We start from the raw sequence: 72,089 nt of genomic DNA, 5'->3' as shown, positions 1-72,089 counted from the left end.
TTAAAATCCTTCTTTAACCTTTCACCTCCCCTTTATCTACACTGATTAAGTGGATTTAACAAGTGGCATCAATAAGGGATCGTAGCTTTCACCTGGTAAGTCTGTCATGGAAAGTGTGTTCTTAATGTTTTGTACACTCACTGTGTATAAACTAAACTGGTATGCTTCTTGGGTGGGGGTGGGTTATACAACTACCTTGAGCAAGCTTTTGAACTGGGTAATCATGTTAAATACTGTACGTAAATACATGGTCAGACTCCAAACAAACTTAACGAGAGACAGTCAGTTTTATTGGACTCAATTTGATCAATCAGTTTCTCTGGAAATAAAGGCAATTCCAGGAGATTAGAAGTCAGTTGCAATTATATGCGTATTCTTGTCTGAAAGCCTAAATTACGTTATTAGTTTACTGTCTAGTTATTATTTTACTGTCTAATCAGGGTATTTTAATAGGTGTTCATTTTTGCTGCTGACATGATAGGTGTAGCTGATAACCAGTTCTTGTTTACAACAAGTGAGGTTATCACACAGCAACATTTGGCACAAACACAAGACCAGTGTGCAGAAGTTGCTTTTTGACAATGAAAAGGCTGTGGTTGAACTATAAAATACCCAGCCAGCCCATCTGATAACTCCCACGTCTAAGCGACTGAGGAGAAGAGAAGGAAAGCAGGGTTAAGGGCCATCACTTTAACGGCATCATTCAATTTAGATATATGACATTAAAAGCCAGAAAATCTCTCCAAATCTGACAGGGGATGACCTATACAACAGTCCTCTCCACCGCAGAGAGATCAGCCTGTAACATTATCCAACACCCCCGAATACCCCTGCCCAACCCCTTACCAATCCCGACCAGCTAAAACCCAGAGGAACTGGACTTATAAAAATAGAGTCTGGCTCATTTTGTGGTTTTGGATGAATATAAAGTGGGAACATTGAGTTTGCCTTCAGTACAGCGCCACAAACCAGTCATAAAAGACCAAAGGTAACAAATATACAGAACAAAAATATAAACGCAACCTGTAAAGTGTTGGTCCAATGTTTCATGAGCTGAAATAAAATTTCCCCCAAATTTTCCATACACAAAAAGCTTATTTCTCTAAAATGTTGTGCACAAATGTGTTTACATCCCTGTTAGTGAACATTTCTTCTTTGCCAAGATAATCTGTCCAACTGACAGGTATGGCATATCAAGAAACTGATTAATTAAACAGCATGATCATTACACAGGTGAAACTTTTGCATGGGACAATAAAAGGCCACTCTAAAATGTGCAGTTTTGTCATACGACACAATGCCACAGATGTATCAAGTTGAGGGAGCGTGCAATTGCCATGCTGATTGCAGGAATGTCCACCAGAGCTGTTGCCAGATAATTGAATGTTAATTTCTCTACCATAAGCCGCCTCCAACGTCGTTTTGGAGAATTTGGCAGTACGTCCAACCAGCCTCACAACCCCTTTGGCAAGCATTGTCCCCAAATCCCCAAACTAGCTCATTTCAAAAGTGACTGGTGACTCGACTTGCATTCTGGAGTAGAACAGCTCCTCTCTATTAGGTAAGTGGGCTCTCAGAGCAACAGCAGCAATAGGGAGCCATATTCGGTCCCATGCCTTGTGTTTACTAATTCCCAAAAAAGGGGGTAGGGGATGCAGCCCATTCCGGACCTCCAGGTCCTCAACAGCATTTTGTAAAAGACCCAATCTCTTCTAGTTAGGGTTCAACAGCTGTTTGGTTCCCGAACAGAGAAGAGAAAACCCAGGCGTCAAGCTAGATTCTTTCTCTTATCTGACAATATCATTGTTCCGACTATACTTCTCCAACAGGGGGCACTTGGTCACGCTCTATACCAGTGTTGTGTTCGAGACCACCTAAAAGTGAGTCCGAGTCAAGACCAAGACCGGGGGAGGCAAGACAGAGTCAAGTCTGAGACCGGGAAGGGGACAAGGGGTCCGAGACCGAGTCAAGACTGATACCAAACCAGGATTCTGTCAAATCACCACCATAATAAGTGTAAATAAAAATGTAAATGTATATAATAAGAGTTCAAAATGTCCAGTATTTCTGTGTTCATATTTCAGAACAACATATGGATTCTAGAAAAATTCAGAATGGTGAAAATAGAGCCACTCCACAAATGATTACTTACTGAAACAGAGAGGGGAACAATCAGCCTTCTACACCTTCAGAGAAGGGATTTATAAAATAATAATAATAATATTATTATTTACAATGATGTTCTGATTTTTTCTCTTCAGTTTTTGTTGGAAAGGAAAGGGTTAACACACAATAATATTTTTCTTTGCTGGTCTCTGGGGAGATAAATCTAGCTAGCTAAGTCAGCCATTGGCTAAGACATCAGAAGCTAGATGAAGGCATCCGCCATTCAACTGTATTAGGGAAAAGGTTTGGAGTGACAATGAAATCAACCAATCACATTTTGACTTAAAAACTTCTTAGGGATCAAATCTCTTTAGCGGGATCGATTTGACAACATTCGGTGAAATGGCAGAGCGCCAAATACAAATTAAATTACTATAAATATTTACCTTTCATGAAATCACAAGTGTAATACATAAAAATAATGCGTAACTTCTTGTTAATCCAGCCACCATGTCAGATTTCAAAAAGGCTTTACGGCGAAAGAAAACCATGCGATTATCCCCGCAAATGCATGACAAACATTTTTCAACCAGGGAGGTGCAATACGAAAGTCAGAAAAAACGATAGAATTCATGCCTTACCTTTGAAGATCTTCTTCTGTTCTTCTGTATGTCCCAGAAACATCACTAATGGTCCTTTTGTTCGATAAATTCCTTCGTTATGGCCACAAAATGTCCTTTTATTTGGCGCGTTTGATTCAGAAAATACACCGGTTCCAACTCGCCCAACATGACTACAAAGTATCTAATAAATTACCTGTAAACCTGGTACTAACATTTCAAACAACTTTCCTAATCCAAGGTATTTTAAAACATAAATAATCAATAAAATTTAAGACCGAATATACTGTGTTCAATAGAGGATAAAATGAAAGTGGAGCGAGTTCCAGGTCGTGCGCACCAAACTAAAAAGTACACTTGGCTTGACACTCAGAAAGGAAAGGGCTACTTCTTCATTTCTCAAAGGAGAAACATCAAACAATTTCTAAAGACTGTTGACATCTAGTGGAAGCGATAGGAACTACAACCAGGTGCCTCATAAATCTAGTTCCCCATGGAAAACTAATTTAAAACACAGTGATCTCAATTTTTTCTTTTCCTGGATGGTTTGTCCTCGGGGTTTCACCTGCTAAGTTGTGTTATACTCACAGACATGATTTGAACAGTTTTAGAAACTTTAGCGTGTTTTCTATCTAAATCTACCAATTATATGCATATCCTAGCTTCTTGGCCTGAGAAACAGGCAGTTTACTTTGGGCATGCTTTTCATCCGGACGTGAAGATACTGCCCCCTAGCCCAAAGAGATTTTGATGAGTGGGACCGTAAAAAAAAACTTCTGCCTTCGTGAAGGCCAACAGATAACTGCTCAATAGGAAGCAATACTTTCCCCACGGTCTAGCTAGCTAGCTTTTGTTGTCAGCTAGTTTGCAGAAGCTGCAGCAACTGTTATCAAACAAGATGTTGTTGATAATTTTTACCTTCTCCCTTTTCCAGAATAACTTTCAACAAAAAGTTAAGTTTCAAATGACCATCATCTTATGAGTGGAACTGTATTTTTTATTGCAGAGCACTTGCTATTGCTAGCCATCTCTTTGAATACAACTTGTGTGTAATACATTGTTGCATTTAAAGTGGAACTGACAGCATTTTAGCAACATTACAAACAGGAAGAATGTGACACTTTTTTTCTTCTTCTGAAAAGCGACCACTTAGATATGGCAATTTTCACGTTTTCATAAATTCTTAAAATTCTTGAGAATTACGTACAGTAACAGCGAAAAGTTAGGACACCGACTCATTCAAGGGTTTTTCTTTAAATGTACTATTTTCTACATTGTAGAATAATAGTGAAGACATCAAACTATGAAATAACACATATGGAATCATGTAATAACACAAATATTAACATATCAAAATATATTCCATATTTGAGATTCTTCAAAGTAGCCACCCTTTGCCTTGATGACAACTTTGCACGCTCTTGGCATTCTCTCAACCAGCTTCATAAGGTAGTTACCTGGAATGCATTTCAATTAAGAGGTGAGCATTGTTAAAAGTTAATTTGTGGAATTTCTTTCCTTCTTAATGCGTTTGAGCCAATCAGTTGTGTTGTGACAAGGTTAGGGTGGTACACAGAAGATAGCGCTATTTAATAAAATACCAAGTCCATATAATGGTAAGAACAGCTCAAAAAAGCAAAGAGAAATGACAGTGCATAAGACATGAAGGTCAGTCAATCTGGAAAATGTTAAGAACTTTGAAAGTTTCTTCAAGTTCAGTCGAGTGCAAAAACCATCAAGCGCTATGGAAGACCGAGAGTTACCTCTGCTGTGGAGGATAAGTTCATTAGAGTTACCAGCCTCAGAAATTGAAGCACAAATAAATGCTTCAGAGTTCAAGTAACAGACTGTTACGGCTCTCATTTGTGGTACGAAGAGTGGACCAAGACGCAGCGTGGAAAGTGTTCATGATTTTTTTATTCAAAAACGAAAGCGAACAGTTCTGTCAGGCAAAAAAACACTAAACAGAAAACAAGATCCCACAAATCCCAAAAGGAAAATGACAACTTATATATGATCCCCAATCAGAGACAACAATAGCTGCCTCTGATTGGGAACCATACTCAGCCAAAAACACAAAGAAATAGAAAACATAGATTTTCCCACCCGAGGCACACCCTGACCTAACCAAACATAGTGAATAATAAGGATCTCTAAGGTCAGGGTGTGACAGTATCCTCCCCCTAAAGGTGCGGACTCCGGCCGCAAACCTGAACCTATAGGGGAGGGTCCGGGTGGGCATCTACTCTCGGTGGAGGCTTCGGTGCGGGACGCCGACCCCGCTCCGCTTGAGGCTCCCTCCACTTCGGTAACGCCTCTGGTGCAGGGATCGTCGCCGGGACCTCCGGACCGTAGATCTTCGCCAGAGGCTCTGGACTGGGAACCCTCGCTGAAGGGTCTGGACTGGGAACCCTCGCTGAAGGCTCTGGACTGGGAACCCTCGCTGAAGGCTCTGGACTGGGAACCCTCGCTGAAGTCTCTGGACTTGGAACCCTCGATGAAGGCTCTGGACTGCCGACCGTCGCAGGAGGCTCCGGACTGCCGACCGTCGCTGGATGCTCCGGACTGGGGACCTTCGCTGGAGGGTCCGGACCGGGGACCGTCGCTGGAGGCTTCGGACCGGGGACCGTCGCTGGAGGCTCCGGACCGGGGACCGTCGCTGGAGGCTATGTGCCATGGATCGTCGTTGGAGGCTTCGGGGCATGGATCATCGCTGGAGGCTTCGGGCCATGGATTATCACTGGAGGCTTCGTACGTGGAGCTGGAGCAGGTTTCACCGGACTGAGGAGACGTACTGGCAGCCTAGTGAGTGGAGCTGCCACAACACATCCTGGCTGGATACCCACTTTAGCTCGGTGAGTGTGGAGAGCTGGCACAGGACGCACTGGGCTATGAAAGCACACTAGAAGCATAGTGCGTAGAGCCGGCGCAAGACACACTGGACTGTGGAGGCGCACCGGAGGTCTGGAGCGCAGAGCTGGAACAACGCGTCCTGGCTGAATAGCCCCTGTAGCACGGCAAGTGCGGGGGAGTTGGCACAGGCTGCACTGGGTGGTGCTGGCACACTGGGGATACCGTGCATAGAGCTGGCGCAGGATATCCTGGACCGAGGAGACGCACTGGAGACCAGGACCGCTGAGCTGGCACAATCCGTGCTGGCTGGATGCCCACTCTAGCACGGCAACTGCGAGGAGCTGGCACAGAGCGCACCGGGCTGTGAATGTCACACGGTGCCTGACCAGTCACACTCTCCCCATGGTAAGCACGGGGAGTTGGCTCAGGTCTAAAACCTGACTCCGCCAATCTCCCCGTGTGCCCCCCAAAAAACATTTTTGGTGGCTGCCTCTCGTGCTCGCTCCGTTGCTCTAATTCCTCGTATCGTCGCCGTTTTGCTTTTGCTGCCTCCATCTGCTCCCTTGAACGGCGATACTATCCTACCCGCGTCCAGGGTCCTTCTCCATTCATGATCTCCTCCCATGTCCACTCATCCTGGCCACTCTGCTTGGTCCGTTTTTGGTGGGATCTTCTGTTACGGCTCTTGTTTGTGGTAGGAAGAGTGGACCAAGACGCAGCGTGGAAAGTGTTCATGATTTTTTATTCAAAAACACTCAAACAAAATAACGAAAGTCAAAAAACGAAAGCCAACAGTTCTGTCAGGCAAAAAAACACTAAACAGAAAACAAGATCCCACAAAACCCAAAAGGAAAATGACAACTTATATATGATCCCCAATCAAAGACAACTATAGACAGCTGCCTCTGATTGGGAACCATACTCAGCAAAAAACACAAAGAAATAGAAAACAGATTTTCCTACCCGAGTCACACCCTGACCTAACCAAACATAGAGAATAATAAGGATCTCTAAGGTCAGGGCGTGACACAGACACATATCAACATAAACTGGTCAGAAGAGACTGTGTGAGTCTGGTCTTCATGGTTGAATTGCAGCAAAGAAACCACTAAAAAAGTACACCAATAAGAAAAAGAGACTTGCTTGGGCCAACAAACACAAGCAATGGACATTAGATCGGTGGAAATCTGTCCTTTGGTCTGAGTCCAAAATCGCGATTTTTGTGAGACGCAGAGTAGGCAAACGGATGATCTCTGCATGTGTGGTTCCCACCGTGAAGCATGGAGGATGAGGTGTGATGTTGTGGGGGTGCTTTGCTGTTGACACTGTATGTGATTTATTTAGAACCAGCATGGCTACCACAGCATTCTGCAGCGATACTCCAGCGATACGCTTAGTGGGACTATCATTTGTTTTTCAATAGGACAATGACCCAACACACCTCCAGGCTGTGTAAGGGCTATTTGACCAAGACGAAGAGTGATGGAGTGCTGTATCAGGTGACCTGGCCTCCACGATCACCCGACCTCAACCCAATTGAGATGGTTTGTGATGAGTTGGACTGCAGATTGAAGGAAAAGCAGCCAACAAGTGCTCATTATATGTGGGAACTCCTTCAAGACTGTTGGAAAAGCATTCCAGGTGAAGCTGGTTTAGAGAATGCCAAGACTGTGCAAAGCTGCCATCAAGGCAAAGGGTGGCTACTTTGAGGAATCTAAAATCTAAAATCTATTTTGTTTAACACTTTTTTTGGTTACTACATCATTCCATGTGTATAGTTTTAATGTTTTCACTATTATTCTACAATGGTGAATATAGTAAAAATAAAGAAAAACCCTTGAATGAGTAGGTGTGTCCAATCCATTGACTGTTACTGTATACTAAGGCATTTGTGAAATTTCTATTGCAATATACAGTGGGAAAGCGTCAGTGCGTTTGTAAAATGAATAGACACTCCATGAAATAAAACCAAATAAATCAAATCAAAAGTGTATTTGTCACGTACACCGAATACAGCAAGTGTATGTATACCTTACAGTGAAATGCTTACTGACAAGCCCTAACCAACAATGCAATTATTAAGTAGAAAATAGGTACTGGTAAACAATAGATAATTCAAGAAAAAACAACAAAACAGTAAAATGACAGTGAAAATAACAGCAGCGATGCTATATACAGGAGGTACCGGTACAGAGTCAATGTGCAGGGCACCGGTTAGTCAAGATAATTGATATGAACATGTAGGTATAGTTAAAGTGACTATGCATAGATGATAAACAGGGAGTTGCAGCAGCGTAAAAGAGGGATTCGCGGGGGGGGGGGGGGGGGGCACAATGCAAATAGTCCGGGTAGCCATTTGATTACCTGGAGTCTTATGATTTGGGGGTAAAAGCTGTTGAGAAGCCTTTTGGTCCTAGACTTGGCGCTCTGCTAACGCTTGCCTTGCAGTATCAGAGAGAACAGTCTATGACTGGGGTGGCTGGGGTGTAGAGGTCCTGGATGGCAGGCAGCTTAGCCCCAGTGATGTACTGGGCCGTACGCACTACCCTCTGTAGTGCCTTGCAGTCGGAGCCTGAGCAGTTGCTGTACCAGGCAGTGATGCAACCAGTCAGGATTAGAGGTCGGCCGATTAATCGGAATGGCCGATTAATTAGGGCCGATTTCAAGTTTTCATAACAATCGGAAATCGGTTATTTTGGACGCCGATTTTGCCTAATGTTCTATTATATATATTTATTTTTTTACACCTTTATTTAACTAGGCAAGTCAGTTTAGAACCCATTCTTATTTTCAATGACGGCCTAGGAACGGTTCAGCCTTGTTCAGGGGCAGAACGACAGATTTTTACCTTGTCAGCTCAGGATTCAATCTTGCAACCATACGGTTAACTAGTGCAACGCTCTAACCACCTGCCTCACGAGGAGCCCGCCTGTTAGCGAATGCAGTAAGAAGCCAAGGTAAGTTGCTAGCTAGCATTAAACTTATCTTATAAAAAACAATCAATCAATCATAATCACTAGTTATAACGACACATGGTTGATGATATTACTAGTTTATCTAGCGTGTCCTGCGTTGCATATAATCGATGCAGTGCGGATTTGCGAAAAAGGACTGTCGTTGCTCCAACATGTACCTAACCATAAACATCAATGCCTTTCTTAAAATCAATACACAGAAGTATATATTTTTAAACCTGCATATTTAGCTAAAAGAAATCCAGGTTAGCAGGCAATATTAACCAGGTGAAATTGTTTCACTTCTCTTGCGTTCATTGCACGCAGAGTCAGGGTATATGCAACAGTTTGGGCCGCCTGGCTCATTGCAAAATAATTTGCCCGAATTTTACGTAATTATGACATAACATTGAAGGTTGTGCAATGTAACAGGAATATTTAGACTTATGGATGCCACCTGTATGATAAAATACGGAACGGTTCCGTATTTCACTGAAAGAATAAATGTTTGTTTTCGAGATGATAGTTTCCGGATTCGACCATATTAATGACCTAAGGCTCGTATTTCTGTGTGTTATTATGTTATAATTAAGTCTATGATTTGATAGAGCAGTCTGACTGAGCGATGGTAGGCAGCAGCAGGCTCGTAAGCATTCATTCAAACAGCACTTTAGTGCGTTTTGCCAGCATCTCTTCACAATGCTTCAAGCATTGCGCTGTTTATGACTTCAAGCCTATCAACTCCCGAGATTAGGCTGGTGTAACCGATGTGAAATCCCTAGCTAGTTAGCGGGGTGCGCGCTAATAGCGTTTCAAACGTCACTCGCTCTGAGACTTGGAGTAGTTGTTCCCCTTGCTCTGCATGGGTAACACTGCTTCGAGGGTGGCTGTTGTCGATGTGTTCCTGGTTCGAGCCCAGGTAGCGGCGAGGAGAGGGATGGAAGCTAAACTGTTACACTGGCAATACTGGCAATACTAAAGTGCCTATAAGAACATCCAATAGTCAAAGGTATATGAAATACAAATCATATAGAGAGAAATAGTCCTATAATTCCTATAATAACTACAACCTAAAACTTCTTACCTGGGAAAATTGAAGACTCATGTTAAAAGGAACCACGAGCTTTCATATGTTCTGAGCAAGGAACTTAAACGTTAGTCTTACATGGCACATATTGCACTTTTACTTTCTTCTCCAACACTTTGTTTTTGCATTATTTAAACCAAATTGAACATGTTTCATTATTTATTTGAGGCTAAATTGATTTTATTGATGTATTATATTAAGTTAAAATAAGTGTTCATTCAGTATTGTTGTAATTGTCATTATTACAAATAAATAAATAAAAACTGTCCGATTAATCGGTATCAGCTTTTTTTGGTCCTCCAATAATCGGTATCGGCGTTGAAAAATCATAATCGGTCAACCTCTAGTCAGGATGCTCTCGATGTAGCAGCTGTAGAACCTTTTGAGGATCTGAGGACCCATGCCAAATCTTTTCAGTCTCCTGAGGGGGAATAGGTTTTGTCGTGGCCTCTTCACGACTGTCTTGGTGTGTTTGGACCATTCTAGTTTGTTGGTGATGTGGACACCAAGGAACTTGAAGCTCTCAACCTGCTCCACTATCGCCCTGTCGATGATAATGGGGGCGTGCTCGGTCCTCCTTTTCCTGTAGTCCACAATCATCTCCTTTGTCTTGATTACGTTGAGGGATAGGTTGTTATTCTGGCACCACCCGGCCAGGTCTCTGACCTCCTCCCTATAGGCTGTCTCATCGTTGTCGGTGATCAGGCCTACCACTGTTGTGTCGTCTGCAAAATACGTCTGTGATCGGAGTCTACAAAGATCAGTGCGCTATAGCCAATCAGAGCTACGGTAGGCCTTTATAAAAACAATCCATTTGCCACACGGGCTCGCCATCATTCACTTTGAACTGGACTGTGTGTTTACAGACAGTTGGAACAGCGCTACTCAAATTAGAATGCATTTGCCAAAAGCCACAAAATACACCTGAATGTATTTCTGCAAATATGTAAACACCGCGGGAGTTTTCTTACATTTGGGAACTTTAGAGTCCTATTGATCAAATATAACGAAGTAACATTAGATAAACCCACTCAAACTTTTTCAGCTCGTCGGATGTTTGCACTGATAAACAATGGGGAATTGTAGCCACCTCGTCCTTCTGCAGCTTGCCTGCCAATGCATGCTTGTCCCAACTAAGCACCCAAGCTAACTGGCTAAAGTTGGCTAGCTTGCTAGCTAGCTACTGTACTTCCAGACATAAATGAGAGAACACCTCACTCTGACTATTTTACTAGTTAGGCTGTTTGAATGTTTTCTAGAGCGTTCTTGACTAACTGTTCCTTTTTTTGTCTACATTTACTGATACCGGTCATATTCAGTGGCTGTTAAGCGTTCAGTTGTTCAGCACTCTGGCACACTCAGACGAGGTGCTCTGAAATCTGAGTAGATAGCATATCTCTTGCATTGGCAAAATCACTATGGCTAACTAGCTAACTAAATGACACCTGCATATCTATCTGTGTATAGCCACCGAAAAACAATATGAGGGGAAAAAGTCAGTCACTCACCCACTCCTCCAATGGCATGGCATGACATGACATCCTCCTAGCAGCTCTCTATCTAGCTAACGTTAGGCTCTGTGTTTTTAGGTTGCTACATAAATAGTTACGGTAGCCTATTAGCCATGTTATGACCGATTGCATTGACATTCCCAGCCTTAGTTACATTCGTCCGTTTTTGTCCAGAATATTGAGTCATTGAAACTGAAACAGTGCATCCCGAATGGAGGCAGCAAACAATGTACCAGGCCTGCTGTGATTTACAACCTGATAGCAATATGCTTTTGACTACCAAGAAATTTATTGGGGAATTATATTAATATTAATCTATTCTGCCAACAATGACTTTGTGTACATCATAGAACGTTGAGTCAATTATAACCTATTTTTAAAACCTCTTATGAAGTTGGTTTAGTAGCATATACTGGGAATTTATATATTTTTACTGATATTTGTTTGTTTGTTTCATATCTGCAAAGTAGTTAAAAACACTGTCATTTCCACTTTAAACTTTAGGTCACTGGTTAATTTGCGTACTAAACCTGAAAAGTTGTTTCCAATGGGAAGTAATAGTTGTACATTTTGATTTGGAAATGCTTAATGGTTGTGTTTTTGTATTCTTATGATTGGGACCTACTGGCTTTTTATGTCAGAGTTTATGGGTATACGTTTTATACCTGCGTATACCCTCCATTACAGCACTTGCCTTTGTGTTTTACAAACTCCTTACACTTCTACATGAGGGTGCTGGTATTACGGTTGCTGTCCTTTCAGAATCACAAACCTGTCACACAATGAAAGCCTATAGGTGTCCCACTGCGCAAACATGTCTATAATAGATATAAAGACTGTTAAGTTAATGTTTCAAGAAAGGAGTTTATATATTTGGCTTTTCTCCCCATTTTGTTACGTTACAGCCTTATTCTAAAATTGATTAAACTGTTGTTGTTTTTTCATCAATCTACACACACTACCCCATAATGATTTAGCTTAAAACAGGTTTTTAGTCATTTTTGCAAATGTATAAAATAAAAAAAACGGAAATATCACATTTACACGGGTATTCATACCCATGCTGCCATCACCATGCTTCACCGTAGGGATGGTACCAGGTTTCCTCCAGACGTGATGCATGGCATTCAGGCCAAAGAGTTCAATCTTGGTTTCATCAGACCAGAGAATCTTGTTTCTCATAATCTGAGAGTCCTTTAGGTGGCTTCTGGCAAACTCCAAGCTTCCGTCTGGTGTAGTGCTGCAGAGATGGTTGTCCTTCTGGAAGGTTCTCCCATCTCCACATAGGTCAATTCCCTGACCAAGGCCCTTCTCCCCCGATTGCTCAGTTTGGCCGGGCAGCCAGCTCTAGGAAGAGTCATGGTGGTTCCAAACTTCTACCATTTAAAAATGATGGAGGCCGCTGTGTTCTTGGGGACCTTCAATGCTGCATTATTTTTTTTGGTACCCTTCTCCAGATCCGTGCCTCGACACAATCCTGTCTTGCACCTGAGCTCAATTTTTTGTCTCATAGCAAAGGGTCTGAATACTTATGTAAATAAGGTATTTTCGTTTTTTAGGTTTAATACATTTGATAAAACTTCTAAACACCTGTTTTCACTTTATCATTATAGGTTATTGTGTGTAGATTGTTGAGGATGTATTATTTATTTTATCCATTTTAGAATAAGGCTGTGACGTAACAGAATGTGGAAAAAGTCAAGGGGTCGAAATATTTTACAAAGTCACTGTAAATGAAACACGAGCCTTCTGGCTACACAAACTTGGTGTTGATGCTAAAGAAGATGGGGCGCGCAAAGAAACAGACACCCAGTACGAGCTTAGAGGGGAGCTACACAGCACAAGTCAGGGGTCATAGGCTACATTTGATTCTACACATTCATCATTTTGAATGTTTCCCCTTTACATGATTATGTATTCACTTGAAAAAAGGCGATTTATTTTTCATGACTTTGTAACAGCTCCAAAAAGTTGTCCACTACAATAAATGCTCACTGGTACCCTAGTTTATAGAAAGACCCTTATTGTTTTCCAAACGCTGCCTTTCTCTATGGAAGAAGGGCGTCTCCACCGTTTATGTTCAGTATGCAAGTTGTGCACCTACTTGGATAGAACAAGAGCATGGCGCAGAGTTACACACGCTTCCTGTTTGGGGTGCCCCCCCCCTGCAAAGGGGGGCTCCTCATTAATGGCTATCCCTTCGGATAATGGAGACTATTATATTGGTTTACAATAGCAAGGGGGTTTACATCCGCCGGAGGGCTTGAGGGCTCATTATGACAGTGGTTTGACTACCTCTTGAGCACTGTGCGAGGGCGTCTTTACAAAAGATCTGCATGGTGGCATGTTGGGCCGCCCCTCATACGAGGGTTTTTTACTAGACGTCGCCTCTGAGGGGTTGGAACTGACCCTGGCTTTGGAGAGCATGTCTGCGTTGCTAGAGTTGGCCATATCCCATAGTGAGACATCAAAACAAGTATTTGAAATATAATTTAGGGTTCCTTGCCTAAAACCAGTTCTATGAGAATATGAGTGAGATGTCTCAAAGCTTTCCCTGCTGTCAAGAGTGCAAGGAAGAGGAGATGATTGTGGACTACAGGAAAGGAGGACCGAGCACGCCCCCATTATCATCGACTGGGCTGTAGTGGAGCAGGTTGAGAGTTTCAAGTTCCTTGGTGTCCACATCACCAACAAACTATCATAGTCCAAACACACCAAGACAGTCGTGAAGAGGGCACGACAAAGCCTATACTGCCTCAGGAGACTGAACATTTTTGGCATGGGTCCTCAAATCCTCAACATTTTCTACAGCTGCACCATCGAGAGCATCCTGACTGGTTGCATCACTGCCTGGTATGGCAACTGCTCTGCCTCCTACCGCAAGGCACTACAGAGGGTAGTGCGTATGGCCCAGTACATCACTGTGGCCAAGCTTCTAGCCATCCAGGACCTCTATAACAGGCGGTGTCAGAGGAAGGCCCTAAAAATTGTCAAAGACTCCAGCCACCCTAGTCATAGACTGTTCTCTCTGCTACCGCATGGCAAGTGGTACCAGAGCGCCAAGTCTAGGTAAAAAAGGCTTCTCAACAGCTTCTACCCCCAAGCCATAAGACTCCTGAACAGGTAATCAAAGGGCTACCCAGACCCCTCTTTTACGCTGCTGCTACTGTCTGTTACTTATCTATGCATAGTCACTTTAACTCATCCTACATATTACCTCAATTACCTCGACGGTGCCTCCACACATTGACTCTGTATATAGCCTTGCTATAGTTATTTTACTGCTGCTGTTTAATTATTTGTTACTTTTATTTAAAAATATAACTCATCTATTTTTTACCTAACACTTATTTTTCTTAAAACTTCTTGAAGCTTTGTTGGTTAAGGGCTTGTAAGTAAGAATTTCAGTGTAAGGTCTACACGTGACAAATACAATTTGATTTGAAGTGCCAGTTCGCTTGTTAGCTAACGTTATGGTTAACATTGGCATTTAGCACAACATAGCTAGCTACTCCACTGACTCTTGACAGCTAACAGGCAGCTGCGTAATTGAAAAATGAATTCATTGGGACTTAATTATAATGTTGCTAAATATCTAGTTGTGGCCATCTGGTTAGTATCAACAATTGCTTATTACAAATTCTAGTGAACTAGCAACAACATTAGCAGAGCTTGCAGGTTAGCTTACATTAGTTACAGCAGGCACAAGCCAAACAAGCTACTGCCACTTTGTGGCCTGAAGTACTTAAACAATGAAACAGTAAAACAGTTTTATGTGAACCACAAAAGGTTAACTGCTGACCCTCTGGGCAGAGGTGCTAAGTACCTAGTCAGCTAAATAACGTTATTCAGTAACGTTATAAGAGAAGTCCTTGAATCTTCCTTGAACGTGCACAGTTACGTGCCTTGTTGGTACTGTAGGTACCCACTGACGAAAGTTACGTTTCCAGTAGTTACCAGAAACTGCATTTTGTTTGGCTCTCAATGTACTTTCTGACGTTTAGCAAAGTTATGAGGATGATCTAAAAATAATGTTTTCATATAACGTCTCCTAGGTGTACCTGTGGTGTCAGTTGTCACGAGTTACGTCCCAAGTCAATTCAGGATGTTGACACGAGGGTACCCCTGAATATCTAATGACATTATGAGACACGTAATTAAATCTACCCTGAACATATACACAGTATCCTGTCGGTAGGTGCCTACTGATGAAATATGCAAAAATACAGAAAATAATTAATTCCCTTTTTTTTATTTTTTTACTTAAACTGTATCACAATAGATTCAGAAACAAAATCACATCAATAAGCTTACAAAATAACAAGTCAGTAAAAACATGAACACCGCACTCCAATCAAGAACTATAAAACTGCTTAAAGCTGAAAGTTAATAACTATGTTATGTTTCTTCAGGTGCTGCTGCTCCATCCTCATCCACTGTCGCTTCTCCAACACGCTCCTGGAAGTCACAATGACACAAATTGGTCATTATTTTCAGGAAACAAATGATCAAATGCCAGTTTAACGTCGACTCCCTACCACATTCCTTTTGTACTAGCACATTCATTTAGCTATACTGAACGACTGGATTAAAGTGAAGTAAAAAATATATATAAAAAAAAAAAAAGTTTTTTATCACACCTTTCTCTTTCACTTGAGCCGAGCTGGTGCATGTTTGAGAGCGTCTGCTATTTTGTCATCTACCTCTTGGCAGGTAGCCTTGGGATGTGCTTTCAAGGACGCTCCTACGTTGTGAAAAAAAATAAGGATGGGACATTGCATGCCATATCGCTACTTTTCACCTACGCTGGCCGAGACAGAGGTTGGGTATTGTCCCTCTCTTCCCTCATAGGCAGTTTTGGCCATGAGACCACTCTCCCTCACCTTTCCCTGTCCTCTCTCTATGATCTTAACAGGTGGTAGGATTTCACATTTTAGTTTGTAACTGCCTTGTTACTGATTTAATACATTTGACATTTTTATAAATACACATTTAACTTACCAGCACTTGACCAATAATACTATCTACCAAATAATAATAAATAACAACCTAAACATGTGCATTTACTTACTTGTGACAGCATCATAGATTGATAGCTCATTAAAGGCCCTCTTCCCCTTCCTGCCCTTCAAGGAGTAGCTTGTCCACAGCTCCACTGTTCCAATTTTTCTCACCATTCATCTGATTCCTGATCCCAGGTCCTGGCCACAGCAGAGGGTCAGGTATCAGATCTGATTTAAAAAATAAATAAATAATTCCCACTCATTTGTGTGTTACTGATAGTAATGAGAAATCATTGTTGTAGTGTATCATGTAATCATGGGCTAAAATGTGCGTAAACAGGCAGAGGGCTGATCGTTTCTTCTTAAGATAAGTTAAGTGTTAAATGGGAAATCAATCCAAACACTAAATAGGCATATGGCATATATGACAACTGCATTCCATTGACATTAAGATTTTTCTATTCAATAATATTGCAGGTTGCAATCTCTCAAATCTGGTCGCATTCAAGTGGCTCTCGATAAACAGCTAACTTTTTTTGTCAATTGCTGTTCAAATACGTGAAATAGATTACTTTTTTTTTTTTACAAACAGATACATTTTAAATGGCCATCCCTACCATTTTCTTTTGCTAGCGTGAGTTTTTAAGTATTTCACAGATATCCTTCAGTTCTTGATTTGTTTCTGCAGGGTTTTTCAGCATTTCAAGTTGTCCCAAGGACTCTGAATCCTTTGGCTGCCGGGCCTCTATGGACGCCATAACTTGGTTCAGAGCAGTCTTGAACTCTGTATGGATCATCTAAAGCTTCATTATTATCCTCATCTCCACTGCTTGAAGATCTGCAAAATAATAAAGACTCAGTTTAGCTGCAAACAGCGTGACAATATAAGCCATGAGTAACAGGCAGAGCATGTATGAAGGCCATGTGAAATACCTCGATCAAAATATCCACCCTTCATATATATATATGCTGACAGCCATACATTTTGGAATTAATGTTGATAATACAAGAGAAGCAACATTTTGTAACATATAGGCTAGCATAATATACCTTCAATGTATCCAGCGGGCATCTCAGAAGCCACAGGCTCATCAAGCAGGGATTGCAGCTCTTGGTCTAAAATATAAGTCAAAATTCATGCTGTTATTTAAACTGTCTACATTTACGATTTCGATATCAATATCTTGATGGCTCAAGAAACCTGATTCTGATGCTCTGTCTTGGCCAGCTTCTCCTGGCTGCCACTTGGACTAACTGAGAAAACAGACGAAAAAACATACTTTGCATGCTTTTGAAACTGACACAGCACCAAAAGTGAAGGAATGTCAGTATGGAGCTCAGTGGGAAGGTTAAAGAATCCCAGCAAAAATGTATTCTCAGCATAATTTTCTTTTTAAATAATCCTTTTAGTGTTATGGCAAATACATACAGATATTTACAAACATGGCATCACACTTGTGTTTTACTCCAGAAAATATGCTGATTTCACTACAAGTTTCACCCGTACACAGCACCACAAGTATTTGGAAAGTTCTAACATTATGCACAAAGTAGTAATAATACTTTAAATAACCTAATATGAAAAAATGTGATGGTAATTGTATTCTATTGAGTGGGTTTGAAATGCCTGTAAAGCTATAACACTTCATACAATTCAATTGTTTACCCTAACAAATTACAACCAGACACTTGCTGTCGCTCTGGCTTGAGGTGGCAGATGGCCTCAAGTCCTCGAAATCTGCAACTTCAGAGAATATCCCAGATGTCAAACCGTTACCAGATTCACAGTACATCCCATACAGTTGGTGGGAACAGAACTTTGAGAAAGAAGGCTCGTTTAATCAGACTTGAAACATTTAAAACATTATGTGCCTTGTAGGGTCTTTTCAAAGACACTGGCTCTTGAAGTTGCTAATAGAAGAAAAAAATAGAACTGTTACACTTCGGTAATGTGACTAATAATCAAGTATGTCAAGATCAGATGGGTGAGGTCATTTCTTCTCATATCAGCTGTCATTAGGTTATGATTTCATGCCGTCTCTACAATTTAAGACTTGTACTTGCATTAACTGTACGCTTTTCTTCACCCACATACTCGATTGTGTGTCAAACTTACTGTCAACGTGCTGATTATACATGTAATGACCTAGTTGCCTAATGCAGGATCTTACCACTAGGGGCTGGTGGAAGCTGGGGCACTGGAAGCTGGGCTTGTCTGGGTTCATGTGTCTTTTTCTGGAGTGCTTCACCTGCATCATCATCTTACAAAGCACAATACAAAAAAAAGTTGTCTTTATTTTAAGCTACTTCCTGATGAATGTAATACACACAATGGAAGAAGAGTAGTTAAGAAATCCTCAACCAGGTTGCTCTACAAGCAATCTGATTGGTTTAGTTGTCGCCCTCTTCGCTGGTTCCTCGTCAGAGTCAACATTGGAGGTGTCAACCCCCCGTTTGGCTCATTGCTCTGCCACAGAGTAATTGTCTGTACGTGCAATTAACATTGTCATACATACTTTCCCATTAACACTGACAAAACGGGGTCAATTGAGTATTAGTAATTCACATAGTAATACTTTCAGAAAATACATATAGTACTTAAAAAAACATCAAATTGATCAGATATACAGTGTAGACATTGTTAATGTTGTAAATGGAAACTGCAGATTTTTTTTATGGACTATCTACATAGGCGTACAGAGGCCCATTATCAGTAACCATCACTCCTGTGTTCCAATGGCACGTTGTGTTAGCTAATGCAAGTTGATCATTTTAAAAGGCTAATTGATCATTAGAAAACCCTTTTGCAATTATGTTAGCACAGCTGAAAACTGTTGCGCTGATTAAAGAAGCAATTAAACTGGCCTTCTTTAGAAGTATTACTTTACTTTATTCCAACCTGTCCAACACACAATGTAGGGTATTTTAGTTGAACGTCAAGATTATCCAGAAAATAAATTAAATGGAACATTGCAAAGGAGAAGTGGTTTGATGAACATGTACCCTCATACCCGTAGTGTTTTTCCCGATATTGTTCCTTATTCTTGTATTTAAACTGCACAAAAGGGGGTCAGGGTGTTACAAAATAGCGCTAGTCCTTTTCCCTTCGCTCAAAAATATGTGAAAAATGTATTCATGAGACATTCTGAATAATAGAAGGCATATCTATTTATAAATTAAATACAGTGTAATGGCTCTCGTTGGTGGTAAGAAGAGTGGACCAAAGCGCAGCGTGGAAAGTGTTCATGATTCCTTTTATTTGAAAAAACACTCAAACAAAATAACAAACGTGAAAACGAAAGCGCACAGTTCTGTCAGGCAGAAACACGAAACAGAAAACAAGATCCCACAAAACCCAAAAGGAAAATGACAACTTATATATGATCCCCAATCAGAGACAACGATAGACAGCTGCCTCTGATTGGGAAACACAAATGGCCAAAAACAAAGAAATAGAAAACATAGACTTTCCCACCCGAGTCACACCCTGACCTAACCAAACATAGATAATAATAAGGAACTCTAAGGTCAGGGCGTGACATACAGACATCACACGACACTTTCGAAATGTACACCGTCATCTACAAAGTAATAGATTCCATGTTTACCTTAAAATAAAGTGTGTAATAAAGGTTATGATAAACGGTAGATCAAAAACATGGTTTTATTATAAAATACATTAGTGGAATGGCAAACACTCATTGCCACACATGGTTTCTCTGGTAGATCATTTTTACATAAACATTTTAAGAATAATAGTTCATGTCCATTGGTTAATACTTGTTGATGGACAAGGCTCTTAGCTACCTCGTCTCCACCACTTCTCTGTCAGTCTCTGTCAAAGGTTGTAGCTAGTCTGAGCCCATAAGCTTTTCCTTTTTTAATCCATCACTTTCATCCCTCCTCTCTTCTTTGTAGCCTCTATTCAACTCCTCCACTCTCATTCTCTTTCCTCAGACCATGGAAGGGCTACTTCCTAGGGAGTTGTTGTATAACAGAGATAAGAAAGAATAGAGATAGTGAGAGAGAGAAATGTAGAGAGAGCTTCCACTACCTTTCTCTTCTCTCAGACCATAGAGGAGCTGTTTCCCTGGGAGAAGGAAAAAAAAGAGAAGAGAGGGAGAGATTTCAGTCTTCATGAAGCAGGACTTTTGGGAGACTACAGCTTTCCACTAGACACATTGTGAAAATGTTACGTGGAATAATCCTCTCTTTGTTGAAACATCGGGGGTGTCTACCCAAACCTCAAGCAGTCTTGGAGTGGGCTAATGCATTGTAGTTTTTTCCCATTGCTATCTTAGCTCAAACAACGGTTCCCAAATGTACTGATATATCTCCAATATTTTATGGGAGAATTATACAAATCATGCTTATAATTAAATCAGAACGTATTATGTTTATACAAAGTTATGAGCCTGGCATAGTCACAGTCACAGTTGGAAAAAATAAAGATTATTGCTCTCACCACATTGAGATAGGGGATATTAACCAACGATAAAATGAATCCAAACGCCACAGGGAAGAATGACCTGGAGGGAGATAGACAAATAAATATGATGTGAGAACATTCTGACCCAGCAAATACTGTCAGTTCAGCTTAGAACTACCACAGTGTGAGTCTGTCTTTAATGTTACCCAGGTTTCCAAGACAAATTTCCATTCGGGAAATATGAATGCAATCTTATTTTCTATTAGAACCACAGGGAGGTATCAGACATTTATGATTTTTTGAAATGTAAGCTTTCTCACATGTTTTGGCCACGGTAAAATGTTTGTCTTAGAAAGTGGTTCAAGGCTGGTCCCTGGATGTGGTCAGTAAAGTGATATACACTTTGTGGCCTGTTTAGTAGGAACACCACCCCTTTCATGAAAATGGATCACTCCTACAGACAGTCACATGGCCATGGTTTGATTTATAAAGCAGATTAAACTAGAGGAGAAAGAAACTCACACCTATTTATGCGAGGTGCTGGATAGCGAAGCAGAACACTTGAAAAATTAAAGGAGAGCCGCACACTCTAGGAGCTCAGATGCAATAATTTAATAATAACATTTCGACAGACAAGCTTTATAAAGCAGGCAGATAGGCATTGAGGCATTCAGTTACTGTTTGACTGAAAGTTAGAATGGGCAAAATGAGTGACCAACGCAACTTTGAGCATGGTATGATCATCGGTTCCAGGCTTCCAGGTGCCTGTTTCCAGTATCTCAGAAAGGTTCGGGCTCCTGGGCTTTTCACGCACGACAGTGTCTAGGGTTAACCAATAATGGAGCAACAAACAAAAAAGATCCAGTCAGCAGTAGTCTTGTGGGCAAAAACAGCTCTTTGATGAGAGGTCGAAGCAGAATCGCAAGAATCGTGCAAGCTAACAGGTGGGCCACAAACAGGCAAATAGTGGTGTACAGAACGACATCTCAGAGAGTACAGGGATCTAACCGAGGAACAGACAGATATAGGAGGGGCAATCAACAAGGTAATGGAGTCCAGGTTAGTCCAGCAAGCGCTGATGCGCGTAATGATGATGACAGGTGTGACTGGCGGTCCTTGACCGCCAGTAAGGAGGAGCAGGAGCAGACGTGACACATGATATGTGAATGGGCAACATTCCATTCCGAAGTCGGAGTTTATATTCTCTTGCTTCAGTCTAAATAATTGCTGCCATCGATTTCAATTAATTTTGCGCCATTTTTTATGTGGTTGGAACTTTCCAATCAGTCGGTATGAAAGAGATGAAACGAGGCAGGCGTTTAAAAATATGGTGCTGTCGCCAAGGTACTCTATGTCTCTCATCTAACATAATCATCTCCCAGCTATTGTCAATGGTGTATTGGAGGCGAAGTCAGGTGCAGGAGAGCAGAGTATAATGAACAGGTGCACTTTTATTATAGTTCCAAAAACGAGAGCACTTCATAAATCATATGCGCTCAAAAAACGGAACATAAAAGTAAAACGCGTAAACTAACACCACATAACATGAAACAATTACACACAAAACATGATGGGAACCAGAGGGTTAAATACAAGTAGATTGATTGGGGAAATGAAAACCAGGTGTGTATGGAAACAAGACAAGACAAATGGATATATGAAAAATGGAGCGGCGTTGGCTAGAAAGCCGGTGACGTCGATCGCCGAACGTGACGTTTTACACACCTGAACAGGAGCACGAAGCCGTAGCTCTCCACAGCCATGCCGATGATTGGCCAGCGGAACAGCACCAAGGCCACGCCCCCCAGGAATAAGGTGGAGCCTCTGAGCTTCTGTCTCTGGAAGAAGAACCCTGCCGTCCTTCTCAGGCCGATGATGAACGCCAGGCCAGCCAGAAACAGAACCTGAAGGAAAGAAGGACGAGACAAGCTTTGTTTGAAAACGTAGAAAATACATTCTTCCTGTTTGTGCAGCTAATATTGTCACTGTCACTATTACTTCCTGTTACTATGACTATTGTCAAGCAACCCAATTGCCGTTGAAAAAACTATGTAGACAGTACAGTGCAGGTGTGTATTAATTCCAAAATATTGGTTATAGAATTACAGAGTACCATGTGAAACAGTATAAGTCATGTTGTGTGTAACATCATGTTATTAATGTTATATCAGTGGCCTCTGTTGACCTGTTACCTGCTTCCCCTAGCCAGGTGGTGAAGGAACGTTGTATGGTGGTGAGAGGGGAGCACAGTGTCAGTGTGTGATAGCGATTATTACTCACATTTCCAAATGCCAGTAAGACAGAGTCAAAGTACAGCAGCACGCCAAAGAGCAGAAAGAAGAGGCCGAAGCCAGTGAGACCAACACCAATCTCTGGAACACACACACACACAAACATTTGTGAGAGTCAGCCCGGGGAGTTCAACCAACTATAGGCCGACAGACTGTTCATACATTTAGACAAACCTCTAGAAGTAAAACTCACACTATTCATATCCATAAAGGCTTTCACCATAACACACTTCAAAGTTCAAAGTCTTCATAATGACATCACGCAAGTCTAAGTACATGTTGCTTAACGCAAGTCTCAGAGTTGAGGGTAAAAAAATGTACATGGTGATTGTATGGACAGCTGTTATTAACCACTTACTCTGAGTCTCTGTGATTGAAACCATGATGATGTTTTCGTCCTACCCTGAATTCTCTCTCCTTCACTCCCCCCTGTTGCGTATCTCTCTCGCTCCTTCTCCTTGGGAGTTCGGTGTAGATCTGTGCTCCTTCCTTCTCTGTGGTGACCTTTGAACTGAGCTGTCACCGTGTGAACATTAACCAGACTGGAGGGTGGAGATGGAGGGAACCCCAAAAAGTCACCAGACCTTAGCGATGAGTAATTTTTATTTGAATCAATACTGGGATTGCCAATAGCATCTGTTAATCCATTCATTTATACTGGAGCTGCCTTCCCTGAAAAGGTGTCTCTTTGAAAAGGACTCAGATTATCATAATGGGATTTCCAAGCTTGAATCAATCCCTTAGTTTGAAGAAATGAGCAAGGGGTGGATTGGCCATCTAGCAATTCTGGGGGGAAAATATGGTTGGTGGGCGAGTCGAAATTGACATGGCCTGTTAAGATTTTGCGCAATTTCTCTGTTACATGCTGACTAAACCAGCCGCGTTGCGTGCACAAGTGTTGCAAAATAAATGTACACATACAGTGCATTCAGAAAGTATTCATACCCCTTGACTTATTCCACATTTTTCTGTGTTACAGCCTGAACTACAACCATCTCTAATCAAATCAAATACAATTTTATTGGTCACATGGTTAGCAGATGTTATTGCGAGTGTAGCGAAATGCTTATGCTTCTAGATCTGACAGTGCATGTCACGAATCCCACCGGAGGCGGTTCCTCTTCCTGTTCGGGCGGTGCTCGGCGGTCGTCGTCACCGGTCTACTAGCTGCCACCGATCCCTTTTTTCCCTGTTCGGTTGGTTGAGTCTTATTGTTTTCACCTGTTCCTTCTGTTAGGTTGTGGTGGATTGTATTTTTGTGGTATTTACGCCGTACTGTAGTGGGTCCTGGTTTGGGCCGGTCTGGGTTTTATTGCGCCTTAGTGTGTTGGCGTGACCGTGTCAGTACCAGATTAAATACGTTTGTCCTAACCTTCTGCTCTTTGTGCCTGATTCCTGCACCCACGCGTTACAGAAGCACGCACCACTATGGAGTCAGCAGGAGCAGCGGCCACCCTTCTTCCATCTATGGAGGAGCGTGTCCTCCATCATACAACCATCCTCCATCGTATTGGGTCTGCGATGGACCAGATGATGGAGAGAATGGAGCAATGGGAGAGCAGTGGTCTCCCTACCTCCCCCTCAGCTCTGCCTTCGACGACTCAACCCATTCCTCCGGCGGCGTGCGGCTCCAGCGCAATTCGTCTTGCACCCCCGAGGGAGTACGATGGAGCGACTGCTGGGTGCCAGGGCTTTTTGCTCCAGCTCGAGCTATACCTGGCTACCATTCATCCAGCCCCCTCGGGTGAAGAGAGTGTGAGCGTCCTCGTCTCCTGCCTGACGGGTAGGGCCCTGGAGTGGGCCAACGCAGTTTGGAATGGCCCAGACTCCACTCGGGACCACTACCCAGAGTTCACCCGCCATTTCCGGGCCATGTTCAACCACCCTCCTGAGGCCCGAGCGGCGGGTGAACGGCTGTTCCACCTTAGGCAGGAGACGAGGAGTGCGCAGGACTTCGCGCTGGAGTTCCGGACCTTGGCTGCTGGTGCGGGGTGTAATGACAGGGCCCTGATGGACCACTACCGGTGCAGCCTCCGGGAGGACGTCCGCAGGGAGCTAGCTTGTCGGGACACCTCTCTCTCTCTCGATGAACTTATAGACATGTCTATTCGACTGGACAACCTTCTAGCTGCCCGCTGGCGTTCAGAAATTGCCCTGTCAGTTCCATCTCCTGGACCTCCCGCTCCCATTCCGATGGAGTTAGGGGGGGCTGCAGCGAGGAGGAAGGAGGAGGAGGCTCCTCCTGTACCAGCTGTGGTCGGAGAGGGCACACTTCCGACCGGTGCTGGAGGAGCTGGGAGTCGAGAGGGCAGGCAGAACACTTCTCGGTCACCCCAGGTGAGTCAGCATCAAACTCACCCAGAGCTCCCTGTTGGTCACATGTTTTTATTAATTTATTTTTCTGAGTTTTCTCCCTCTCCCCAGCATAAGGCGCTAGTCGATTCAGGCGCAGCTGGGAACTTTATGGATCGCGGACTCGCCCATAGGTTGGGGGTTCCGCTGATGCCGATAGATCCTCCCTTCCCCGTGCACTCCTTAGATAGCCGACCGTTAGGGTCAGGGAGGCCACGGTTCCACTGGACATGGTAATGCAGGGGGATCATAGGGAGCGGATTAGTCTCTTCCTTATCGATTCACCTGCGTTTCCGGAGGTGCTGGGGGTTCCCTGGCTGGCAAATCACAATCCCAGTATTTCATGGAAACAGGGGGCTCTCCAGGGGTGGTCAGAGGAGTGTTCAGGTAGGTGTGTAGGAGTTTCCATCGGTGCTACGTCGGTGGAGAGTCCAGACCAGGTTTCCAATGTGCACATTCCCTCAGAATATGCCGATTTGGCTATCGCCTTCTGTAAGAAGAGGGCGACTAAATTACCACCTCATCGACGAGGGGCTGCGTGATAAACCTCCAGGAAAACGCTGCACTTCCCAGGAGTCACGTGTACCCATTGTCACAGGAGGAGACGCTGGCTATGGAGACGGAATCTCTGAGACAGGGGTACATTCGGCCCTCCATGTCACCCGTCTCCTCGAGTTTCTTTTTTGTGAAGAAAAAGGAGGGAGGTCTGCGTCCGTGCATTGATTATCGAGGTCTAAATTCCATCACAGTGGGGTTTAGTTACCCGCTACCTCTCATCGCTACGGCGGTGGAATCATTTCACGTAGCGCGCTTCTTCACGAAACTGGACCTCAGGAGCGCGTATAATCTGGTGCGTATTCGGGGGGGAGATGAGTGGAAAACCGCGTTTAGTACCACATCGGGCCACTATGAGTACCTCGTCATGCCGTATGGGTTAAAGAATGCTCCAGCCGTCTTTCAATCCTTTGTAGACGAGATTCTCAGGGACCTGCACGGGCAGGGTGTGGTGGTGTATATTGATGATATCCTGATCTATTCCACCACACGCATCAATGCGAGCTGTGGCAAGAATGTTTGCTGTGTCTGTCAGCGTAGTGTCCAGAGCATGGAGGCGCTACCAGGAGACAGGCCAGTACATCAGGAGACGTGGAGGAGGCCGTAGGAGGGCAACAACCCACCAGCAGGACCGCTACCTCCGCCTTTGTGCAAGGAGGAGCACTGCCAGAGCCCTGCAAAATGACCTTCAGCAGGCCACAAATGTGCATCTGTCTGCTCAAACGATCAGAAACAGACTCCATGAGGGTGGTATGAGGGCCCGACGTCCACAGGTGGGGGTTGTGCTTACAGCCCAACACCGTGCAGGACGTTTGGCATTTGCAGGATGGAAGGCAAGGGCAGATTAGCCACTCGTCGCCTGGTCCTCACAAGGCACCCTGATCTCTTTCCACGAATCCGTAGTTTCCTTTTCCAGCGAATCACGGGGATCTGGGCCTGGTCGGGTGTCTATAGTAGTATATCCATCCTGTCCGACTCATTGAAGAAAAACTCTTCATACCTCTTAGTCAATACTTTGTACGAGCACCTTTGGCAGCGATTAAAGCAGTCAATCTTTCTGGGTAAGTCTCTAAGAACTTTCCACACCTGGATTGTGCAACATTTAGACATTCAAGCTCTGTCAAATTGGTTGTTGATCATTGCTAGAACACCATTTTTAGGGATTGCCAAAAATGTTCAAGCAGATTTAAGTCAAACTGTAACTCGGACACTCTAGTGTAGATTTGGCCTTGTGTTTTAGGTCATTGTCCTGCTGAAAGGTGAATTAATCTCCCAGTGTCTGGTGGAAAGCAGACTCGACCAGGTTTGCCACTAGGATTTTGCCTGGGATTTGCTCCATTACGTTTATTTTTTATCTTTAAAATCAACCCCAGTCCCTAACGATTACAAGCAAACCCATAACATAATGCAGCCACCACTATGCTTGAAAATATGGAGAGTGGTACTCAGTAATGTTTTGTATTGGATTATTCCAAACATAACACTTTGTATTCAGGACAAAAATGTAATTGCTTTGCCTCATTTTTTTGTAGTATTACCTTAGTGGCTTGTTGCAAACATGCTTCCTTCTTTTTACTCTGTCAATGAGGTTAGTATTATAGAGTAACTACAATGTTGTTGATCCATCCTCCGTTTTCTCTTATCAGAGCTAAGAAACGCCCCTTTTTCAGGACCCTGTCTTTCAAAGATAATTCGTAAAAATCAAAATAACTTCACAGATCTTCATTTTAACACTGTTTCCCATGCTTGTTCAATGAACCATAAACAATCAATGAACATACACCTGTGGAACGGTCGTTAAGACACTGACAGCTTACAGACAGTAGGCAATTAAGGTCACAGTTATGAAAACTTAGGACACTAAAGAGGCCTTTCTACTGACTCTGAAAAATGCCAAAAGAAAGATGCCCAGGGTCCCTGCTCATCTGCATGAATGTGCCTTAGGCATGCTGCAAAGAGGCATGAGGACTGCAGATGTGGCCAGTGAAATAAATTGCAATGTCCGTACTGTGAGACGCCTAAGACAGCGCTACAGGGAGACAGGACGGACAGCTGATCGTCCTCGCGGTGGCAGACCACATGTAACAACACCTGCACAGGATCGGTACATCCGAACATCACACCTGTGGGACAGATACAGGATGGCAACAACAACTGCCCGAGTTACACCAGGAACGCACAATCCCTCCATCAGTGCTCAGACTGTCCGCAATAGGCTGAGAGGCTGGGCTGAGGGCCTGTAGGCCTGTTGTAAGGCAGGTCCTCACCAGACATCACAGGCAACAATGTCGCCTATGGGCACAAGTGAGCCACTCTCCTCTCCCCCATGTTCTCAAGAGAAGAATGCATTCTAATCGTATAACATTTCAAAATGCAATTGCAGGAAAAACACACATGTGGAAGCGTTGTCCCCTTGTCTCTGTCAAAGAGAAGAAAGTCTCAGCTTTCTGTTAGTATATTCAGCTCAATTGCAACTATTTTACAACTAAGACTCTAAGTTTTGTTTTACTCTTCCTGGGGTCCAGCAAAATTAAGGCAGTTTATACAATTTTAAAAACATTACAATACATTCATAGACTGTGTGCCCTCAGGCCCCTACTCCACCACAACCACATATATACAGTGGTTCCTCCTTTAAAAGTTGCGAGCTTACACCGCGGGACTTAGAGGTACCCAGCGTCATGGCTTCATTGCTCCAGACCACCACAAGGGGGAGTTAGAGCACTCATTATGCATTTGGGTCCCAAGGTTTTTATATGACCAATCATATCGAGTGGTTCCATTGACGAATTTGACGCGAGCCCTCCGTCCCTGGTGACTTTCTTCAGCAAAGATGGCTGACAAAATATTACGGGGGAAGCAAATGTAAGTAGTTATAACGTCATAATGAGTCAAGCTAAAAAATGTACAACTGAGAGGAATATGTTAGTTAATGTAGAGACAAACGATTGTGCAAAGTTAATTTATGAAAATCGATATTTAGCAAGTTAGCAGACCAGCTAACATTAGCCAGCTAGCTAGCTTGTGTAATGACATGAGTATGACATTGTAATTTGTGTTGTTTAATGTTTAAGGGAATCCTGAGAAAACCAGCAAACCAGGCTGTCGTCTTGGGAAACAGTGGATGTAAAGAATCTAGCTAGCTAAGGCATTTACTGCAAATTGAATGTACAATTGTGTAAGCTTGCCTTGCTGTGCAATGCAGCTGAAGTAACATAGCTGGCTAACTATTTACTTGCTTATTGTGTAGTGGAGGATAAAAATAACTGTATGCCTATGGTTGTGTAGCTAGCTACAGTATGTACCAATCTTTGAACCTCAGATATCATAGTTGTTGTATCAACTTCAAGTTTGAATGGCATTAATGTAGCCTATAGATTGAGTAGAATATATAACTTTGTTCTGCCAAGGATGCAAGTCCTATATACATGTACTGTAGTTATTACCAAGCATGAGATCATCGCATTGTAGCCTGTACATTGAATATATACACTGATCATGTACCCCTCCTTGGCAAATAAATGTGTGGTTCAGGTATGAATCTCTGTGAGACATTCTTTTTCAGTCATATCCAATACCAGGTGTATCAAACTCCATTCTTTGAATGATGCTGTGTCTGCATGTATGTATTACAATTATACACTTCAACAGTGTTTACCACCCCTGCTCCTGGGACATCAATGATTACACATTGTAACTATGCAATAGACTAGAAACATGAGTTATATAAAGGCTGATTTGTAATTCATATATACAGAAGAAAAAAAACTATGGATATCTAACTCCCTTCATCTGCATTAATCTGAGAACCCAGGATAGTATTTCAATGAGATAATTAATTTCAACCAGTGGAGAATGTGAAACGCTTTATTGAAAGAAGTTCATTATCCAGGTGTTATAAATACATAATACATGCATTATAATTATGATAATTGTAATATTATATTATAAATACAAGTTTAATCTGTACTTCAATGCACATATAAAACGAGGAAGAAAGATGAGGTGGGGAGAGAGATGTAGAAGACAGAAATAGAAAGAGGTAAGAACAGAGGCAAACAGCATATGATTAATGAATTACAGTGCTACCCTAATATCCTCTCAGTTCATCACAATTACAGTGTCTCTAGCGGTGTCTCTTAACCAGCCTTGGGCCCCCAGTTGGCCCAAAGGTTATCTTAAAAGTGGGTGAGGTGGCGATGACGGGACTGGCTTCCTCTCTCACATCAGAACATACCTGCAGACGAGAGACAGATGGATAGAGAGAGAGCATGATTAAGCCTTGTTTTTTTAACACTGTCAGTCATCATAATCATTAGGAGTATTCAGAATAATTGTAATTATTTTGCCTCTTTGGCCTATTTATTGCCTTACCTCTCTACTCTTCTACATATGCACACTGTACATATATTTTTCCATTGTGTTATTGACTGTACGTTTGTTTGTGTAACTCTGTGTTGTTGTTTTTGTCGCACTGCTTTGCTCTATCTTGGCCAGGTCACAGTTGTAAATGAGAACTTGTTCTCAACTGGCCTACCTGGTTAAATAAAGGTGAGAAAAAAAATGCTAAAATAAATAAAGATATATAATCATATTTCATGCCGGTGTAACAGTTAGCCTTTTTTTTACAGAAGGATGAAAGAACACAATATGTCTGTCAGATGAAGAGTTAGACCAGAAAGTCAGCGCCATTAAGGCAAGGATGCCCCATGCAGGCTTGAGGATGGTCAAAGGAAGTCTCAGAGCAATGGGCCATTATGTACAGTACAATGCCGAAGAGTTAGGCAGTCTTAGCAACGTGTAGATGGTGCAGGTATAATTGCCAGAACGATCCAGCTTCGTTGCATATCTCTGCAAAAATAGTCTGTTCCTACTCCCATCTCTATTCCACATTGATACAAATCATAAATTGATGAGGTACTAAGATGTATAATGTCTCCATCAAATCTAAGAAGCTTTTCTAACTTTTTTATTCTACCTTATTCGTAGACAAATGTTCAATGATGTATGAAATTGGAGTTGTTCTCCATCAACTGGTAATACATAAATAATGAAGCAGGTTAATAGGTTAAACATTTCACTTTAATTCCAATGCTTTCTTTCAAGATATAACAGGTAAGTATATTATTTTGTATTCATATTGCATATTTCCCATCACCTAATGAACAAACACAATACCGGTCTGGTGTTAAGCTTTCTGTGCTGTATTGACGTATCCTGAAAATGACCTCTGCTGCTTTTGATTGAATGGTCATATGTCAGTTATTGTTTTCATATCTACAAAAAAAGAAGCTATTTTCTTTACTTTCAGAGTGCGAGCTGATCAAGGGGTCGAAAATGTTGATATTGCCAGATGTTCACTGTCCGAGGAACAGGCCGTGGAAGCTTTATTGCTGGCAAAAGTGTCCATAACCAGAGGTAATTAAACTGTGTTTTTTCTCTCTTCCTCTCTGCTTGTCTTGTTGTACATGGAACCTGTCTCACATGCACAGTTTGGAGGAAGAAGGATACCTTGACCTGTCGAATTCTATCCACCTCTTCTGTGTAGGATATGTCTTCCTACCTCGTCTGCGGGCAGATCTACAGCATTTCACAGAGAGTTGGAATATTCACCCTTTAAGTACAGAGGCGAACCTGACACCTCACCAGCTGTGGCATATAGGAATGCTCCAAACACCTGTGCACATTTGTGTTTTTGCCTTAGCACTACACACCTGATTCAAATGATCAAGTCATCATCAAGCTTCAAGTGGTATTTATGTCTAATAATGACATTATCTTCTATTGTCTGTCCTCATGTGTTTTTCAGCATAAAGTACTCTGTAGCCACTTAGTGTGGACACCAGGTGAGACCACACACACACAATAACAGTCTCTCTCCTTCACTTCATCCCTCTCCCCCTTCTCCCTAAATCCTCTAGGTTATATCAGCTGTGTTGGTGAACCCCTCCCGCATCTGAACTGGCTGACACAGAAGACACAGCATGATCATAGGTGAGAGGTCACTTGGTCGGGTCAACAGGAAGTATTATTAAAGAGATGCTTTACATTGAAATACAGATAGAGATGTAGTAGTCCCAGAGTTAATGATCCAAGGTAAAATTTGCATTTCACCTCCTTTTTCATTTTTTACATTTATTTCACCTTTATTTTACCAGGTAGGCCAGTTGAGAACAAGTTCTCATTTACAACTGTGACCTGGCCAAGATAGAGCAAAGCAGTGCGACACAAACAACACAGAGTTACACATGGGATAAACAAACGTACAGTCAATAACACAATAGAAAAGTCTATATACAGTTTGTGAAAATAAAGTAAGATTAGGGAGGTAAGGGAATAAATAGGCCATAGTGGCGAAAATATTACAATTTAACAATTAAACACTGGAGTGATAGATGTGCAGAAGATGAATGTGGAACCTGAAAATCTACCCCTAAACTTTGTTTGAACATGTCAAAATACATTTCTATGTACTCCTCAGATACCCTAAAATGTAATCAAACTATAATATTTCTTACGGAAAGAAGTATGTTCAATAGGAAACAGGTACGTAATGTCTTCATGGCGCGCAAATACGAATTTCCAAGACTGTGTCGTTCTACTAAAACTGATATTTCTTATTCGTTTTTGAAGTTACAAGCCTGAAACAAGCCTTGAACAAAGACTGCTGACACCCTTTTGGGTCCCAATGCACTACTGTGTCTCTAACTGACAATGAATGGGCAATATAAACCAAATAATAAACTGATAATTGTGCACAACTTCAAATGAAACAAGCAGAGAGCAGGTTTTGAACCCTGAACCTTCTTGGCCAAAGTCCAGTGCGCTATCGACTGTGCACCAAAAGCATGCTCAAGTCGCAGAGCCGATAGAGTGCGTCCTCGCGGTAGCTTGCTACTCAATGTAATAAAGTAATGACTTTTCAAATAAGTTACCTTACACGTTATGTTGGCTGACAATGTGTTAGCTAACGCTGTCTTTACGAACCACATAGCATATCATGACAGCAGTATGTACCGGTATGTTAGCTCTCTACCTAACGTTAGCAGTTATTCATCAAACTTTACAGTATATTACTATAGGCTATCCAACTACCCAACGTTTATTGACTTGATTATTCCCGTCATTCTTACCTCAGCGAAATGATATAGTCATTGTGCGTTCTCAATGGACATTCGGGTGCTTTCGTAAATTCGCTCTGGCTATCTACACCAATTTCAGAGCACTGTCACCTGAGTACCAGAGCGCAGAATAATGAATTTATGAGTGCTAAACACCCGTTGAATATGGCCGGTGTCAGTAAACATCTGCAAAAAAGCATAATTAAATTGTTTCCAGCAGCACCAACGCTCTGGTTAACATGAAAACTGCCTAACCAGCTCTGCTAGGGTGAGTAAAATGGTCAGAGTGTTCTCTCATTTGTCTGGAAGTAGCTAGCAAACTAGCCAACGTTAGCTTGGGTGCTTGACTGCTGTTGTAAGGCCAGAACGCTCCAATCAACCCTACAACGTGAGAAAGAAACTGTCTGAATTTACAAACTGAAAATCTGACAATGCTCTGAATTTATGAGTGTCACGTTGTACAGCGCCATATTTTCCATTCCATCCTCACAGAAACCCAGAGGGTTTTTCATTTTCATGGAATAGAAACAGCATAATATTATATATTCAAATGAATTAAGCAAGTACCAGTCAAAAGTTTGGACACACCTACTCATCCCAGGATTTTCCTTTATTTGTATTATTTTCTACATTGTAGAATAATAGTGAATACATCACAACTATGAAATAACACATATGGAATCAGTTAACTTATTATTTATAACTTATCTACAAGTACAGCCTACTATTTCCTCCCCATCGGGGAATTGAACCCCGGTAAACCGTGTTCCCTCCACTTCTCTGGTAATGCCAATATGGAAGACTATCAAATGCTTCTCAAAGATGCCCTCTGGTGGTCAAACAAGCACTAACTTGCAGTAACAGAAAAAATGGCTGACAATTAAATGACGTGCCACAGAATGCTGCGAGAGCACGCAAGGTGTACCGCAGTATTTCGCAACTTTTAAAGGAGGAACCAATGTACAGTACAAAATCCATGTGTATGTGTGTGTATAATGCGTATGTTATTGTGTGTGTATGCATATGTCTGTTCTTATGTCTGTGCTTCTTTACAGTCACCGCTGTTCCATAAGGTGTATTTTTATCAATTTTTAAATCTAATTTTACTGCTTGCATGAGTTACTTGATGTAGAATAGAGTTCCATGTTGTTTTGGACTTGGGGAAGGGGAAGAGACCTCTTGTGGCATGTCTTGTGGGGTATGCATGGGTGCCTAAGCTGTGTGCCAGTAGTTCAAAATGACAACTCGGTGTATTCAGCATGTCAATACCTCTCATAAATACAAGCATTGATAGAGGCAATCTCTCCTCTACTTTGAGCCAGGAGAGATTGACATGCATATTATTAATATTAGCTCTCTGTGTACATCCAAGGGCCAGCCATGCTGCCCTGTTGTGAACCAATTGTAATTTTCCTTAGTCCTTTTTTGTGGCACCTGACAAAACGACTGAACAGTAGTCCAGGTGCGACAACACTAGGGCCTGTAGAACCTGCCTTGTTGACAGTGCTGTCAAGAAGGTAAAACAGTGCCTTATCATGGAGATACTTCTCCCCATCTTAGCTAATTGTTGTATCAATATGTTTTGACCATGACAGTTTACAATCTAGGGTAACTCCAAGCAGTTTAGTCACCTCAACTTGCTCAATTTCCATATTATTTATTACAACATTTTGTTGAGGTTTAGGGTTTAGTGAATGATATGTCCCAAATACAATGCTTTTAGTTTTATAAATATTTAGGACCAACTTATTCCTTGTCACCCACTCTGAAACGAACTGCAATTCTTTGTTAAGTGTTGCAGTCATTTCAGTCGCTGTAGTAGCTGACATGTATAGTGTTGAGTCATCCGCATACATAGACACTCTGGCTTTCCTCAAAGCTAGTGGCAATTCGTTAGTAAAGATTGAAAAAAGTCATGGGCCTAAACAGCTGCCTTGGGAATTCCTGATTCTACCTGGATTATGTTGGAGAGGCTTCCATTAAAGAACACCCTCTGTGTTCTGTTAGACAGGTAACTATTAATCAAGTTTTGCCAGCAGCAGACTATGATTGATAATGTCAAAAGCCGCACTGAAGTCTAAAAAAACAGCCCCCACAATCATTGTATTATCAATTTCGCTCAGCCAATCATCAGTCATTTGTGTAAGTGTTGTGCTTGTTGAATGTCCTTCTATATAAGCATGCTGAAAGTTTTTCAATTTGTTTACTGTAAAATAGCATTATATCTGGTCAAACACAATTTTTTTCCAAAAGTTTACTAAGGGTCGGTAACAGGCTGATTGGTTGGCTATTTAAGCCAGAAAAGGGGGCTTTACTATTCTTAGGTAGAGGAATGACTTTTGCTTCCCTCCAAGCCTGGGGGCACACACTTTCTAGTAGGCTTAAATTGAAAATATGGCAGATAGAAGTGGCAATATCATTCGCTATTATCCTCAGTAATTTTCCATCCAAGTTGTCAGACAACAATTATTTTTTCACTTCTTCCACACTAACGGAATTTAAAATTACAATGTTAGTCTTTCATAATTTGCGTCAGATATACTAAAGTGTGTAGTGTCAGCATTTGTTGCTGGCATGTCATGCCTAAATTCGCTAATCTTGCCAATGAAAAAATCATTGAAGTAGTTGGCAATATCAGTTGGTGTTGTGATAAGTGAGAATAGGTTCTATTCTCTGATTCAATAAATGATGGAGCTGATGGAGCCTTTTTCATTTATGGCGCTCCAAAGCTTTTTACTATCATTCTTTATTTGATTATATCTTTGTTTCATAGTGTAGTTTCTTCTACTTTTTATTCAGTTTAGTCACATGATTTCTCAATTTGCAATAAGTTTGCAGCCAGACTTATTTGTCATTCCTTTTGCCTCATCCCTCTCAACCATACATTTTTCATTTATGGCGCTCCAAAGCTTTTTACTATCATTCTTTATTTGATTATATCTTTGTTTCATAGTGTAGTTTCTTCTACTTTTTATTCAGTTTAGTCACATGATTTCTCAATTTGCAATAAGTTTGCAGCCAGACTTATTTGTCATTCCTTTTGCCTCATCCCTCTCAACCATACATTTTTTCAATTCCTCATCAATCCATGGGGATTTAACAGTTTTTACAGTCATTTTCTTAATGGGTGCATGCTTATTAGTAACTGGAATAAGCAATTTCATAAATGTGTCAAGTGCAGCGTCTGTTTATTCCCCATTACACACCACGGACCAACAAATACTCTTTACATCAACAAAATAGAAATCACTACAAAACGCAATGTATGACCTCTGTTGTGTTTTTGGCATCATTAAATTGAAGACTGTTATTTTATCAAATCAATTCTCTGTAATTATTACTACGTGACTAAACTAATAATGTAAATGTAATTAACTAGGAATTTGGGGCACCAAGGAAAATCTTCAGATTACAAAGTTATAATTTTCCTAATATAGCTCTTCAGATATTTTATTATCTGATCAATTAGTCTTCTAATTAATTAATTATTCTTCACGAACCCAGCCTTTATTATGAATCATCCATACGCTAATTGTCTTAATAATTTATTTACTAACTAACTAAATAATTACAGAAATGCATAATCAAACAAAGTAGATATAGTTACAAGGAAATGATAGGGGAGGTTCCCTAGTGGGCTAAGTTGATATGATGGCTTGGCGGACAAAGGAAAGTGGGTGTGGATTGAGAAGAGCGGGAAAGACAAAAATGAGTCACTACATGGTTGATAATTATATTAATTGAAATGCTAATCCTTTGCACATGAATGCTCACTCATTTGGGAATATTTACAAGCAATATATATTTACCCTCACTGTGTCGTCATGATGTCTGTTGGAATCGTCCCTCTTTCTGTTGGAAAGTTCATCCAAGCGTCTCTCTGCTTCCCTGGAGTCTTTCGTGGTTAGAATGCATACTTCAGAGTACCATTCAGAAATGTTCTTATAGAATAGATGTTTCGGAGGTTGTCGGTCTTCGTATGTCAGGTTGACATAATTTCTAGCTGCAGACTAGTAATTAGTATCGAAGATTTGCTCTTATTCTGTCGGTATCGATAGTCTCAGAGTTTAACCATTTCCACCCGTGTAGCCAATGCTCCACGTGGTATGGTTAGGAATTCAACAGCCATTACAACCTTAGCTTATACTGAGGTTTTTGTTGTCTCTACTCAACCTTCGCCCCCTCAGCTGACCGAGGTATGCATGGTCTGAAGAGGATTTCTTCAGGTGGGGGTTTTATTCGTAACAGTAGAAAAGGGCTGTCCCATGAGACAGATTTACATTTACATTTATGTCATTTAGCAGACGCTCTTATCCAGAGCGACTTACAAGTTGGATCATGTCTATGCTTATGGGGGCGGGCCAATTACTTAGTTAAACTTTAAAGGGAATACAATTCTCTCACATTAACGATTTAACATAGCATTACATAACTTCACAAATAGTTTCATCTTTACTCATTCATTTTATACAATAATTAGACGCAAACCTGATAACGGAGGCACCTATATAAACAGAGTTATGGTAATGTGGCTGTATTGTCTTTCATGAGGTCAAAAACATGAAACAAAATGGACCGGGTCATAGCTGACTTCACCACCGACCGTTTACACATTCTCCAAAACATGCATATTGTTCAGTTCTCAAGTTCTGTGATGTAGAAGAAGTAAATTTGTTCTACTGTGAAACTCTCTCTCTCTATGTGTCTCTTTCTGCATGGCCAGAGGGAGAGAGTCTCCTCCAGGAATTTACGACCTGAGATAACAGAATCTGGGTGTAGGAGAGGAGAGAGGGGGAAGGCACCAAACCATAACCAAAGAGGGCCACGTCATGACACCTCTTATACACTATATTAGGCCCAGCCATTGGATCTTTGGTTTTCCTAGATATGGCTACTATATTGTGATCACTACATCCAATGGATCTGGATACTGCTTTCAAGCTAATTTCTGCAGCATTAGTAAAGATGTGATCAATAAATGTTGATGATTTCATTCCTGCGCTGTTTGTAACTACCATGGTAGGTTGGCTGATAACCTGAACCAGGTTGCAGGCACTGGTTACAGTTTGAAGCTTTTTCTTGGGTGGGCAGTTTGTTGAAAGCCAATTGGCTCATTCCGATTCCTACAGAATGTCACCGGAGGGGATGGCTGCCGTTTTACGGGCTCAAAACCAATCGTGATATTCTGAACGAGGACATGGATAACATACAGTTGGCTGAGTTTTACATGCATCGGCAAGACAGAACAGCAAGGTCCGGTAAGACGAGGGGTGGTGGTCTGTGTTTATTTGTCAACAACAGCTGGTGTGCGATCTCTAATATTAAGGAAGTCTCTAGGTTTTGCTCGCCTGAGGGAGAGTACCTCATGGTAAGCTGTAGACCACAGTAGATAGAGTTTTCATCTATATTTTTCATAGCTGTCTGTTTACCACCACAAACCGATGCAGGCATTAAGACTGCACTCAACGAGCTGTAGAAGGCCATAAGCAAACAAGATAATTCTCACCCAGAAGCGGCGATCCTAGTGTCCGGGAACTTTAATACAGGAAAACATAAATCAGTTTTACCTAAATTCTACCAGCATGTCACATGTGCAACCAGAGGAAAAACAACTCTTGACCACCTTTACTTAACACATAGAGATGCGTACAAAGCTCTCCCTCCCCTTAATTTGGCAAATCTTACCATAATTCTATCCTCATGATTCCTGCTTACAAGCAAAAACTAATGCAGGAAGTATCAGTGATTCGCTCAATACGGAATTGGTCTGATGACGCAGATGCTAAGCTACAGGACTGTTTTGGTAGCACAGACTGGAAAATGTTCTGGGATTCATCCGATGGCGTTGAGGAGAATAACACATCAGTCGCCGGCTTCATCAATAAGTGCATTGTCGATATCGTCCCCACAGTGATAGTACGTACATATCCTAACGAGAAGTCATGGATTACAGGCAACATCAGCACTGAGCTAAAGGCTAGAGCTGCTGCTTTCAAGAAGCTGGAACCTAATCCAGACGCTTATAAGAAATCCCGCTATGGCCTCGACGAACCATCAAAACGGCAATGCATCGTTACAGGTCTAAGATTGAATACTACTACAATGGCTCTGAAGCTCAAGGCTTGCAAACTATTACAAAGGGAAAACCAGCCGGGAGCTGCCTAGTGATGCAAGCATACAAAATGAGCTAAATACCTTCTATGCTCGCTTCAAAGCAAGCAACACTGAACCATGCATGAGAGCACCAGCTGTTCCGCATGACTGGGTAATCACGCTCTCCGTAGCCGATGTGAGTAAGACCTTTAAACAGGTTGACATTCACAAGGCCACAGGGCTAGACGGATTACCAGGACGTGTACTCAGAGCATGCACTGACCAACTGGCAAGTGTCTTTTTCAACATATCCTTGACCGAGTCTGTAATACCTACATGTTTTAAGTAGACCACCACAGTCCCTGTGCCCAAGAACGCCATGGTAACCTTCCTAAATGACTACCGCCCCATAGCACTCACGTCTGTAGCCATGAAGTGCTTTGAAATTGATGTTCATGGCTTACATCAACACCAGTTCATGACTCACATCATCCCAGAAACCCTAAAGCCACTACAATTCGCATACCGCCCCAACAGATCCACAGATGACGCAATCTCCATTGCACTCCACACTGCCCTTTACCACCTGGACAAAAGGAACACCTGTGTGGCCACGCACGACTCCAACACCATCATTACATTTGCCGACGATACAATGGTGGTAGGCCTTATCACAGACAACGATGAGAACCTACAAGGAGGAGGTCAGAGACCTGGCAGTGTGGTGCCAGGACAACAACCTCTCCCTTAACGTGAGCAAGACAAAAAGTGCTGATCGTGGACTACAGGAAAAGGGGGGCAGAATATGCTCCCATTCACATTGACGGGACTGTAGTGGAGCGGGTGGAAAAGCTTCAAGGTCCTTGGCATCCACATCACTAACAAATGAACATGGTCCAAACACACCAAGGCAGTCGTGAAGAGGGCACGACAATTCCCTATCCCTCCACAGAAGACTGAAAAGATTTGGCATGTGTCCTCAGATCCTCAAAAAATGTATACAGCTGCACCATCGAGAGCATCCTGACTGGTTGCATCACCTCTTGGTATGACAACTGCTCGGCATCCATCCGCAAGGCGCTACAGAGGGTAGTGCATACGGCCCAGTACATCACTGGGGCCAAGATTCCTGCCATCCAGGTCCTCTATACCGGACGATGTCAGAGGAAGGCCCTATACATTTGCATTGACCCCCTTTTTTACACTGCTGCTACTCACTGTTTATTATTTATGCATAGTCACTTTAGCCCTACCTACATGTACATATTACCTCAATTACCTTGACTAACCTGTACCACCGCACACTGGTACCGGTACCCCCTATATATAGCTTCGTATTTGTTATTTCTTTGTTACATTTTTTTGTTATTTTGGTTTTATTTTTGTATTTTAGTAAAAAAAAATGCTAATATTTTCTTTGGTTAAGGGTTTGTAAGTAAGGTTGTATTCAGCACGTGACATATAACATTTGATTTGAGTACCAATCTTTTGGCAGTCTATTTAAGCAGACCAGGTCTGCTCACTCATCCTGCTGCCGTATGCTGCTACTGCTACTATGCGATGGCTTCCTTTTCTGCATTGACATTGTGCAATTAGATGTTTCTCGCTATGCTACTGTGTTCTGATATAATATTTTCTTTGTGATTGCTCGCTAGCTTTGTTTTAACCTTGCCTGCGTCGATGAATATGATGATGTTGCAATGTTTGGGTGCTGGGGGGATGCCATTGATTGCGAGGATCAACAGTGTTGCTGCTCTACTGTTGTCAGTCAATAGCCGGCTACAAACTAGCTAGCTAAGTAGAATTAACCTCGAGAGTAGCCCATCATATAGCCTTCTCGTTGTTCCCAATAACAGCTTTTGGGCAGATTTGGCGCAACAGTGAACACACCCCATCATGGGGAATCATCCCCCGTCATACAAGGAGAAAGTAACCTATGCTACGCTAGCATACAGGCTATGCATTGATATACAGTAAGTGTTTGTCATGGTGATTTGATAGTATTTCAGTTTCTATGCAGACTTTTATTGTTTATTGCAGACCAATATCGATAGTTATCACTGCGCAGCTCATGAGAACGCTGAATTAATGCATACTATCATTGATAGCCAATATTTTAAGGGTCATACCAGTCACATTAGTTAGAGTGAGGTGCAGCAGCAGTCACACCTCAAATGTAGTACAAATCATTATGTCTATGGTTATTATTCTTAGAACCTATTCCCTTACACAGTTTAATGATAGAACGCATTACATTTACCTTGCAGACTAGTTTGGATTAGTGCGCTTGTATAGCTACACTTTGCTGGTTTCTGCTCTGAGCAATCAGAGTATATGTGTTCAATAGTCAAATCAAATCAAATCGAATTTTATTTGTCCCACACACGTGTTTAGCAGATGTTATTGTGGGTGTTGCGAAATGCTTTTGTTTCTAGCTCTAACAGTGCAGTAATATCTAACAGTAATATCTAACATTTTCACAACAATACACACAAATCTAAAGTAAAGGAACGGAATTAAGAATATCTAAATATTGGGCGAGCAATGTCAGAGCGGCATAGACTTAGATACAGTAGAATAGGATAGAATACAGTATATACATATGAGATGAGTAATGCAAGACATGTAAACATTACTAAACTGCAACTCGCAATGCTGTGGTGAATGCTCGCACATTCAGGTGTTAGCTGATTGCTTAGCTTTATTTTCTACACTCAGTATGCATAATGGCATGGCTGCCAATGTTGCATCGTGGGAGCAGGTGCTGGTTAGGCTCCGTATACATCACCTAGGTGAATGTTGTGCTTATTCATGCATTGGCTGTTATGTTCTGCATCACCTGCACATAGTCGTTATGGCATGGGTGCTCTCATTGTTATTGCAAGAGCACACAGTGAGGTTGTGGTGGCTTAGAGGGCAACACTAGCTATCCCTTTCACAGCATCTGCTGGAGCATTGCAGTACGATGGCACATCATTTTAGGATAGCAGCAAGCAAGTTTATATGCATTATCATGCATGCTTGTAGATAGTGCGTATGCAGGCATCTCATATCCTGTTGCAGCTCACTATTGGAGCTAGGAACACAAGCACTTCTCGACACCCGCAATAACATCTGCTGAATTTGTGTATGTGACCAATTTAAATTTGATTTGAGCGTGACTCGTGTTTACCAACTTGTGGTGGCCTGTGTGTGTGTGTTGAATGAGATGGTTCAGCAGTCGCGCAGCGTGATATCTTGTGCTACTCAAATGGCGTGAGTCTGTCGTCGGCTAAACAATACTGGGTCTTCTCATCACTAAGCATATATTCACAGGAGTACAGCCTCATTTTCAACCCTAACCTGTATTTGTAGCATACACATATTTAGCAGATGTTATTGCGGATGTAACAATATGCTTGTGTTCCTAGCTCCAACAAACAGTAATATCTAAAAGAATACACACAAATACACACAAAGTAAAAGAATGGAATGAAGAAATATTAGGACAAACAATGTCGGATTCCGCAGTGTGTGTGTGTGTGTGTACTGTATATAGTGGCAAGAAAAAGTATGTGAACCATTTTGGAATTACCTGGACTTTATGACTGCATAAATTGGTCATAAAATTTGATCTGATCTTCATCTATGTGACAACAATAGACAAACACAGTCTGCTTAAACTAATGACACACAAACAATTATATGTTTTCATGTCTCTATTGAACACACCATGTAAACATTCACAGTGCAAAGCTGTCATCAAGCTACTTTGAAGAATCAAATATTTAAAATATATTTTGATTTGTTTAACACTTTTTTGGTTACTACTTGATTCCATATGTGTTATTTCAGAGTTTTGATGTCTTCACTATTATTCTACAATGTAGAAAATAGTAAAAATAAAGAAAAACCCTTGAATGAGTAGGTGTGTCCAAACTTTTGACTGGTACCCTATAAAACAAAGGAAAGTGTGGAGATAAAATGCTGTATCTCTCCTTTAAGACCACTTTACTGGTTTGCCTGGGAATGCCTAAGGTTAGCGACAATTACAATTGTCTCAACTTGGAGCATGTGGCTTTCCTCCTGCCGCCTTTGCCTTCTATGGAAGGGGAGTGGCTACACCATTTGTGTCCAGTACTCACGTTGCGCATATACAGTACTTTAATTACAAGTATCACATCCGGCCGTGATTGGGAGTCTCATTGGGCGGTGCACAATTGGCCCAGCGTCGTCTGGGTTTGGCTGGGGTAGGCCGTTATTGTAAATAAGAATTTGTTCTTAACTGACTTGCCTGGTTAAATAAAGGTTAAATAAAATAAATACAAATAAAACATTTGGGAGAGCTTTGCGCAAGAGCAACAAACTCTTTGTGTCCTGGGTCCCTCCCTGCAAGGGGAGACCCCTATCTTATCAACGGTTATCACATTGGATTGTGGAAGCTATTACAGTTTATTGGCCTATAATAGCAAGCGATTACAGCCTCTGTAGGGCCTGAGGTCTGCATACTTTTTACTAAACATTACATCATAAATAGTATGCGACGATGAGTACCTACTATCGGAGAGCATCTGCGATACGTGAGTTGGCCATATCCCGCTAGTGATATGTCAAAACAAATAATTGAAAGAGAACTGAAGGTTACTTGCTCAACCCAAGTGTTCAGATATTATGAGTGAGACATCTCACCACATTCTCTAATTCGCAAGACTGTGAGGATGTTTGTTATGCTTGATAATGATCAGAGGGCAGGCGAGTGGCTGTTCAGTATAAGGGGAGGGGCTCCCTCATTCTCCACTTGCCCTGTCTGTCTCCGAAAGACGTGCATGATTAGTTATTTGAGCTGCTTAGAGATTCTGGTGAATCCCACTAGTGAGAAGTCTCACTTTTATTATCAGAGAACAGGGGTTACACAATAACCTTAATTTGTCTGGAGGCTTGTCATCTGATTGGATTGTCTGAGAGACTCTTCTCTCTATCATGATCAATAAATTCACTGTTTTCACAGACTCTGTGGGATTGTTATGGCATGGTTATAATATTTTCCAAGAGGCTACAGGAACCACATGGTCTTACAAGAAACAAGATATCCAGCATACATTGGAGCATACACAGACCCCAGAGAGTTTAACCCCATCTCAACCTGTTTTTGAGTAATGAAGCAGGCAAAAGGCAGGTGGTCTCCCTACAAAGGACAAATATTGGCAAAGCAGCAGGACTGTCTTTGTTCACAGTGTGGAAGCTCACTTAGTACTCGCTCTCTCTCTCTCTGTGTGGGAGAGGCATGCAGACGCATGAAGACAGACAGACAGAGTGAGGGAGAGAGAGCTCTGTGTGAACTGTTGATTGAATCAAGGTGATTGGGATGTTTATATATAGTGCCCTCTTGAGGAAGGCTTGGGTTATTACCAGTAGTCCAAAGACCACCCAATACTCAGAGCCACAAGCAGCATCCGAATTCCCATACTAGCGTACTACATACTTAAACTGCATAGTATGTACTCATCGTCACGTACTATTTATTACGTAATGTTTAGTAAAAAGTATGCAGTATGCCACGGCCGTAGCGTACTACTTTGCTACGGATTCGGATATATAACTGGCTTGCTAGGTTAAATATGAAGTTGCCGCTCAACAACAGCAAGTTCAGTTAACTTCAAATCCTACTAAAGCAGGTTTGAATGCACTGTGGGTGTGAAATTCCACAAAAGTTTACAATGCATTCATACTACATGAGAAGCCAAAATGATTATGACATTGAAATGTGACATACTATTTTTCTCATACTCAAATGGCGGACAATTTAGGATGCTAGTATTGGTGTTTGGACTGCCACTGAACAGAGTTTGGCATACTAATCTATGTGTTTTCAACACATTTCTTTGACAATAACATTATTTGGGGGATTTATTTGTAGTTGTTGCCAGATATAAAACTGTGATCTTTCAATAGAAGTTTAAAAGTTGGAGTTTGCCAAACGCTACCACTAGGCTACCCATGCCAGTAAGAACAAACAGATGATAGCTTTACCTTATAATAATTCAAATATACTTTATTGGAGGTTGTAAATGAGTTACCTATGAAGTCCAGTATTGTTGACCATATAGCACAGTTCAGAAAGTGTTCCTCCATGCGAGCCCCATAATTTCACCATGTCAATGATGGGTTTGACCTCTAACGTCCGAACTCTGGTCTCCATTGTGATCATCTTTCAGTCAAATGTGTACGAGACACAGAATACATTTTTTCAGAGGAATACTGAAAGTCAAATGACAGTTGATTTCATACTGTGTTTTCCACACATCCAGTCAGTCTTCAAAGTCTACATGATATCTTCAGGTTTATTTATCCAGACATACACATAGAATAGAATATAACAAAGTCCATATGATATAATATAAGAGTCCTTATGATATAATATAAGAGTCCATATGATATAATATGAGTCCTTATGATATTGTCAGTAAAGGTCTATTAATATAACAGACAGAAAGTATGATGATCAGTAGTATAATTATTTTGGCAGTGATACTCAACATCAATAACATGATCAAAACAATAACGGTAATAATATCAATGATTTATGATTATAATTTTTCTTAGAAAGTACGGCGGAATATTCCGAAAACATCTAAAGAGAAACACATACTGTATATATTTGTATACATTCACTTTATTGCAAGAAGGTTTTCCTAAAGCAAGCATATGATTTTTTACTTTTTTATTTGCATAGTTCAAGCATTTTGTGTATTTTCGCCAAAATAGCAACAGTTGATGTTATTATTACGATATACGTAGTTGAAATGGGAAATATGTACATAGACCAATGTGCTAAATCTTTCCACATCATTATTAGCCATAAATGCTACATTTTTTATCAAATATTGGACACCCCGTATTTGGCTGTTTTGTGTTTCTCAACACATATGAGGCCAATTGTTCCAAAAATACCAATATTTTCAAAATCATCTTTAAACCAGGGCCTTCAAGACACATCTTAAAAGCAAATAAAAAAAATATTTGAGCAATAATCATTTTCCCCCAATATTGTGAAAAACGCAAAACATTCCTGATTACATGCTAAAAATGTAACCTGTCGGCTGAAACCTTATTTTAGTCATCAAATACCCATGAGTCTAAAAAAATATGTACTGCATCTTTTGACCTTAGTTGTCCCTTTCTCAAACAAGAAAAAAATATAACTATTTTCTTCAGACTTTTTTTTTTTAAATAATCTGCTTTGTGTACACAAATGTTTAACTTGCCTTCAAACACGGTGGCTTGAGTCTGAAGAAAGATATCTTCTTATACAGACACAGCATTGCCTCTGAGCCAATATGACAAAGGGGGAGAAACTAATGGAATGGGGGGAAAAAAGACAGAGAAGGAGAGATGAGTGGATTGTGAGGGAGGAATGAAGACAGAAATAAAAAAGGGCTGCGCTTTCAGAGGCCACAGGTTAAATCTGGAGACACTAAACAGTGATCGACTGACAAACAAATGTTCCTTATTAAGAGACAGCCAAAATGCAAAGGATGGGTCAGCAACTTATATTAGAGGACAGGAGGAGGACGAGTATGTTGCACATAACTGCACCACGATACATCCTCCACTTAGAATGTGGAGTGACTTGTCATATATGTGTATAATATATGAGTTCCTCCGACCCTGACCAGGACAGCAATATGTCTATATATTTCTGTGTCTATCTATCTGTCTCACCCAAAGTGGTTGATCACGTTAGAAGTGACGCTTCATAGAAAAATAATTAGATGTATTTTGAGAGGTAAAAACGTATTGATCAGAATAAACGACCTCTATATGCTAAAAAGGTTCGGTCTTCAACATAGCACTGTATAATATTAGCGATATGATACATGTAGGATGCATTTAGCTTTCTGATATGTACACACTGTAAGTTGGCTGTGATGCAAGTTGCTGGCCCATCTTAACACAAACAAGTGTTTCAACTAGCAGACTTATTCTAAGGTCACTTCTTTTACTGACGTCTTTCCACATACTATATACTGTACTGTATATATATATATAAATGTAGATATAGAGAGATTTTATCTACACATGTATCTATTGACATACTGTACCACTGAAGTAAGGTCTTATAGCAGTGAGAGAACTAAGAGGAGTCCAATGGCTTTAATGCCAATGGTGTGTGGGCTGTACTCACATCAAGACACACAGTTACCAGAGAACTAACAGTGGTTTCAGAGTGAGGCAGGATAGGTCTTCCTGCAGGCAGTCACACACATACGCATATAGGTCCCAGCCAGCCCTGGGTGTAGGACGGGAAAGGGGACAGATGGGGTGTAGCCTAGCCTGGAGAAAGGGTTGGGAGGCAGGCGTCACAGTGGGTTAGGTGTTCAATAGGTGTGTTCCTCACCTGGGATGAGAGGTGTTGGAAGGAATCGAAGGGAGACTCATGCAAACACTGCTGTACACCAATGATCTGCGACCACTGGATTGAGTTGAGGGGGGGGGGGGGTGCTTTCATACAGTACAGCTCTCCCACTAATGGCCTCTGAAGACGACGCCAGGAAGTCGAAGGTCAAGGCCTGTTTAACTGAGTTTGAAACAATGACCTGGGGGCCAATCAGAGACAAAACTACATTGCTCTGAAGAGGCCATTTCCTGTTGTGTCAGGGTTTCCCCAAACTCGATCCTGAATCAGCTGTGTAGTGCTAGGGAAAAAACCAAAACGTCCACCCAGGGGGGCCCCAGGATCGAGTTTGGGAAACCCTGTGTTATGTTACTGTTCCCGCTCATATCTCTCTTTATGGCTCTTGAACTACCATCTGTCCGCCTCCTCCTCTGTGACCATTTCCTGTTACACTGTAACATCAGCCTCTGATTGGTTCTACTGCTCTCTGCACCAATAAGAAGCTCTCACTCCCCAGTCCCTCTTCCTGAAGTCCAGCTCCGGCAGTCCTAATCACTCTTCATCTTAACAGAGATCCGTGCATCACGTACGATAAGTCCCCTCCTGAACCGTTCAGTCACAGAACTCTACTGTCCTGGGCTTCTAGTCTCTGTGGTCCTTCTAATCTCTCTATAGCATACACCTTTCCTGAGCTGAGTAACGGAGAAAACTGTCGAAACAGTCCCACTGTCAGTGTAGCATGGAGGAGAGCATGTTTGAGTGCTGTATACACCCCCTGGTTTCTGGCTAGCTTAGTAGTATCAAATGCTGTGTCAAACGCATCATCCCCAAAATAGTGAAAAAATTACAGCATTGTGTTTTATTTGCATTTGTTTAGTTTGCGTTACCTGCCCTTATAGAGAAGCTATTTTCTGCCAGGCCTAGACTAAGAAGAATTGTGTAAGTGTGGTGAATGATAGAGAGAGAGTGGAGGGTGCCGTTATAGACCCCCTTCTGGTGGAAGGTGTGGGCCTCCATCATAGTCTGTTTTCCTTGAAAAAGTCCTCAGGCGGACAACTTCACAAACTTCCTGTGACAGCTTCATGTTTCCGGTTGTGTTGTTGTGGAGGTCATTTGAGTTTATACACCGGCGGGCAGGTGGTCTGGGAGATTAACCAGTTTGTAAATATAACCAGTTTCTTTGGGCATTTTCTTTATATTCCAGTGGATCCTCAGAAGGACGCTCCGTCAAACTTGACGGCAGCCAGAGCTTGAGCTAGAGATGAAAGAGAGAGAGATGAAAGAGAGAAAACATACTTTAATCCCAGTAAAACTCACTTTTACAAAACTCTCAAACAAAGACACAATGAAAATTGAAAGCAGAGAAAGGAAATGTTTCCAGACTCAGATGAGTTCCCTTTCTGCTATTTGTTTGTGTGACTCTCTAAATGCTTATTTGACCACAGGACAACTCCAGGCCAGTTTGTACCAATCACTGCTGAGGATCCTGTCGTTGAGTACAGGATGTGCCCCTGTTATGTTTAAGAGTGGTTATTGAGGGGACTCAATAGATGTTACGACAAGGCTGAGAAAGCTGCAGTGCAATGTCGACTTGAGTAATTGTCCACTGAACATACTCTGCATGGTTGCAATTTGGGTACAACAAGTCCACAATGGTGCTTTTCACAAGATACAACTTTACTTGTTAGATATTACTGCTCTGACGGAACTAGAAGCACAAGCATTTCGCTACACTCGCATTAACATCTGGTAACCATATGTACGTGACCAATATAATTTGATTTGATTAACTAACATCAGCTTGAAAACAACAAGAATGGTAATAGAAAGTCATTGAAGTGTGACCGCCGCTTTATTTAATACATTTAGAATAAAACTTTGTTTGTTGTGAGTATGCAGACAACAGACCCTGAACACCGTCAGTCAAGCAGAAAGACATTAGGTTGGAACTGAAGATACTACCCAAGGACTTCAAGCTCTTATAAAGTATTGCATTGTTGTGCCATTTGTGCAAGTCTGCATTCAATTTCTGCACCTGGGTTTTGGGAAGGGCCATGTGTGACCCTACCAATGTTTAAAAGTAAGGCGGATATCTCAAGATGTTTTTGCCAATATCTCAAGTTGTTTTTGTCAAACACAATGCAGGGAAGTAAATCAGGATCGTTTGTGAGGTGTATGTTTTTGTCCAGGAATGACAGGACCGTGTTCTTAGTAAGGATTATGGTCATAACCAAGCACATAAGCAAATAAAAAATGACAAAAACGATCTGATATTTGATCCCCGCTTGTCCAAATGGTGCTGACAGGAAGCGTGATCCTCCTATTAGTTTAACGCTGAGTATGTGTTGGACGTGGTAACCTGGCTTCATTCAAAGAATATGGCTCTAAATTGACTGGTCCATGGCAGAGGCCCCATCCTGAATTGACCCTGCTTAGCAGTACTAATTTAACCCTGTGTACAAGTACAGGGTAGATAACTTCACATCTGAGTCAGCTGTCTTCACTCTCTCTAACAGCAACACTTCAGTCTCACTTCCTCTCCGTGTCCTACATCAGCACAAACTGAGAGACAGATAATCCCGACTTCAGGGGGAGGCCTCCACAAATCCTCAAGGGATATTTTACTGGTTAATCGTTTCTGTCCCTTGAAATGTGTACAGTACGTGGACAAGGACTGGTAGTAATATACGATTGTCGTACGGTTATTTCGGTATAGAAAACATAAATATTGTGTTAGCACAGTTCATTGAGAGCATTCGGAACTATTTTCCAGTTAATAAAACAATTGAGTAAAGCAGATAGCAATACAATTTCCACTTGCTGCCATTGGTCAAGACATCACATGAGTGAAAAACTAAGAGGCCTGCCCAAACCAGGAGAGGTGAAGGAGGGGGGGTGAGGTAGGAGGAGGGGACCAGAGAGGGGGTGAGGAGGGAGGGAGGGGGGTGGGTTGCAGGTGTGGTTGGTGGGCGGGGACTCACCTTCACAGACTCACACCTTCATGATGTGAACGGAGTCGGAGAAGTCGGTGGAGGACGGGGGAGGGGCCAGGTTGGTCGGGGAGGCGGGGGGGCTGGGGGCGCACTGGGCTGGAATGGAATGGGGGTGTGAGGTGAGAACGAGCAAAACAAATAGCAAAACATGAAGGTGTAAAGCAATAATAAAGGGTTGAGGCAGCTACAACAGGGAGGACTGTGCACTCACTCCACCCCACAAGCATAACAGGATATGGTTATGCTTGTGGGGATACATCTGTAGGGATATGGTGCTAAGCCTGTATAGCTTTGTACTGAGGAAGCAAGAGAATGTTGCTAGGATAAACTTGTTACACCTGGATCTGGAGTTTGGCTACACACATTCAGAACACTTTAGAAAATTAAACAGTTTGAACAGCTGTTATCTAGATTACATTTACAAAGTAAATACTTGTAACGACAGAAAGCATGAAGGTCAGTAACAAATTGTAGGTAAACTTGCAGAATATATGTGGATCGGATATTATGACTCTAAAGATAATATGGTTGAACATAATGCAAAGTGCTTTTCTGGACGCAAGATAAAACAAAGTCTGCTATCTGGCACCAGCAGCGTAACAGATACCTGGTTCGTACTGAACTCTGTGCAGCTGGACAATAACAGTATCTGTCCAGTCAAGGGTGACGCATGCTCAAAGGTATGGTTTTATGACCTTATAATGACCGCGATTGACAGCAGGCAGCACACAGTATGATTGAATACTTAACAGTCCTATAAGACTTGATAAAAAAAACAGATTTGTTTTCCTTCAGCTCATCACTTTACATTGACAAGTTTATGTTCAATTTCCCATTATCATAATCTGTGATGACTATGCATAAGTGATATGTGGTTGGTTGTGGGTAGGGTAGAGACAGAGATAGTGATATGTAGTAAGCAGTGAGAAATTGTGCTGTAGTTTTCAGCAAACGGAAACTCTGTCGATCTCACTACTCATGGATTGCACCTCCATCACTCAGTCGCGTCATGCCATTGTTATGAAAGTTCTTAAGATTCCTCCACCATATTGGTGCCCAAAGGGCTACTGGGGCGGTTGCTCCAGTTGGGCGGGCAGGTAGCCTAGTGGTTAGAGCGTTGGGCCAGTAACCGAAGGTTGCTGGATCGAAACCCTGAGCTGACCAGGTAAAAATCAGTCGTTCTGCCCCTGAGCAAGGCAGTTATCCCACTGTTTCCCGGGCACCGAAGACATGGATGTTGATTATGGCAGCCTCCCGTACCTCTCTGATTCAGAGGGGTTGGGTTAAATGCGGAAGACCATTTCAGTTGAATGCATTCAGTTGTACAACTGACTAGGTATTCCCCTTTCCCTAAGTGGGTCGCAACTCTACGTCTGAATTAAGCAGGACCTACGTCTGCTCTATGCAGGACCTAAAAATTCTACCTGTTGGACCACCTTGGCGTAAGTTCTTCTGTGAGCTACTCCTGGACATAGATTCTACGCCTAGTAGGGAGCAGGTGTAGGGTATTAGACTAGATATTCTTAGATCTTCTTTAACGATATGAACAGAAAATGATAGCAATCTATATTTTCAAAAGAATGTGACTCTCGTGTTCATATTTCAGAACCTCCGCAGGCTTTTCGAGTTTCCTATGCGCGAGTCAATAGCAAAATAATACACTTGATTTATGCTACATTATAATGCTAAATGTATCTGAGCAGTTATTATCAATCTACACGAAACAAAAATATAAATGCAGCATGTAAAGTGTTGGTCCCATGTTTCATGAGCTGAAATAAAAGATACCAAACATTTTACATTATCCACAAAAAGCTTATTTTGCATACATTTTGTGCACACATTTGTTTACTTCCCTGTTAGTGAGCATTTTATCCTTTGTCAAGATAATCCATATCAAGAAGCTGATGAAATAGCATGATCATTACACAGGTGCACCTTTTGCTGGGGACAATAAAAGGCCACTCTAAAATGTATTTCTGTCTGTAATAAAGCCCTTTTGTGGGGAAAAACGAATCCTGATTGGCTGGGCCTGGCTCCCCAGTGGGTTGATCTGGCTCTCAAGTGGGTGGGCCATAACCACTCCAAGGTCCACCCATGGCTGTGCCCCTGCCCAGTCATGTGAAATCCATACATTAGGGCATAAATCATGTATTACAATTGACTGATTTCCATATATTAACTGTAACTCAGTAAAATCTTTGAGATTGTTGTATGTCGTGTTTATATTTTTGTTCAGTATAATAGATAAGCTGCCACCTCCACTAATTTGCCCAGCCAGAGATCAAACAACCAACTATATAGACGGAGATTGTTTGAAACAAAATCACATTGATTGATTATCAGACAAGTCAAGGGCTTTTAGTCGGGATATAGCCTTGGCAAATTAATCCACCTGTTATACTGGGCTACCGTAGGCTACATAACATGCTAGCAAAATGTTCTGATAACACTGTTTGACGAGCAAACTAGACTAAAGATTATCATCATGAAAACATTCACCTCAATTCCGCAAACATTTTCCCAGCCTAATTGTAACCAAATATCAAAATGGAGATTCCGTGAAAACAAAAATATTATATTTATTGATTTATCAATACGAGTCTTGTCTCAATGCAGCGTGATAACACTGTCCCAATCATAACGTTGCTGAAATTATAGTTGACCACACACGGCTATTGCTTTAAAGTATTTAAAACAGTTGGATGACTTAATTTCAGTAAGCAATAATAGTGTAACGACCCTGGGTTTATAAACGCGGATATCGACTCTGCCGCATTAACATGCTTTTGGGGCAAAGTCGATTGCGCGCTGGATTTCGGGCTTGAAGGTCGAGGGTTCGATGCCTGCTCCCTGCCTGTTTCATTACAATATGATACATGCCTTCAATGGCGTTAGCATACTTTACTCCAATATTTTTGTAATTCAGTGATATTCATTCCCACAGCCATTATTAATTCATCCAGCCAGTTGTGGTTAAGAAAACGCGCATGCATAGTGGTGGGCTTTGCGAATTGATGGGACATGCCTCGCAAAGTTTAGAACGGCAACAAGGACGGTAACAGCCTAGTAACTGGCACTGCCTAGCAACCATCATTATGAAGCATCTAATGAACGCGCATTGCTCATGCCGGATTTAGCTACGACTATTTTTTTTTGGGGGGGGGGGGGGGGGGTTGCAACAAGTGTAAATCCTGTTACCAAAGTCGGACATATCTACGCCGAACTAGTATTTAAGACTAACTTTTTTATGCACAACTGGTGCAAACCGCTCCTGGTGTCCAGTCACCGAAGAGGGGCTAAGGAATGCTTCATCTAAAGTACACTATAGTGGCCTGGAAATATGATGACATTGCTAAAGTAGGCAAATAATTAGTAGGAAACAACTTTTTCATCATTATGATGTCGTTAAATGTACTTTAAAGGAATGGAAATGTTGCCATTAGCTAACTAAATTCATCAAATGCAGCAATGCTAATGTTAGCTAGCTACAATCCGATGCTGTCCCCCCAGTCTTAGCTAGCTGGATAAAGTGCTACTGCATCTAAAGGCAATCTGGCAACATCACAATGATGACAAAAGGTTGTCATACTCATTATTTGCCAACTTTTGATACGTCATCGTGTTTCCAAGCACCTGTAATGCACTTTAGATAAAAATCTTCATCAGCATCAATTGAGAATGCATTGAGAAGAATACTCAGTTGGGCGTGAGTCCTAAAACGAATGTCCAAAACAATATTGTGGTCAAACGTGCATCCCATGGACAGAAGTGGACTAGTGAAACTATCTTCCCTGCTGGCACCATACTTTCCACAACAATGCCATTCTTATTTGGATTTCTCAATGGAAGATTAACATCTTAGAACGCTTGGTGGTAACATGGCGACATTACATATTCTAAATCTTGGTTCATCTGAGTTGATCATATCTCTGTTAATCTATTGCTCTGGGGACAGGGACAGGTAACATGTGGCATTGTCTTGGGATGCCCTGTGAAATGACAAGGTTTATGAACCCTTTTTGTAGGAGCGGATACAGATCCTTGAATAGCAATGAGTGTAACTGTGACCAGTTTTTTTTCTTCATTAATGCACTGTGTCACAACCTCTAGCAAAATGTTTTGTAATGGAAAATGTACCGCAAAGATAACGTGAGTTTCATATTAGACAAATTCAGGTAGGTCCCTCCCCGTTTCATCCCATTTGCTTCATTTGGATTCTAGTGAGTACACCCAAGGTGTACACTACTGCACATGGTGAGGAACTGAGGGTGTGGTTGGCTTGGGTTAGGTAGTGGTTGAGTAGTGGACAGTGGATAGTGGAGTATATTGCAGTACAGCAGACAATGAGGGAGTGAAGGAGTGTGGTTGGCTGGGTTTAAGCAGCGGATATTTTGCAGACATTTGACAGTGAGATGTAACTAGGGGTTATATTGGGATTTTATTCTTCATGAAACTGGGCCTTAGAAACTTTTCCCCAAAAAATTACTGTATATATTTTATCAAAATATTTTTCTTTCGAACAAAGCAGTTCCACTATGTTCACCTCCAATTTAACCCCTAAAAAGCTGTCATTGATGTTGAGTGTTGAGTGTGTTGCAAACAGGAGAGGGATTGATCATTTCAGTGATTGGTAGAGGAAATGTGTGTCATAGAGGGGAGGAGGGAAGGGGTTTTGGAGGAAGGGGGAGGTGTTTCAGCAACACATCGCCTGTCATCTCTGGGGGTCTCCTCAGTGGCAGGGGGGCGACAGGGCCACGGTCGGGGTGGGCAACGGTAACTGTGAAGGCAGTAACCGTGGTGACAGGGTGGTCGGGGTGGTGGCAGTGAAGCGGCAGGCAGCTGAGGCGTCCTCACCGGAGAGCAGGCGGGAGCGTCGCGAGGCCTCGGCGGCCAGAGCACAGGAGATCTCGATCCTCTTCTCCTGCTCCTGGATTTTTTGCTCTGGGTTGCCATGGTGATGACGACCGCCCCCCTCAGTAGGACCGTCCAATAGGGGAACCACATTCTGGAGACTGGAGGGAGAGGTGGCAGGGGAGAGAGGGGAGGGAGAAAGTGTGACAAAGAGAGCAAGAGAAAGGAGATTAAATTATAACTTTTAATACAGAACATGTGGCATTTCATAACACTTACGTGAAAAAGAAGATGGAGCGGAGAGGAAGTTTAGCCAAAATATGAGTAAATACACTACTGTACGTATGTGTGAGTCAGAGGTGTGTTGGACAGTAGTTTGTGGTGTCTGTACTTACTTTGATTTGGCAATGAGAGTCTTGATCCTCTCTACTTTCTTCTGTTTCTCCTTCTGCTCCTCTGGGCTGAGAGGAGTGTTGGGCTCCACATGCAGGTAGCGCTCCGGGATCAGAACCTTGTCTGGAGCACAAAGCTGAGGATACCACACATATCAGAGGTTTTGTAACCTTTTACTTTATGGGCCATTTATACTGAACTAAATATAAAATGCAACATGTAAAGTGTTGGTCCCATTTTTCATGAGCTGAAATAAAAGATCCCAGAAATGTTCCATACGCACAAAAAGCATATTTCTCTAAAATGTTGTGCACAAATTTGTTTACATCCCTGTTAGTGAGCATTTCTCCTTGGCCAAGATAATCCATCCACCTGACAAGTGTGGCATATCAAGAAGCTCATTAAACAGCATGATCATTACACAGATGTACCTTGCGCTGGGGACAATAAAAGGACACTCTAAAATTAGCTGTTTTGTCACACAACACAATGCCACAAATGTATCAAGTTTTGAGGAAGCTTTCAACTCTTGCTCGAGAGTTTAATGTTCATATAAAACCTAGCAGTTACCACGTCATTTTGAAATATAAAACAATTACCATCTGAGACAGAACTACAGAATGAAGTGTTACTGAAATCGATTCAGGCTGTTAACAAGTGTTTCATTAACTTTGCATTAAGCACTAACCCAGAAAACATGTCCAGATTAACACAATGCGGGCTAAAATATTGGCCTCAAGTAGGCTGCCCACATTGGGCCCATGTGCCTTTCCTCATCGAATCCACATTGGCTCCCAAGGCATTGGGAGTAACCTACCTCACCCAATGTGGTACGGAATCGCTATCATTTTTTATCTTTGGAACACATTCACGAACCCCCAGTAGCTAACCAGCTACAAGCTACCAGCTACAAGCTACTTAGCCATTTTTAACCGATGCTAGCAGCTTTTACCGTTGGAACTGTGGAACACATTCAAGAACCCCCAGTAGCTAACCAGCTACAAGCTACCAGCTACAAGCTACTTAGCCATTTTTAACCGATGCTAGCAGCTTTTACTTTCGGCACAGACACCAGCCCTGTTATTAGCCTGGATATTACTCACCAATTTAACAGCATCGGACTGTCTCTCGACAACAACGCCGGATTCCTGCCGTAATCCCTGAGCCACTACTTCTGATCCTCACAGCTAGCCTGCAGCTAACGCAGCTAGCACAGCTAGTGCCACTGCTACGAAGCTAGCATCAGTTAGCAAACACAATTCTACAATCACAACCTCTCTCTCGCCATCCGGCCTGGATTCTCTGTCGACACGACCACATCTGGTCTGCAGACGATTACCCCATCCGCTGTACCCTCAACCGGCCTCCATCTGAGCAGACCCCCTTCGTCTGAGCAGACTCACCCCCCCGGGCTACTAACTTTAAACACCGCGTGCTAGCTTAGCGGCGACTTCCCTGCTCCATCTACGGCTGCCCCCTGGACACTATGATCACCTGGCTACATAGCTGATGCCTACCGGACTGTCCATTAATTTACGGTACTCCATTCTGTTTACTTGTGTTTTATCTGTCGGCTCTGTGTTTTAACTCAGGCTCTGTGTGTAGTTAATCCGACCCTCTCTGCCTAGTCGTCGCCATTTTTACCTGCTGTTGCTGTGTTAGCTGACTAGCTGCTGTTATCTCACCTGTTGTTTTAGCTAGCTCTCCCAATCAAGACCTGCAATCACTTTATGCCTTACTGTATGTCTCTGCCAAATATCAATATGCCTTGTATACTGTTGTTCAGGCTAGTTATCATAGTTATCATTGTTTTGGTTTGCAATGGACCCCGTAGTTCCACTCTCCGTACCTCTGATACCCCCTTCGTCCCACCTCCCACACATGCGGTGACCTCACCCATTGAGACCAGCATGTCCAGAGATACAACCTCTCTTATCATCACCCAGTGCCTGGGCTTGCCTCCGCTGTACCCGTGCCCCACCATACCCCTGTCTGCACATTATGCCCAGAATCTATTCTACCACGGCCATAAATCTGCTCCTTTTATTCCTTGTCTCCAACGCTCTAGGCGACCAGTTTTGATAGCCTTTAGCCGCACCCTCATCCTACTACTCCTCTGTTCCTCGGGTGATGTGGAGGTTAACCCAGGCCCTGCATGTCCCCAGGCACCCTCATTTGTTGACTTCTGTGATCGAAAAAGCCTTGGCCTCATGCATGTCAACATCAGAAGCCTCCTCCCTAAGTTTGTCTTACTCACCGCTTTAGCACACTCTGCCAACCCTGATGTCCTTGCCGTGTCTGAATCCTGGCTTAGGAAGGCCACCAAAAATTCTGAGATTTCCATACCCAACTATAACACTTTCCGTCAAGATAGAACTGCCAAAGGGGGAGGAGTTGCAATCTACTGCAGAGATAGCCTGCAAAGTTCTGTCATACTTTCCAGGTCTATGCCCAAACAGTTCGAACTTCTAATTTTAAAAATTAATCTCTCCAGAAATAAGTCTCTCACTGTTGCTGCCTGCTACCGACCCCCCTCAGCTCCCAGCTGTGCCCTGGACACCATCTGTGAATTGATCGCTCCCCATCTAGCTTCAGAGTTTGTTCTGTTAGGTGACCTAAACTGGGATATGCTTAACACCCCGGCAGTCCTACAATCTAAGCTAGATGCCCTCAATCTCACACAAATCATCAAGGAACCTACCAGGTACAACCCTAAATCCGTCAGCATGGGCACCCTAATAGACATTATCCTGACCAACCTGCCCTCCAAATACACCGCTGCTGTCTTCAATCAAGATCTCAGCGATCACTGCCTCATTGCCTGTATCCGCTGCGGGTCCGCGGTCAAACGACCACCCCTCATCACTATCAAACGCTCCCTAAAACACTTCTGCGAGCAGGCCTTTCTAATCGACCTGGCCCGGGTACCCTGGATGGATATTGACCTCATCCCGTCAGTTGAGGATGCCTGGTCATTCTTTAAAAGTTACTTCCTCACCATATTAGACAAGCATGCTCCGTTCAAAAAATGCAGAACTAAGAACAGATATAGCCCTTGGTTCACTCCAGACCTGACTGCCCTCGACCAGCACAAAAACATCCTGTGGCGAACTGCAATAGCATCGAAGAGCCCACGCGATATGCAACTGTTCAGGGAAGTCAGGAACCAATACACGCAGTCAGTCAGGAAAGCAAAGGCCAGCTTTTTCAAGCAGAAATTTGCATCCTGTAGCTCTAACTCCAAAAAGTTCTGGGATACTGTAAAGTCCATGGAGAACAAGAGCACCTCCTCCCAGCTGCCCACTGCACTGAGGCTAGGTAACACGGTCACCACCGATAAATCCGTGATGATCGAAGACTTCAACAAGCATTTCTCAATGGCTGGCCATGCCTTCCTCCTGGCGACTCCAACCTTGGCCAACAGCCCCCCCCCCCCCCCCCGCTGCTACTCGCCCAAGCCTCCCCAGCTTCTCCTTTACCCAAATCCAGATAGCAGATGTTCTGAAAGAGCTGGAAAACCTGGACCCATACAAATCAGCTGGGCTTGACAATCTGGACCCCCTATTTCTGAAACTGTCCGCCGCCATTGTCGCACCCCCTATTACCAGCCTGTTCAACCTCTCCTTCGTATCATCTGAGATCCCCAAGGATTGGAAAGCTGCCGCGGTCATCCCCCTCTTCAAAGGGGGAGACACCCTGGACCCAAACTGTTACAGACCTATATCCATCCTGCCCTGCCTATCTAAGGTCTTCGAAAGCCAAGTCAACAAACAGATCACTGACCATCTCGAATCCCACCGTACCTTCTCCGCTGTGCAATCCGGTTTCCGAGCCGGTCACGGGTGCACTTCAGCCACGCTCAAGGTACTAAATGATATCATAACCGGCATCGATAAAAGACAGTACTGTGCTGCCGTCTTCATCGACCTGGCCAAGGCTTTCGACTCTGTCAATCACCATATTCTTATCGGCAGACTCAGTAGCCTCGGTTTTTCTAATGACTGCCTTGCCTGGTTCACCAACTACTTTGCAGACAGAGTTCAGTGCGTCAAATCGGAAGGCATGCTGTCCGGTCCTCTGGCAGTCTCTATGGGGGTACCACAGGGTTCAATTCTCGGGCCGACTCTTTTCTCTGTATATATCAATGATGTTGCTCTTGCTGCGGGCGATTCCCTGATCCACCTCTACGCAGACGACACCATTCTGTATACTTCTGGCCCTTCTTTGGACACTGTGATAACCAACCTCCAAACGAGCTTCAATGCCATTCAACACTCCTTCCGTGGCCTCCAACTGCTCTTAAACGCTAGTAAAACCAAATGCATGCTCTTCAACCGTTCGCTGCCTGCACCCGCACGCCCGACTTGCATCACCACCCTGGACGGTTCTGACCTAGAATATGTGGACATCTATAAGTACCTAGGTGTCTGGCTAGACTGCAAACTCTCCTTCCAGACTCATATCACACATCTCCAATCCAAAATCAGATCTAGAGTCGGCTTTCTATTTCGCAACAGAGCCTCCTTCACTCACGCCGCCAAACTTACCCTAGTGAAACTGACTATCCTACCGATCCTCGACTTCGGCGATGTCATCTACAAAATGGCTTCCAATACTCTACTCAGCAAACTGGATGCAGTTTATCACAGTGCCATCCGTTTTGTTACTAAAGCACCTTATTCGACCCACCACTGCGACCTGTATGCCCTAGTCGGCTGGCCCTCGCTACATGTTCGCCGTCAGACCCACTGGCTCCAGGTCATCTACAAGGCTATGCTAGGTAAAGTGCCGCCTTATCTCAGTTCACTGGTCACGATGGCTACACCCACCCGTAGCACGCGCTCTAGCAGGTGTATCTCACTGATCATCCCTAAAGCCAAAACCTCATTTGGACGCCTTTCCTTCCAGTTCTCTGCTGCCTGCGACTGGAACGAATTGCAAAAATCTCTGAAGTTGGAGACTTTTATCTCCCTCAACAACTTAAAATCTGCTATCCGAGCAGCTAACCGATCGCTGCAGCTGTACATAGTCCATCGGTATATAGCCCACCCAATTTACCTACCTCACCCCCCCCATACTGCTTTTATTTCCTTTTCTGCTTTTTTTGCACACCAGTATCTCTACTTGCACATGACCATCTGATGATTTACCACTCCAGTGTTAATCTGCTAAATTGTAATTATCTGATTTATTGCCTACCTCCTCATGCCTTTTGCACACATTGTATATAGATTCTCTTTTTTTCTTTTTTTCTACCATGTTATTGACTTGTTTATTGTTTACTCCATGTGTAACTCTGTGTTGTTGTCTGTTCACACTGCTATGCTTTATCTTGGCCAGGTCGCAGTTGCAAATGAGAACTTGTTCTCAACTAGCCTACCTGGTTAAATAAAGGTAAAATAAAATAAAAAATAAATTGCCCCAGTGTGTCCCAGTGTGGGCAGCCCATATCTTGTGAGGGCAGCCTTCACTTTGCTTGAAATAAGCTAATCTTTTCCCAGCAAACAAATGAGGGTTAAAACACTGGACCCATGTAGACTGCCCACATTGTGCCGATGCACCTTTGCTCATCGGCTCCATATTGGCACCAAGGTAGTTTGCTCCAAGGGCAGCTCTCACTTTGCCTGAAATAAGCCCACCCCTAAGAAGCAGGATGTGCAGGTCATGGACTGGCGTGGATACACGTGGTCTGCGGTTGTGAGGCCAGTTGGATGGACTGCCAATGACTTTGGCGGTGGCTTATGGTAGAGAAATTAACATTCAATTATCTGGCAACAGCTCTGTTGGACGTTCTTGCAGTCAGCATGCCAATTGCAAGCTCCCTCAAAACTTGAGACATTTGTGGCATTGTGTTGTGTGACAAAACTGCACATTTTAGAGTGGCCTTATATCGTCCCCAGCACAAGGTGCACCTGTGTAATGATCATGCTGTTTAAACAGCTTCTTGATATGCCACAACTGTCACGTGGATAGATTAGCTTGGCAAAGGAGAAATGCTCACTCACAGAGACATAAACACATTTGTGCACCAACATTTTTGAGAAATACTCTTTTTGTGCGTATGGAACATTTCTGAAATCTTTAATTTCAGCTCATGAAAAATGGGACCAATACTTTACATGTTGCATTTATATTTTTGTTAAGTTCACACAGCCAAGACAATGCAGGAGTGGCTTCGGGACAAGTCTCTAAATGTCCTTGAGTGGCCCAGCCAGGGTCCAGACTTGAACCCGATTGAACATCACTGAAGAGATCTGAAAATAGCTGTGCAGAGACGCTCCCCATCCAACCTGACAGAGCTTGAGAGAATCTGCAGAGAAGAATGGGAGAACTCCCCAAATACAGGTGCACCAAGCTTGTAGCGCCATACCCAAGAAGACTTATGGCTGTTATCGCTACCAAAAGTGCCTCGACAAAGTAATGAGTAAAAGGTCTGAATACTTATGTAAATGTCATATTTCAGTCTAAAAACGTATTTCTGCTTTGTCATTATGTGGTATTGTGTGTAGATTGATGAGAAAAAAATACTATTTTAATCAATTTTAGAAAAAGGCTAACAAAATGTGGAAAAAGTCAAGGGGTCTGAAAACTTTCCGAATGCACTGTATATACAGTACCAGTCAAAAGTTTGGATACACACCTACTCATTCAAAGGTTTTTCTTAATTTTTTTACTATTTTCTACAATGTAGAATAATGGTGAAGACATCAAAACTATGAAATAACACACATGGAATCATGTAGTAACCAAAAAAGTGTTAAACAAATCAAATAGATTTTAGATCCTTCAAAGTAGCCATCATTTGCCTTGATGACAGCTTTGCACACTGTTGGCATTCTCTCAACCAGCTTCACCTGGAATGCTTTTCCAAAAGTCTTGAAGGAGTTCCCAAATATGCTGAGCACTTGCTGGCTGCTTTTCCTTCACTCTTCGCTTAACTTCTCATGGCTGCAGGGGCAGTATTGAGTAGCTTGGATGAAAGGTGCACAGAGGTGCCCATAGTAAACTGCCTGTTCCTCAGTCCCAGTTGCTAATATATGCATATTATTATTCGTATTGGATAGAAAACACTCTGAAGTTTCTAAAACTGTTTGAATTATGTCTGTGAGTATAACAGAACTCATATGGCAGGCAAAAACCTGAGAAGTTCCACTTCCTGTTTGGATTTTTTCTGAGGTGGCAGATTTTCAACCAAGCTCTCATTGAAATTACAGCGAGATATTGATGAGTTTTCACTTCCTACGGCTTCCACTAGATGTCAACAGTCAATAGAACTTTGTCTGATGACTCTAATGTGAAGGGGGGGCGAAGGAGAATTAGTCACCACTGCCACGAGCTGACCATGCTTTCACCATGCGCGTTCACATGAGGAGGACCCCGTTCCACCGATCATCTGAAGTCAATCTAATTCTCCGGTTGGAACGTTATTCAAGATGTATGTTAACACCCTGGCCGTCCTACAATCTAAACTAGATGCCCTCAATCTCACACAAATGATCAAAGAACCTACCAGGTAAAACCCCAAATCCGTAAACACGGGCACCCTCGTAGACATCATCCTGACCAACTTCCCCTCTAAATACACTTCTGCTGTTTTCATCCAGGATCTCAGTGATCACTGCCTCATTGCCTGCGTCCGTTATGGGTCCGCGGTCAAACGACTACCCCTCATCACTGTCGAACGCGCCCTAAAACACTTATGCGAGCAGGCCTTTCTAATCAACCTGGCCCGGATATCTTGGAAGGATATTGACCTCATCCCGTCAGTAGAGGATGCCTGGTTGTTCTTCAAAAGTGTCTTCCTCACCATCTTAAAAAAGCATGCCCCTTTCAAAAACTGTTAGAACTAAGACCAGATATAGCCCTTGGTTCACTCCAGACTTGAGTGCCCTTGACCAGCACAAAAACATCCTGCGGCGCACTGCACTAGCTTCGAATAGTCCCCGCGATATGTAACTTTTCAGGGAAGTCAGGAACCACTATACAAAGTCAGTTAGGAAAGCAAAGGCTAGCTTTTTCTAACAGAAATTTGCATCTTGCAGCACTAATTCCCAAAAGTTTGGTACACTGTAAAGTCCATGGAGAATAAGAGCACCTCCTCTCAGCTGCCCACTGCACTGAGGCTAGGAAACACTGTCACCACCGATAAATCCACGATAATTGAGAATTTCATTAAGCATTTCTTTACGGCTGGCCACACTTCCCACCTGGCTACCCCAACCCCGGCCAACAGCTCTGCAGCGGGGGGGGGGGGGGGGGGGGGGCTTGCTTTTCCTTCACCCAAATCCAGACAGCTGATGTCCTGAAAGAGCTGCAGAATCTGGATCCCTACAAATCAGCTGGGCTAGACAATCTCTTCCTAAAATTATCCGCTGCCATTGTCGCAACCCCTATTACTAGTCTGTTCAACCTCACTTTCGTATCGTCTGAGATTCCTAAAGATTGGAAAGCGGCCGCTGTCATCCCCCTCTTCAAAGGAGGAGACAATCTAGACCCAAACTGTTACAGACCTATATCCATCCTGCCCTGCCTTTCTAAAGTCTTCGAAAGCCAAGTGAACAAACAGATCACCGACGATCTCGAATCCCACTGTACCTTCTCCGCTATGCAATCCGTTTTCCGAGCTGGTCACGGGTGCACCTCAGCCATGCTCAAGGTCCTAAATGATATCATAACCACCATCGATAAAAAACAGTACTGTGCAGCCGTCTTTATCGACCTGGCCAAGTACGTTCATCTCTAGGAGACAGAACGCGTCTCCTTCCTGAGCAGTTTGACGGCTGCGTGGTCCCATGGTGTATATACTTGCATACTATTGTTTGTACAGATGAACATGGTACCTTCAGGCGTTTGGAAATTGCTCCCAAGGATGAACCAGACTTGTAGAGGTCAACAATATTTTTTCTGAGGTCTTGGCTGATTTCTTTTGATTTTCCCATGATGTCAAGCAAAGATGCACTGAGTTTGAAGGTAGGCCTTGGAATACATCCACAGGTACACCTCCAATTTGACTCAAATGATGTCAATTAGCCTGTCAGAAGCTTCTAAGGCCATTCAATTATTTTCTGTAATTTTCCAAGCTGTTTAAAGGCACAGTCAACTAAGTGTATGTAAACTTCTGACCCCCTGGAATTGTGATACAGTGAATTATAAGTGAAATAATCTGTCTGTAAACAACACAAAAATTACTTGTGTCATGAACAAAGTAGATGTCCTAACTGACTTGCCAAAACGATAACAAGACATTTGTGGAGTGGTTGAAAAACAAGTTTTAATGACTCCAACCTAAGTGTATGTAAACTTCCGAATTCAATAGTTATCTGTTATCTGGACAACTACAAATACCTAAGTGTCTGGATAGACTGTAAACTCTCCTTCCAGACTCATATTAAGCATCTCCAATCCAAAAATAAGTCCATTCAGGTCCAAAATAAATCTTCCTATTTCACAACAGAGCCTCTTCCACTCATGCTGCCAAACATACCCTCTTAAAACTGACTATCCTGCCGATCCTTGAGTTCGGCGATGTCCTTTACAAAATAACGTCCAACACTCTACTGAGAAAATTGGACGCAGTCTATCACAGTGCCATCCGTTTTGTCACCAAAGCCCCACATACTACCCACCATTGTGACCTGTATGCTCTCTTTGGCTGGTCCTCGCTTCATATTCGTCGCCAAACCCACTGGCTCCAGGTCATCTATAAGTCTTTGCTATATAAAGATGTGCCTTATCTCAGCTCACTGGTCAACATAGCAACACCCACCCGTAACACGTGTTCCAGCAGGTATATCTCACTGATCATCCCCAAAGCCAACACCTGCTTTGGCCACCTTTCCTTCCAGTTCTCTGCTGCCAATGACTGGAACGAATTGCAAAAATCCCTGAAGCTGGAGACTTATATCTCCCTCAATAACATCAAGCATCGGCTGTCAGAGCAGTTTACCGATTGCTACCGCTGTACAGAGGCCATCTGTAAATAGCCCATTCAACCAACTACCTACCTCGTCCCCATATATATATTTTTTTCTGATCTTTTGCACACCAGTTTTTCTACTTGCACATCCTCATCTGCACATCTATCACTCCAGTGGTAAGTGATAAATTGTAATTACTTCACCACTATGGCCTATTTATTGCCTTACCTCCTTACTTCATTTGCACACACTTTATACAGATGTTCTATTGTGTTATTGACTGTATGTGTGTTTATCCCATGTGTAACTAACTCTGTGTTGTTTTTTTTGTCGCACTGCTTTACTTTATCTTGACCAGGTCGCTTTTGTAAATGAAATAAAAAATGTAAAAACTCTGCGGTCCAACTTATCCCAAACCATCAATTGGGTTGAGGTCGGGTGCTTGTGGAGGCCAGTTAATCTGAAGCAGCACTCCATCACTATCCTTCTTGGTCAAATAGCCCTTACACAGCCTGGAGGTGTGTTGGGTCATTGTCCTGTTGAAAAACAAATGATAGTCCCACAAGCGCAAACCAGATGGGATGGGGTATCACTGCAGAACGCTGTGGTAGCCATGCTGGTTAAGTGTGCCTTGAATTCTAAAAAAATTACAGACAGTGTCACCAGCAAAGCACCCCCACACCATCACACCTCTTCCTCCATGCTTCAGGGTGGGGACTACACATACAAAGATCATCTGTTCACCTACTCTGCATCTCACAAAGACACAGCAGTTGGAACCAAAAATCGCAAACTTGGACTCATCAGATCAAAGGACAGATTTCCACCGGTCTAATGGCCATTGTTCGTGTTTCTTGGCCCAAGCAAGTCTCTTATTATTATTGGTGTCTTTTAGTAGTGGTTTCTTTGCAGCAATTCAACTATGAAGACCTGATTCACGCAGTGTCCACTCAACAGTTGATGTTCAGATGTGTCTGTTACTTGAATTCTGTGAAGCATTTATTGGGCTGCAATTTCTGAGTCTGGTAACGCCAATGAACTTATCCTCTGCAGCATAGGTAACTCTGGGTCTTCCTTTCCTGTGGCCAGTCCTCATGAGAGCCAGTTTCATTATAACGCTTGATGGTGTTTGTGACTGAACTTGAAGAAAGTTTAAAAGTTCTTGAAATGTTCCGGTTTGACTGAGCTTCGTGTCTTAAAGTAATGATGGATTGTCATTTCTCTTTGCTTATTTGAGCTGTTCTTGCCATAATATGGACTTGGTCTTTTACCAAATTGGCATATTTTCTGTATACCACCCCTACCTTGTCACAACACAACTGATTGGCTCAAATGCATTAAGAAGGAAAGAAATTGCACAAATTAACTTTTAACAAGGCACACCTCTTACAATTTTCATATGTGAGTTCCACACTTCTTTAAAGGTCGCCCCAGAGTGAGTTGTTTTATGCATGTGATGTCAGAATGCACTCACTGTTCCAAAATGTGATTGTTACGCAACAGGACAGTTAACACGAGCTGCCTGTTAATTATCTATAGGGTATGTTTCAACTTGTCAATTTCAAATTATTTTCGAACAAGTTGTATTTTCTAATAAAAATTTGAATTGAGGTGTGTTCCGCCTCCTTATTAATTCACATAGAATTATCCCATTTCAGAGTTGCAGACAATTTATGTTTGAGGCTTTACTGAGCCGGTCAAATTTCTCTTTTCGAGGAGAGCCCTCGAACTTCACCAGCAGTTTTGCTGGCGCTCGCATTGCCTGCCTTGTTGTTTTCCTTACACACAATAACCTTGGACATCCTATCAAAGTAAGTGCCTTATTTTCCATATATCGTGTTGTCGCATCTACTGTAGCATAGTATGTATGTGTGTATGGAGCATAATGTATTTACAATTTTATTCACATGTTTCCAAGTACTGATGACAAATAATGCATTCCAATTATTGCATAGATTGTAATGGACACCTATGATGTATGTAAAATACTTTTTTGAAGGTGGTACTGATTGTAATTAGCTAATGCTAAGCTATTTGCCAGCTAGGTGTGGCACCATGTTTGTTGACATTAAACAATGCCTTCTGGGTGTCACGTAAATGTCTGTCAGACCAAAGATGTTATAATGAGGGGAAGGAATGGTTCACTCATCTTTTGGGTAAACTTACGGAACTGAATGAAGGGAAGTGAATGATCATAGACGACACACCCCCTTCAACAAGCATACTGCAAACAGACCAAACTCATCTTGTCTTCTCTAATTATCTTTGGTTGACGTGAAAAACAAACATGGCGGTGCACACAAACTACCCATCATCGGATTACTTTTCGATTTCTAGAAAGCATTTTACTCAACTATTTCAATCAATGTTGAGCTCACCTGTGATGTGATTCATTGTGAATAGTAATTGCTGTTAGCTAATTCATATTGTTGTTTCTGTCAGCCGAGAGTTATCTAAATATGACCGCTTGTGTAACGTTAATATTTCCTCAGTTAGCGCTAGGACTAATGTAGCTTACATTTTCTGGTTTGGATGATTGTGTATGATGTTGCTACTTCTGTGAATGTCTGAACATTGCATCCAAAAATCAACTTGTCACATTCAGGACATAACTTTGTAAGGACTGTGTTTGTGCAAAATGTTTCTGTGAAAATACTGTGTGGCTAGCTCAAATGCTGTCTGTTGCGTCAATCGAAACTGGATGTTCTAAATAAGCATTCTTATCAAACCGGTTTGAGCATACACTCCAGGGACCACTGTAGAATGATCTCACCCATTTGTTGGTACGTGTGAAAAGGTGAATTGAAATGCATTCAAGGTGTCTACCTCATGAAGCTCGTTGAGAGGATACCAAGAGTGTGCAAAGCTGTTATCAAGGAAAAGAGTGGCCACTTTGAAGAATCTCAAATATAAAATACATTTGGATTTTGAAAATGGTAAAAATAAAGAAAAACCCTGGAATGAGTAGGTGTGTCCAAACTTTTGACCAGTACTGTGTGTTATTATTTTTACAAGAGAAAATTCAAGTTCCTAATATGTCAACTGTACAGACTTTATCATTGGCATTATACAAAATAAAAAAATATTACATAGTGAAAGTGTTAAACAAATCAAATAGATTTTAGATCCTTCAAAGTAGCCATCATTTGCCTTGATGACAGCTTTGCACACTGTTGGCATTCTCTCAACCAGCTTCACCTGGAATGCTTTTCCAAAAGTCTTGAAGGAGTTGCATCACAGCAAACCTGGGTTTGATTCAAGGCTTGATTGATTTCCTCCGACACATTGGTGCGGGTGGCTTCTGGGTTAAGTGGGAAGGTGTTAAGAAGCGCGGTTAGGCGGGTCATGTTTCGGAGGACATGTGACTCAACCTTTGCCTCTCCAAAGCCCGTTGGGGAGTTGCAGCGATGAGACAAGATCGTAATTGGATATCACGAAAATGGGGATAAAAAAATATATGTTTTACATTATACAACAGAACACTTAAACTGGAATGGCACTCTCAGTAATGGTTGCACAAAAATAAAGTGTCACTGTCACGGATCCCTCCGGTACTCTTGCTCATTCCGTGCACCAGTTTCGGAGGTCTACGTCACCGGCCTCTAGGCACTGAACTGTGTCATTACGCACACCTGGTTCATATTCCTCACTGATTGTATTTGTATAAATGTGACCTTTGTTTTATCATTGGGCTATCGATTATTGTTTCCATGTCCGTTGTGCCTGTGAGTACCTGTGCTGTGTTGTTTTGGCTTTTGTGCCGTGCAAATTGTGCATATATGATTACAGGTCTCGTCCTGTGGTGTATCATTGTGCTCCTTTGTTTTCGGTTCTCTTCCCGTGTATGTATTCGAGGTACTCCGCGCACTTTTGTTCGGGTTTCAACCCTGTGTTTTGTATACATGTTTGTTTGGTCTTTGTCCCCATGCCTTTATATGGCACAATGTAATTTGGGGCAATAAAACCCATATTACCCATTCCTGCGCCTGTCTCCCAATCCTTCACACAACGTTAGTCACCTTGGAACTATAAGGTTCTAGCTGAAAAAAGGTGATTCTGAGACAATTGCCTTTAAAATTACGAACTCTGATTGGTTTGAATGGTGTCAGCAATTTTTATCTTGTATAATTTTTTAACTAAACAACGTGAATTGGGGTATTTGCAAACCATGTCCCTGAATATTCAAATTATCTCCCACTTCTACATTATTAAGTAGTGGGCTAGCCCGTGCTGGGCTTGGTGTGGGCTAGCCTGTGCTAGGTTTGGTGTGGGCTAGCCAATTCTGGGCTAGACCGTGTTGGGCTGGTGTGGGCTTGGTGAGTACTTTGTGTGGGCTAACCCCTGCCCACCTTCCCCACCAAATACACACATGGGGCCAATGGGGTCATATTTGCTGGGATATCATTTCACGACTGGATCATAGTCACATAAGGATTTTTTCACACTGTTTTGGTTTCCAGAGTGTGTCTCACCTCTTTGCTGATGTCCAGGTCGTAGTGGTCAGGTTCCATCTGTAACCGTCTGAGGCGAGCAATCTCCTCCCGGGGTGATTCCTGCAAACCCCCGCCCCGTACTGCAGCCTCCAGGTCCTTGATGTCCACCTCATGGGCTGTTAGCCTCCGCTTCACCTGGACACGCACAGAGATAAACATTTAGGAAAGAGACTGGGAGGCCGTACCAAAGGCTCAGCCAATCATCATGGCCAGGAGAGACAGCCAAGGGGCCAGAACTAGAGGTCTTCATGGGTCCACCCAAACCCGAATACTTTTCCTCTGGTCCGGATCGGATCCTGTTTGATTTTCATCGGGTTTCGGGTCTATGCAACTACAGTTGATAGACCCGTGTGGAACTGAATGTACCTGACCACAGCTCAGCATGGCCTATTGCATATTTATTTTACACTAATAAGGTGAATTTATTGTCATTTAGAAGGCCTAGCCAACATATAAAAACCTATTCATAAATAAGAAGAGCAAATTGGCTGAAAAACATAATTTTTTTGTCACTCAGGTCTAGGTCTGGTTGTCTTCGGGTCCATTCAGGTCCAGGTTTGATGGTTCTCGGGTCCGTTCGGGTCCAGATCCCCCTTAAAAAAAATACCGAGTCCGTTCAGGTCCGGGTCTGAATTGTCCTCAGGTCTGTCCGTGGCCGGGTCCAACTTTTTAGACCCGAGAATACCTCTAGCCAGAACAATATATTGGATCCTACTCAAGTTACATTTCAACGTGCAGTACATATTCTTGGTGGCTGGCTATCAATGTATACAGTATGTATATGTAAATAGTTATGAGAGCCTACCACTCTGTAGTTGTTGCCTGCCTGGCTACCCAGGTTCAGGCTGCGTCTCTTGTCCCTGACAGAGCTGCTCTGGTTCCTACGGATACGCTCGTTCTGCTCCTCAATGCTCATCTTGGACTTCACCTCAGCAGGGAACACTGCACTCTTCGGGCGCTCCTATGACGCAGGAATGACATGGAAATTATGATGGAGGGAATGACAATGGAATATAACATCAAATGTCAAGATCTTTAAAGGATCAATTTGATTGCACCCTTCAATACACCAGACGTAGGCCCACAACATAAAGGCACCATCAATCGGTAAAATATCATAATATAGTTACAATACATCATGTCTATTGATCATATCACATCATCCACATAGCATGTAAGCTTCCTGAGTTCCATAATGCCCTCTCCGGCATGCTGCCTACCCTGGAGATTCCATTGGGCACCTTTCCGTTGCGTCGGGTGATTCCATGGTCATAGGAGTGGCCCTGGTCCTCCATGGGAGACTTAGTTCTGGGAGGAACAATCCCCACTGGTCAGGGGACAGACAAACAGCATGTCAGAGGAGGACATGGTGCATCCCAAATGGCACCCTATTTCCTATATAGTCGCTGGTCAAAAGTAGTGCGCTATGTAGGGAATAGGATGACATTTGGGACACATCCACACAGAGGATGAGTCATGGGGGCTACAATCCAATCTATTATTCTGTAAACAATTGGCTTTTATAAGTTACAGCTAGTCATGAGGACCGTATTAGTAATCTAATTGTATTTTTGTGCTAGCAGTAATATACACTTGATTATGATGTCATTTAATCTTCTATTAGATTTGGTTTGACATTTGAAGTGGATTTCATTCCGAGTCTGTGGGGAGCCTTCTCTTTTTTAGGTTTAGCATTATCTAACAGTTGGGGATTAGATCAGAAATGCATTTGCGAAAGAAGTCATATGTAATATTAATTAAAACATTTCACAGTAGCTCCAGTACAGGTTTAGTGAACTGAGATAGAACTCCCCTTGCTGGCGCCATAGAGATTGTATAACTCTGCTAGTTTAAATGCAAGGTAGTATTACACGTTTACCCACAAAGGCCACAAGCAGTAGACTACAATGTGTGAATCATTGCTGCCTATGCAGACTGACAAACCAGAACTTCATTACTCAGGCTCCATTGCTTCCTGTACCTTTATTCATGTTGGCCTGTCGATCCTGATCCAGCTCCTGAGCTTCGTTGCTATTGGTCCGTTCTCCCGGCGACACATCCTGTCGGTAACCATACTTTTGCTGCAACAC

At 42.4% G+C, this 72,089-nt stretch overlaps 2 protein-coding genes across 21 annotated transcripts in view; both read right to left on the bottom strand.

The window, feature by feature from the left end:
* Positions 1 to 19,369: 19,369 nt before the first annotated feature.
* On the bottom strand, positions 19,370 to 23,356 carry LOC139550936 (vesicle transport protein GOT1A-like). The gene is made up of 5 exons (XM_071362225.1): positions 23,213 to 23,356; positions 22,844 to 22,935; positions 22,289 to 22,467; positions 20,600 to 20,663; positions 19,370 to 20,224 (listed from the first exon to the last, which is right to left on the bottom strand). Exons 1-5 carry the CDS (start codon positions 23,235 to 23,237, stop codon positions 20,201 to 20,203), a joined length of 384 nt encoding a protein of 127 aa, XP_071218326.1. The 5' UTR covers positions 23,238 to 23,356; the 3' UTR covers positions 19,370 to 20,200.
* Positions 23,357 to 45,277: 21,921 nt separating this feature from the next.
* The window catches only part of LOC139563527 (pleckstrin homology domain-containing family A member 6-like), a 165,151-nt gene continuing 138,339 nt past the window's right edge, over positions 45,278 to 72,089 (bottom strand). For 19 of the 20 annotated variants that reach the window (XM_071382332.1, XM_071382296.1, XM_071382365.1 and 16 more), the window contains 8 exons: positions 71,981 to 72,080; positions 71,220 to 71,326; positions 70,805 to 70,960; positions 69,979 to 70,134; positions 55,592 to 55,725; positions 55,200 to 55,357; positions 50,331 to 50,438; positions 45,278 to 48,604 (listed from right to left, as the gene is read on the bottom strand). In XM_071382332.1, the coding sequence (XP_071238433.1) occupies positions 50,341 to 50,438; positions 55,200 to 55,357; positions 55,592 to 55,725; positions 69,979 to 70,134; positions 70,805 to 70,960; positions 71,220 to 71,326; positions 71,981 to 72,080 (909 nt within the window). In that variant the 3' untranslated portion in view covers positions 45,278 to 48,604; positions 50,331 to 50,340. The other variant, XM_071382405.1, reaches the window with a different exon arrangement.

Source organism: Salvelinus alpinus, chromosome 2 (genome assembly GCF_045679555.1).
Source record: "Salvelinus alpinus chromosome 2, SLU_Salpinus.1, whole genome shotgun sequence".
In the NCBI taxonomy this organism is placed as follows: Eukaryota; Metazoa; Chordata; class Actinopteri; order Salmoniformes; family Salmonidae; genus Salvelinus; species Salvelinus alpinus.
This window is presented reverse-complemented; position numbering and strand designations above follow the sequence as displayed.

Bases quoted from the DNA above. Each gene is read 5' to 3' on its own strand.
- LOC139550936 (XM_071362225.1), bottom strand. From the start codon at position 23,237: ATGGTTTCAATCACAGAGACTCAGA. The intron at 20,664-22,288 runs GTGTGTAAAACG...ATCTCCCTCCAG, and splicing joins GGCTTCGTGCTCCTGTTCAG to GTCATTCTTCCCTGTGGCGT. The intron at 20,225-20,599 runs GTGAGAGCAATA...TCCTTCTCCCAG, and splicing joins ATATCCCCTATCTCAATGTG to GGAAACAGCTCCTCTATGGT.